Source organism: Molossus molossus, unplaced genomic scaffold (genome assembly GCF_014108415.1).
Source record: "Molossus molossus isolate mMolMol1 unplaced genomic scaffold, mMolMol1.p scaffold_m16_p_8, whole genome shotgun sequence".
Lineage (NCBI taxonomy): Eukaryota > Metazoa > Chordata > Mammalia > Chiroptera > Molossidae > Molossus > Molossus molossus.
Window position 1 is genome coordinate 66766358 of NW_023425402.1, and position 72089 is coordinate 66838446.

The following is a 72089-nucleotide window of genomic DNA, read 5'->3' on the forward strand; positions in this document are numbered from 1 at the left end:
GTCTTGAGCGAGCTCCGTTCGCCTTCGCGGACCCCAAATCCTCTAGAGCCGGGTGGGCGGAGGGCCAGCGCGCGGGCCGAGGCCCGAGGCCCGAGGCCCGAGGCCGGGTTGGATTCGGATTTACGCCCTCGGGGAAGGAAACAGTGGGCGACAAGGCCGCCAAGGTCAGCAATGGCCCGGGACCGCGGAACCAGGGCGAGAAGAGGCATGCACCGCAGAGCCTCGGAGCCTCAAAGAGGCCCAAGCTCTGGGGACACGGCCGCCAGACCTCAGCAGCGGACCACCAACTCCCCGCGCTGGCCGCTGAAAAGCGGGGCCCGCCTCCCTCCTCCCCAAGGGAACTATATAGTTCCCAGCCTGGGACTGTAGGTTTTCGCTTACTATAACTTATTTTAAAAGGAAAGTTTTAATTTAAAAAATAAGACTATACTAGTTTTCTCTCCCCGCAACTCCATTCCCTCCCAGCTCTCAGTCGGCAACCGAGATTGACAGCGTGAGGAGCATCTTCACCGCCGCGCACACGCACGCGCTCGCACACGTGCACACACGTCGCGCACGCGGTATCTAAGGCCCTGGTCGCCCCCCAGAACGAGGCCCAGGACGTTGTTTGCGCGGTGGTGCAGTATTATAAGTCTGGGTTGTTTCTGAGGGTTTTTATGACCGCAGGAGCCAGGCGCCGCGCTGTTCGAGTGGTGCGCAGTAGCCCGGGCAGCGCGTACTGCTCGGCCGGCCAGGGAGGCGCAGGCGCGGCGCGGGCACTCCCACTAATCAATAACCCTCAGCGGGGTCTGAACCGCAGGAGTCTGAGAGGCCTTCTCAAGACAGACGCCCCGGGAGGTGATGTATTTATTCTTCGCACTTACTGTGCACTTAGCACCGAGAGGACTGTTCTTTGCACTTATCAACAAAAACCCAAGGCTCAGCGGCCGCTATACCCTGTGATCGCTGAGTGCGAGTCAGCGCGCCCGTGGTCGCAGTCCCCACCGCTGCCGCCGGCGACAGGTCGAGACGTCCCCCAACCCACACCCCGCCCTGCCTGACCCACAGGTCCAGAAGGCGCCGCGTCGGCCAATCAGTCGGGAGAAGGGAATGCGCTCTCTGCGGGAGCAGGTTCTGATATGGGGCGGGTTCACTGAGAAGTGACTACGCTGGCGGGCTCCGGACTCCGAGCAGCAACAGCGCCTCCGCAGAGAGCTTCCCAGAGTGACTTTCTTGATTTCCCCGTAAAAAAGGTTTGTTAAATAGCCGAGACGAATCTCCCTTTCAAGTGACGAGCAATCAGAGGAACTCCTGCGGTATCCAAAAAGAGTCGGGGATTGTTACTCCCTGTTCAGTCCTCGCTGCCCCCACCCCAAGTTTGCCCCTCTAGTCCTCTTCGATTTCACTCCCACACCCCACTGGAGAATTCTCGATAATGGATTTAGGGGATCGCTTGGGTGTAGCCATGCCTTTCCCCCAAATATGACCTTTCCTTGGATGAGTCTGAACCGGGGACTTAGTTCGATCCCCGCTCGGATCCCCAAGGCCGATCCTCAACCACTCCGGCCGGGCGAGCCCAGCCGCTGCTGAAAGTCGCGGCTGCCTCGGGTGCGCGTGCTTCCCAAAGCCGCGGCAAGGCTGATTTATGCTCCAGCCGCTCTCGAGAACCCCAGCGCTTTGGCTAGGTTAATTTTTGTCAATTGTTCCTCGTCACACTAAGATAGTTTGCAGCTTGAGGCGGGTTTTATTTATCACCCTGCATATTTGAAATACAGTCAGACATAAAAATAACTGACTCTGGGACTCTGGCGCAATATTGGAGCCGTCGGGGAATAATTTGGCTAACTGGCTTGGACGTTTCACCTTCTAAACAGAAATGCAACTCACAGTCAAATTGTAAATCAGATTGTCTTCGGCAATAAAAAAAAGAAAAGACACCAAACCCAAAAGGGAACGGAAACAAAATGAAAGAAAACGCAGATATTGACCAAAATAAAATTACTTCAGAAACCCAGACTGAATTTTAATTTTAGGCATGGAACTACATCGAGAATGAGAATTCCTAAATCTAAATGTTTTACCAGCCAGATCTGCCCCAGGGATTCTAGGGTGCCCTTGGAAACTGGACTGATTTATTTATTTATTTTTACTGTTATTGCTGTTTTTATTATTACTTTAGGGATGCCCCTTGAAAATCTCTAATTATCAATGTTAATGAAAGTGGAGCAGAATAGCCTGGGCAGGTCAGGGTGGGCGTTCTGTAAGCATCCTAAAACATGTAAAAGAAGGAAATCAGAAATTTCCCTTTCCCCAAATTTCTGTGAATAGATTTTTAAAAAGAAGAAGAATCTCATCCTCTTATCTGAGCCTCAGGGATTTATCTCCACCGCCTATCTGGAGGCCCCCAATAATGAAAGCTCAATTTCTTACAGAGCCATATAGAACTAGTAATCAAAAATTTGGCCAGGACTAGCCTTCAGTAAGGCAGGAACTGGAGGAGAGAAAAATCACACAGGTAACCACTCAACAATTAATCACAAGTGGACTTCAAAGCATAATTAAATAAAACTTATGTCTGGGAAGAGCATATTTGCTATTAGTTCTCATTACCTACTCCTCCCCAAGTAAATTCTATTATAGTACAACAAAACTGAGATAAGCCTTGTGTGTTTTTCTGCACAACCACAATGGAAATCTGAGGTTGGTTTTCTTGATGTGAACCCACAGTGACCTTACCTGTGGGCACCTGTCCCACGCAGGGTATTGAAATAAGTATATATTTGTTTAAACTCCTTTTTGACCAGGACCATTCACATAACTTGCTTCTAACATTTCTCCAAATAAACTGGAACAAGAGAGCTGTGACTCTTAAAATCCACAAATTAAAATTAAATTTAAAGATACCACAGGGGGCTTCAGGTAGAAAATTGGAGGGATTATTTTTAAATAACTTTCAAGGTTTAAGGGAAGATACCCTGGTCTTTGATAGTACTTGGTATCCATTGATAATAATGAATATATAATATTAAATTAGGATTGCAATCAAAACATGGTTTCAGGGCGCTAAATGAAATAAAATTAAATCTAATATTTTGATAGAGAAAAGATCAGAAAGTAGTGGGATATTTTTCTCAAGAGCAAATTGAATTGGTGAGGTTTTTGACATCTGCCTGGTCCAAATCTTAGTTTGGTGCTTTTTTTTATGGGCCCCAAGCTTGCTTTGCTCAAGTTGACATCTCTGCTTCTTTGTGGAACTCAATAAATGCAGCACTCTCTGCTGATGGTCAAATCCTGTGTTGTGAGTAATCTTTTGCCAATAGATGGTCTGATGTCCTTTCCAGTATAACCAGCTTGGAAATTAAAAATGTTTGCCTCTCTACATATTTATTTTTGTTTGTTGTTTTTTCTTTATTTCTGGACATAAAGATGAGTGTTTTCTCTTAGAATCCCAAACCACAAATATCTCCAAAAAAAGTATATTTCAAAAATTAAATCTACAGATGTAATACATACTGTGAACCCTATAAAATGCGTTTACAATGCTGACTTAAAGAAATTTATAACTTTCATATGTACCTTCCTTGTGCAATAGGCAACTGCCATATGTTTCCGACTTCCATAATTCAGTTTTTCTTGGACATCTGTAGCAGGTAGTGAGTGCTTCTTAAAGTATATTTTATGTAATTTGAGAAGGAACCCTCACCAAAGACTAAAGGTTAACATAAAAAAGCACAGGTCTTTCTAGAAATGCTAGTTATTCTAAATTTACATCACCAATTATGCATAGATTGAGATAGCTTTTTTCCCTCCTCCTTTCTTCTTGAGACTGAATTTGGAAATGCAGTAATTCTGCAATGCAGTATTGTTATGCTGAAGATTCTTTACGGGCAACATTTCCAAAATGTCAAATGTTTCGGTAGAGTAGCTCTTATTATTACTGTTCTTTAGTCTTTTGCTTGAAGATTGTCTTCCTGAAAACTAGGTTGGAAGTATATTCCAGTAAGATTATTTGAGACAAAGTTTAGTATTTTATATAGAAAAAGGGGAAAAATCCCTAAACTTTTCCACTTTTCATTTATCTTAATTGTTTCTGATAATACACTTCTTAAGGATAGGAAACTTTTCAATTAAAAGTGAAAACAAAACAAAACCAAAAATCATGTAGAAAAGTTATAGTTTGTTGTCAATAATTTTGTCATGTGTTTAAATTCAGGGTTGATTCCCAATGCTAATACTATTTTTCAATAGCTCACTTCTTTTTGTGCAGTTCCAGTTCTAGCTTTAAATTAATCTGTTAAAAGTCCTTTCATTCTGCTGAAACTGAAATGCCTCATCTGTCAGTACAAAAATATGAATAAATTCCAGCCACATTCTTCATTGTTTATACTTTCAGCAGATTATATAAATGTGCACAGAATTTCCACTGTTTAAGAACTGTTAGTATCTACAGATGTGAAATATGAGAACAGGGCCCAATTTACAGCCAATTAGAGGGTGTAATGATTTTTATAAAAAGCTAAACACCATACCTTGTGATTCTTAAACGGAGTCTAAATAGGGGCACTTAGTTGCATTTTAAATTTACTTTATTAAACCAGTAGACTCAAGATAATATTTGAGTATAGAGGAAAACAGCATTAGATAGTGAAGTCAAAGAATATGAAGCTACATATTTTAATATCGATTTAAACATCATATTACATAGCACAAACTATTAAAATGCTCATTAACTATTTTGAGAATATTATTTAATTTCCCCATTAATTGTCTCAATGTGATTTACTTCCAAATCGATTTATGCAACATTGGTATCAGCAATGCCCACCTACCCATCTTTGGGTATTCATTTACATCTTGTGTTCATTTCATTACCTCCTTCAAGCCACCTTTTAGTTGGATCAGGTATTAGTGAGTGATAGTCACAAGTGTGGACTTCTTAGACATTTCTGCTACTAACCCCTAAATGTAGGGTTGTGGGAGGAATGTGGGTAAATAAATGAGGAATTGAAGGCTACAGGTTTTTACACACAAGGTGAAAAATATCTGCAATATTTCTGGAGGCAGAGCACATATTGCTGGAATTGGACAAGAGTGGGAAAGATAATTCGCTCAGCCCAGTGAGTTTTCTTTTGGACACATATCACAGGTTCCTGGCTGCCCTTCCACTTGATCAGTCGGAGGCCCCTTCCCTCCCTCCCTTCCTTTCTCTTCCCCCAGCTGGAGAACTTGAAGGTGGAAAAGAGAGAGGTATGAAGGCAAGTACACTCCCCTTTGGCTCTCCCCAAATCTCGCATCTCCCCAAATCCCCTTTGTAAAATGAGCATTGATTGGAGAATATCTTTGAGCCAGAACCGAGTTTGGGCGTTGGGGTGGGGGGTGGGGGGCAAAAGGCTCTTCGGTGGGCCACACAAGTTATTTTGTAGCGGAACTCGGTCCAGCTGATAGGAATCTAGAAGAGACTGGTTGTTGGAAGAGAAGGATAGTTAATAGTTGCCAACACCTGGGGAGGTGCTGTGTGTGTGCAAATCCAGAACAGAAGCGAGCAGCGAGGAACTGCGGTTCTGGATCGCTTTCTCCACGGGGCCTGGGCTTGCAGCTGCAGCCGCAACCCGGCAGGGAGGAGGCCCGCCAGAGCGCATTGGTCCAGCCCCTGGCCGCCAGATTTACTCCTGTAGCCTTTGTACATTTCTACAGGTTACAATTCATTATTTTTATTAACCCAGATGAGAGGGAGAGGCTAGAAGAGTATGTGCAAACAGAAGAAATAGAGTGGGAAAGGGTAGAGGAAGGAAGGGAGGAGAGAGGGAGCCTCAGCCCGCATCTTGAGACTCAGGGAGGTTTGGACTGTCCACTGCCTCTCCTTAGTATACAGCTTTTTCCCATATTAAACTCTAAATAACGCCGCCAAATAAGTACCCCTCTTGGTGCTTGGACTGGGTCCTTATTCACCGCTATTCTTCCATCTATTTCTGTATTTCTCACCGGGTTAATCTTTTAGATAATAATAAACGCCTTTACGTACGTGGAGAGGAAGTCCCGGTTATTGCCTGTTTGGAAATTCGGGGACAACTTGATGCGCCTCAAGTTCGGGGGGGAGGGGGCAAGAACAGACTCTTGTGTATGCCGGGGCTTACCTCCTTGTGTCAGGTCTTGAGTCTGGGAAATCAGACCTAAAGGTTAAAAACTCTTACGGCGATTGTCAAGTGTTAAAGAAAAAAAAAAAAAAAAAAAGTCTATCTAGAGAATGAAATCCTGACGCAGATGATTTTTAAATTTAGAAATAAATAATTGCTTATAAAGAAAATACAAGTAGCATATGCAAGGTAATTAGAAATAACAAGCTTGCTCTCTCTCAACAGCTGACAAAGCACAGCGGGAGGTGACAGAAAATGCACTTTTAAAAAAAAAAGAATCTTTTGAAGCTGCCCAATTTAAAAATGCACGGAGAAAAATAAGTAAGAGGAATCGGACATGGTTTTTAAACTCCCTGCTTTTTAACACCCCACCCCCACCCCACCCCGCTCCAGTTAGTTTTGCTATCTGGCTGGACATGGATTCCACTAGGTACCATTCTCCCAGACCTGGACATGCAAGGCTTTTCTGCCCTTCCCTTTCACAAAAGTAGCTGAGACAGACACACTCTGATAATGTTCTTCCCTGGGTGACTTTTATTTGAAATGGAGCTGGGCTAGTCTTGCCAGAGGCCTGACATTTAAATTCAGTTTTAATAGTTTCCTTAACGTAGCTCTTACTGAGAAAAAACATTTTCTTTCAAAGTGACAGGAGGCACACGCTCCTGGTACATACGCCCCCACCCAAGTTTACGCGCGCAGGTGCACACACGCGCATCCATACACACGGACATATAGACACGTGCACACGCGCGCACGCGCCGAGCTTTTCGCCTGCCAATTCGCGCCCTGTCCCTGCTTCTTTTGCTCTCTTGACTTGAAATGCGCAAGGCCCTGGCTCGGCCCCCGCACACACGTGCCACGCTTTTGAGAAAACGCCTTTAGGTAGCGGGCATTGCGGTCATTCCAAAGGCCAAGACTCCGCCCGCTGGCCCTCTCCAACCTTCCTTCTCTCCGGTTCCCGGGAGAGGTTTGGCGCCCCCTCTTCGGGAGCGAAGGTCCGTTTGCGGTGAGGTCAGAGACTCGCCGCTTCGTGGCGTGGTGGGCAGCTGGTGCTGGTCCTTCTGGCTCCCGGAGCCTGAGCCTGATTGAACGCCAACCTGAGGCTCCGTCACTCTGGTCCACAAAGTCCAGTCTGAACCTTGACTAAGGGGAACCACACCTTCATCCTTCCCCTTGCGCTCAGTGCACACCTGGATTATTTCTATGGGACACATTGTATCTAAACATCTTGGGTGTCTGTGAGGCTCGGCTTTCCAGATTCTCGTCTATGTGGACACAATTTCCCGGGCGTTCGCGCGTTCCGGGGGCTGCGGCCCCCGCTGCCCCGGGTAAAAGCGAAAGAAGTAGCGGAGGCGTTAAGGAGGCCTTGGGCCTGTGTGCATCCTGAGAGCATCCTGCAGGCTCGTGTAGTCCCCTCTATGTCAGTTGAACCGCGGGGAATACAAATGGACAAGAACCTGTCTACCAAGCTGACATCGCCTCTGGAAACTACGTTGGTTCTTGGAGGACTCGGGTTTCTGCGGACCAGCCGCTCCTCCTCCCCCTGCCGCAGGGCCCGGGGAGGCCTTCGAGCCCCAGCGATTCCACCCCTGGACCTTAGGGCCTCCAAGTCTCCGAGGCCTTAAGGGTGACTCAGAGGAGCCATGGGTCGCTCCAGCTTCGAGTCACCGAGAGCTTGGGCCTAGAGCGGGGCCCTGAGTCCTCGCAGGCTGCTTTTGCGGGCCACAGACTCCTTAGCTGCGCACAGCTCCGGAGGCAACTCTTGTATAGTCTTCGGCCCCCCCCCCCCCCCATTCCTAACCCACTCCCATTCCAGGCCCAAGCCCTCCAGGCGTCCTTGGTCCTCCTAGGCCCATGCTCGCCCTCGACCAGGCTTCAGAAACCCCGTTTAGGTTGACTTTTAAGACTAGAATACCTGCATGGGGCGCCGCCGGCTTTGAGGCGCTCCGGAGTCCACCGAAAAGCGTTTTTTTTTTAAAACATGTAAATCAACTCCTCCCTGTTGAAAACGTTTCTCCCGCGTTTAAAGGGCCTCTACGGTAAGAATGTTAGAGAGTTGTTTTTGACCCTGAGGCTGTCGGACCTCAGCCGGTGGTAGGTGCTGCTTCTGGGCACTGCGTGCTCAGGTTCCCGCTCTCCTGGTTGCCTTGGAGGCTCTTCGCGTTCCCCGAGCTTCGGTGAAAAGATCGCAGTGGCAAAACTACTTCCTGAATCACTACTGAAAGCTTAGAGAGAAGTCAGAGATAATAGGGCAGCAAACTCTTGTGGAGGTTAAATTGAGCGAGGGAGAGGAAAAACAATCCTTTGTATTTTGTTTTATATCAAAGATTTAAGAGTAATATACATTACGAATTTTATTCCACGAGATTTGCTCTACTTACATTACCCCCCCCCTTGGTAATCCGGACAAAAAGTCGAGTTGAAACTACAACACAACTGTACAGATATATGTTCAGCACTATTTGTTTAAAAAGCGTTGTTCTTTCAAAATTTTGTTTTAAAGAAACAAGTTGGCTCTTTAAAAGCCTGAGGAAAAATGGCAAATTGTCCAAAGTAGAACAAATATGAAGTCAGGTTAAATCACAGAGGCATTTAAAAACTGCCTCTGTAATGGGAAATTTTATTGCATCTTAAAACTTAGTCCACTTGGCAAAGTTTTAAAAACTAAGTCCTTATCATTAAAGACATACAGAATTTAAATACCACGACCTACATTTTTAACTATCATGCTTGTAAGAAAAGAGAGTCTCCAAGAAAGGGCTTACTTTTACCCACTAGTTCATATGAGGGGCAGAGCTTATTTTGTTCTCCTAAATATAAAGGATTTAAATATATCTTAATTCCCACTCCCTCCCCCCCAAAAATCCACCGTATAAAACATAAACAAACAAAAAATAATCAAGCCTAGTGCCATGCCAGAAGCAGTGGGCGCAGGAAATTTTAAATGAGAAAAGACGGGCCTGGTGGATGTGAATTCTCCCTGTTCTTCGAAATGTTCTAAATTGTAATAATATTAAGTGATACGGAAGTTTAAGGTTTCTTAAAGTATTCTTGATAGTTTAACTTGGTGATCATCTCGGTTTAAGGCGAGAAGCCTCAGCAGTTCCAGGTCCTAGTGAGGAAAGCCGGAGACAGGGGCGGACTGGGCTGGCAGCAAGGAGACTGACCCGGTCCAGCTCCTGAGGTTGGCACGTCCAAGCCAGACGGCGGCGCTTTTCACTCTAGGTTTTTTGCAACCTTGTAAGGAAGTGGGCGCGGGCTGCGCGGAGTCGGCGTCTCCCGATTGGCTGGGCTTCTCGGTGATTGACAGGGCCCCGTACTCCACCCCCGCGGCTTTATTGACACTAATGAGCAAGTTCTTCCCACCGCTCTCCTGACTGGAAGTGCTGACAGATCAAGGCAACAAATTTCAATTACAATCCCTAATTTGTGTCCGCAGAGTGTTTTTTACCCATGTTAGTCCTCTTTGGCGCATCAGTCGAGGCAGATCTTGGAACAGCAGGAAGAGGTGGAAGGGGTGGGAGCGAAGGAGTGCATCAGTAAGAGAGAGCGCGCGAGAGAGACCAAGGAAAGGAAACTTGGCGGGCGCGCCGCTCGTTCCGCGGATCCCAACACGAGCGAGAAAGAGGAAACGCCAAATTTGTTTTTGCCCGCGGCGGGGAAGGGGGCAGTTCTCGGCCTGCGGGAGGCCCCAAGAGTCGTTCAAATTTTGGTGGGGGGAAGGAGAGCGAGTGTGCGCGTGTGCCCGCGTGAGTGTATATGAGCGAGGGGCGGGCGGGCGCCGGGCGGCGGGGATGGCGGAGAAGCGGAGGGGCTCGCCGTGCAGCATGTTAAGCCTGAAGGCGCACGCCTTCTCCGTGGAGGCGCTGATCGGCGCCGAGAAGCAGCAACAGCTTCAGAAGAAGCGGCGGAAACTGGGCGCGGAAGAGGCGGCGGGGGCCATAGATGAAGGAGGCTGCAGCCGCGGCGGCGAAAAGGGCTCCTCCGAGGGAGACGAAGGCGCTGCTCTCCCGCCGCCGACTGCGGCGGCATCCGGGCCGGCCCGCAGCTGCTCAGACCTGGAGCTGAGCTGCGGCTCCCGCGGAGCCGCGGGTGAGTCGGCCCCTTCCCACCCAACTTCGCGGCGCGTCCCCTCCCGGGTCCCGCCGGCCCGCACGGCCGCGGAGAACCTGAACTTCTGCGAGTGGTGGGCGTGCGCGCCCGAGGTAACTCGGCTACCAGCGCATTCGCGGTAGGTGTCGGGGCGCAGAGCTCGCCGACGCCCAGGTCGCTCTCGCCGCGCAACTCGTGCCACCCTCAGACGGGTAAACGCCGCTTCCAGCCTCCCTCCTCAGGCTGCCGCTGCCCGGTCGGCGATCCGCGCCCTCTGCGGCTGCTGTTTGCGACGCTCCGCCGTGCCGACCTTTGCTTTCGGCATCTGCCTTACTTGGGATTCCAGCCGCTGGGTGCTCTATTTTTCTTTCCTAACATTTAAAAGCATAGAGGTGGAGGGAGCGACGGCATAACCCCCCCAAAACCGGAACGAATGCCCTAAACCGTTTGGGCAAACCAGGAAGAGGGCGTTGTATTTGCAAACGTGGTTTCCCGAGGGGTAGCAGAACCGTTCCCTTCCCGTCCCCCTTTGATTCCCGCTGCCAAGGACCACAACGGCCGTGGGCTTGCTTTTCGCGCTCTTCTCGGCCCTTAGCTGTTTGGCTAAGAAGCTCGGGGAGCTGGGGAAGTTGGGCAGGAGCGGAGTCTGAAATGTTCCGAAATGTTTCTGGAGGATGCCTCCGGCCCAGCCCATAGCCAGGCGCTTCGGACGCCTCTTGCGAAGGGAGGCCCTGGCGCTTACCACCAGAGGCCCGGCACTAGGCGATTTTGCTGCGTGCGCTCGGGTGCGCGGGCTGTGTCGGGGTCTGCAGTGGGAATCTGAGCTTGGGAATTCATCTTAGGCTCCATACACGCATCCCAGACCCCAGTGGCCGCGCGAAACTTATTTTGGGGCCTTGACCGCGCGGAGGTGGGGTGGACTTGGCCCGCACGGGACCTGGGAGCCAAAGGGGCCCCACTTGAGTGTAGCTTCCCTTTGGCGGACAGTGCGGGTGTTTAGTGTAGACCTGTTTGTTAGAAGGACCCGATGACAGGAAAGTTTCCACTTGTCTCCTGGTCCTTTACCTCTCCCCAGCCCCTCCCGAGGTCCATCTTCCCAACAAGATTCCTCTTTCGGGCCCTCACCGGCTACCCCTCTCTACTCTTTGCTGCCCAGGAGGCTGTGAGGACGGCTTCCTGCAGGGCGCTTCCCCACTGGCGTCCCCGGGAGGCTCTCGGAAGGGTTCCCCGGCTCCCACCCTGGCCAGGCCCGGGACCCCGCTGCCGTCGCAGCAGGCCCCGCGGGTGGATCTGCAGGGAGCTGAGCTCTGGAAGCGCTTTCACGAGATCGGCACGGAGATGATCATCACCAAGGCGGGCAGGTAAAGGACCAGCTGGCGTGAATGGCCCCCAGACCTGGCTTCTCCGGACCCCTAGGGTGGGTTAGGAAGGGAGAGTCTCTAGTTAGCGTTAACGTGCAAGGCCCTTTTGAGACTGGCTTTGCCTACCAACTCTGGAGTGCAGTCGGTGAAGGGCACAGTCTGGCCACCCTCTTGTTGGATGCTCAGGAGAAAATCACTTGTGCCGCCAATATGGTAGCTGTTTTGATTGATACTCTGTGTGCAGGGTAGTTACAGATTCGTGGTCATATTTACATCTGTCCAGACATTTAGTTAGGCTCTAGTTATCGCTTCTGGCACTATGGAACAGATTATCCCCCTCACCTTTTAAAAAACGCAGTTTACTCTTTAGCAAACTATGATTTGCTTTTTTTCAGATTTGAAATTTACTCATTGGTTCTTTATCAAAAAATTTCCTTGCAATGTGAGAACGTGGTGTGTTGTGCTATTTTGATATTAGACTAGGATGAAAAATTACTGGAATCTTCAAGAATACAAACTTAATCCCTGCAAAAATGGTTACCCTGATTTTTAAACGCCACTTTTGTAGATCCACAGTTACGTAGTTAACATTTTTTTCTAAATGAAATCCAACACATTAGTCTAAATTTGCTGAAGAATACTGAATAAATTTTTGTAAGATGTTATATCCGTTTTTTGAAAGTGAAATTTGCACAACCCTCAGTCAGTAAAATAAATGGGTTTTTTTGGCCAGATCATATTAATTTGAAGGAGGCACAGAAATATTTGCATTTTAAAGTTTTCAGTTCATTGAGTGAAGTGAAGTCTATGAATAATATCTTCCTTAAAAGGAATGTAAAAAGCACACACAACTCTTTCAGGGAGTACACATGGCAAAAACCTGGATAGCATAAAAGTATCCAAACTTATTAGAAATTACAAAAACATATTTTATTGAATCCATATGCTACCTTCTACATTTTCACAGAGCTATTATTAATGATCCAAATTCAGTCTTCAACAACACAAAGCAACAGTTGTCTTATAAAGGATGTAGTTAAAGACCTTTACTCTTTATCTTACAGGTGCACTGAAATAACACTAAAACAGCCAGTGTATTAAACTGTTCTCATGCCTAGTTAGGAATAATGGACTTTCTTTTTTGTGCAAGGGGTCTTTAATGGCATTATTGTTATAGAAAAAAATTGGTCAATAACAATACAAAAATTTGTGTTATAAGGTAAATTAGCAAAAATTAGATTAACTGGAAGGGTCCTAAACATAAGTCATTAGATGAAAGTTGTTGTTTTTTTAAAAATAACTGCTCTATTTGTACTTCAGATACAATAATTTGCTGTTGTATTCCTTGCTACTGTGCCCTTTTAAAAAGATAGGTGTATTTAGTTTAGCATCTCTTATGATATGCATCTTTGGGAAGTCAAGAGAAATTCGGATTTTTATTTGTCTTAATTAGCAATGTTTTGAGTAAGTGTGGTTAAATAAGAAAGTATTTTCAGGTTAAGGTGGGGGGAGGAATGATGTGGTAAATATACACTGTGTTTAGTTTCTGCTTTCAATAAAGAAGTTTTACTATACCTTTCAAATTTAGAGCAACTTTTGCACTTCACCTTTACCATGCTGCAGACAGGAAGTCCTGTCTCAATAAAGAACATATTGTTTGGTTATAGCATGGCACATTGGCTCCTTGTGGTTTTTTATAACCCTTTTAAAATTTCACATTATAATATATTTTATCACTTTTAGAAATTCAAAATTTCTATTTCTACCATTTAGGGCATTTTATTATTTGTATTGTTAAAGTAAATATGCTTATTGATTTTTTAAAAGTGTTTTCTTTAGTGCCTTGACTCCTTCAATGTATAAAATTATTTTGCTCTTAGCTATACTGACATGTCAGTAAACACAGAATGCAAGTGTAAGGTACGACCAATTACATTTAAAAGCTTCAGTTTTGCTATATCCCGTGTTCTGATTCTTTGAATTAAATTACCAAAGTGAATGCTATAAATTTGTTTATGTGAAAAATATGGATTCTAGATATTTCTTTTGCTTATTCTTTCTTCACATGTAATCACAAACAAAACCCAAACCCAAATACTTTTTTCTGCCCTCCCTTATACATAGGCGTATGTTTCCAGCAATGAGAGTGAAGATCTCAGGCTTAGATCCTCACCAGCAGTATTACATTGCCATGGATATTGTGCCAGTGGACAACAAAAGATACAGGTACAGTGATAAGATGGCTAGAGGAGACTAGGAAAACACTAGGATTTTACAGGCTATGTCTATTTGATTTGTGACTATGATGTTTGTTTCCAAAAGCCTGTAGAATTCCCAGGACCATAATCCAGTACCCTTCAGATCCAGTAGCCCAGAGGATGCCTTCTCTTACAGTAAATGTGGAAATTTAATTTTTGTTTTGCTTTTCATAGATACAGATATGGCTTTAAGTACTGAGGACTTTTATTAGGGGACATTTAGTGTTGTTAAACCAAGTGAATTTTTAAATATTGATTTACATTTTGATTAGAATTTTGAGAGGAAATGTTAAGTTTGTATATATTTGTAATATTTGATAAAAATGTTTTACTTTCTTTGTGATTTTTATCTTTAAATACATTCCCTCTATCTGGTTACATTAAAAATTGTAGCTGTTTGAAGGCTTTTCCTCTTTAATTTGAAGAAATGATTGAACATTTTTTTATAATTAAAAATAAAATCTCATTCATTACAATATTAAGACATCTTTAGACTGGTAATGAATTAATTATTTTAGTGTTGCTTTTTGCTTGGTAGTTAAAATATGTAATATTTGCATTTTGAAAGAATATATTTATGTAGACATAAAGTAAAGTTGGAAAAGATGTACATTCTTCAGTATCAAACCAACCTTTGCTCTTTTTCTTCTGCAAGTAAGCAATTCAGTAATTTTTAATGATGATACTTTTTACTTTTCTGAGTAGTTAAAAAAGCTAACATTTAAAAAATGCTAGCATTAAACAAAACAAAAAAGGAGATTTTGAGTGGAAGATCAGAAAATGCTGCTCTAAGTTTTGACTTTCTTTATTTTTGTTTTTTGTTTTTATAAACACCTAGAGCATTTAGTAAGTTTTTAAATGAAATCAGATTTGGTTTTATCACTTTTTAAAATTTAGGGAGTTGCTTTTTGGAAACAGGTTTATAGTGTCAAAGTATACAGATTTAATTAGTACAGGCGCATGTGGAATACTAAAAAAAATGGGTAATAAAAGGGACAGTTTTATTATTTGTGTTTTGTGTGTAAGTTCTGTTACTTATTTTAATTAAATAACTCATTAGGGAGTTTTGCTAAAATTGTCTACTGCATGACAGAAGCTGGAAGGCATTGAAATTTATTTTTTAAATATACTTGGTTTAAAATTCCATATTCTATGTGGGTTTTGTGCTGAGGAAGATAGTGCAGTTCTTAATTAGCTTAGAAAATTAATCCTTTTCTAGGTTTGTCTCATATTTCTTTCTCTAGATCTCTTCCATATATTTTGGATGGTTTGTTTTACCTAACTGATTCTTATTATTTTTACATAAAAAGCAAGAATTTCAAGTATTAGTATTAGGATGTCATATTTTAAATGATCAAATTGTAAAATATAAATTTGCTTTTGCTTATATTGCTTCCCAAGAAATTTGTTTTTAGCATTTGTATTTAGAATGTTGCACAAAGAATATGTAGCATGTAATATTTATTCTCTTAGTAGGTGTGGATTTTTGAACTATTCAATATGCATACTTTTTCAAAGTTTTGATAGAGCATATTACTCTATTTTGATAATAACTATAGTGCAGTTTTTTGGTTTTTGGGTTTTTTGTTTTGGTTTGCATTTGTAAGATTTGCATTTGATTTTTCAAGTTTTTAACACCAATAGAAAAAAATTGTTTGGCTTATTCTCTGCTATCAAAGAGTGGTATTTGGTCAAGTTAAAAATGATTGTGACTTATTAGAATATAAAATTAATATTCACAAAAGCATATGCACTTAGGAACTTATTTATTGAAATTACACTATACCAAATAAGGGAAGTTTTAAAAATTGTTCTTAATTTTGTGATTATGTATTTTTCCCCGAGAAAAGGAATTAAAGAATCAAAGGTTTATTGAGCTCAAAATAGAGTGACCGTAGTTGAAACTGAGGGTCTCACCAGAGATGTTATGAAAATGTTTCATGCTATTTTAAAAGGAAATCTGCATTACTACACAGGTAGATTTCTCTGAGACTGTTTGTAAGTTGTTGCTTTACATTGTATGTCATATTTTAAAACACAGATGGAAGAAAAACATCTAAGTAGTAATTTAATTTTTTTTCCTTTAAGTCAGTCATTGACATTTTAGTTTCTAGCTTTTGAATTAGTCTATTTTAAGTTCACACTAATAAATAATAATCTGAATGTAGGATTACTTGAAATGTGATTTAAATGCATGATTTTTAGAGTCAATATTTTTGACACTTATAAAAAACAGAACAGATGTTTTGTCTCTTAATTAGAAGAGTAATATTAATTTGATATACCATAATTTTCAAAGTTTGATGTATATTTTAGTTAGTGGTATTTAAAAACTATTTACAGAATTTCCTTACAGCAGTCAAGAAAGAGAAATATAGGAGATAAAATCCTACATTTTATAATTATACAAACTTTGAAAATTAAACTGAATACTTTATCCTTAATTTATAGTGTAATAGAATTAGAAAAAGGAATTCTAAATGATAATAGGTAAAACGTTTTGCTATGAAAATAAACATAACTGAAATTTCTAACAATTTCTTTTTGCCTTTCTGTCATACATCCCATCAACCCCTACATAAGGCTAAAAAGGGAAGTGATAAAGGAAGCAGGACACTTTTAGGTATAACTCTCAAGTATTTTTGAGATTTACTTAAAGGTGAGCTTGACAACTTAATAACCCCTCATGTTAGTTGACTATGCAGATGAAAAATGTCGAGCATGAATAAGTGTGTAATTCATAAGAATTAGGATACTTGCATTTATGATGGTAATAGTATGCATATTTTTACTTAAGGTTAAGGTTAACACACCACCTTGAGTGGTCAGTAGACCACTGATGCTTCAGGGAGTTTTTAAAAAGTTGTCAATGTCCTGGCTGGTTTGGCTCAGCGGTTAGAGCATTGGCCTGTGGACCAAAGAGTCACAGGTTCAATTCTGATCAAAGGCATGTATCTCAGTTACAGTTCCCAGCCAATGTGTCTCTTTCACATCTCTCTCTCTCTCTCTCTCTCTGTTTCCCTCCCTCCCTCCCTCCCTCTTTACCTGAAGATAAATGGAAAAATATCCTTGCATGAGGATTAAAAAAAAAAAAAAGGTCAAAATCTTATCTTGGATGCCTTGAATGTAAAGAGCAAATTATTATATTTTAGACTTAAAACTTTGTCAGATTCTGTTGAGTTGGAAATTCCAAGAGAGCAATAGAGCAATACTCCATACACTGAGCCTTGTCATTGCCTTTTAGGTATGTTTACCACAGCTCTAAATGGATGGTGGCAGGAAATGCTGACTCCCCTGTGCCCCCCCGGGTATATATTCATCCAGACTCACCTGCCTCCGGGGAGACTTGGATGAGACAAGTGATCAGCTTCGACAAGCTAAAGCTCACCAATAACGAACTGGATGACCAAGGCCATGTGAGTAGATGGCCTCCATAATTTGCCACCATTGGATGGCACACCCATGTCGATACGGTACCGGACTGAAGGAATTGAACTTTTCTAAGATCATAATATTACTCTCCTGGTTGATTAGTCTGTGCATAAGCTGTGCAAAATCAAGGCGATATTTGCACCAGAGACTGTGCCTGTGGCTGGAGTATCCTATGAAGCAGATTAAAACTAGATACTACATCTATATTGGAATAAAAGGACCTCAGGCAGATAATTTAGACAAAACATTTGTTTGAAATCCCATGAGGTACTAATTATTATACTCTTAATATGAATACAATTGGCTTAACTGGAATAATGATTTATTGTGTCCTGCCTGGGTCCAGCTCTTTTCCCAGCTGTGGCTCATTTCTTCTCAGTAATGTTCCATCTGCAAACTCCTAATTGTTTTGTAATGACATCTAATGTGTCAAAATATATTAAAATAATAATTACATTTAGTTTTAAAACTGTTGAAATATGATATATTAAGGCAAAGTCAGCCATTCCAATAATATAGTCATTTTAACACCTTATTAATTTTTATGTAATATTGTTCATAGACAAAATTTCTACATTATTATTTTAATAAATAACTGGATACATGCTGATTTCTGTTGAAAGCTAGCTCTTCTATTAGGTTTCTATTATTTGAGAGGATTTTGATTGATGCAGGATTAAAATGCCTTTGACTAGTACATCATACATAAAATGAATACCAACTAGTTCATTTCTTATGACTTAAAGATAGCATATTTATGAGCAAATCTTTTAAAGCAAAAATACAAACTGTCATAAACTAGTAATACTGTGAAAACAGGATATGATTTGCAAGTTGCTAGACAATAACGTAAACAGTTGACCTTAATGAAAACATTCTAGTACAATTTCATTGTGGTACAAAGGCAGTATTTAGAGCTTAAGACACATCTATCTCATGTTGCCAGTGCTTTTGTTTATTTGTTGTCTTTTATGATTTAAAACAGAATTAGAAAGGTAGCATAGTAGAGTTCATTTCTAAATCCAACTTCATGCCCTACATTTTAGTGCATTACTTCATCTCTCTCTTTTTTTTAATTCTTTATTTACACAGTCAAGTCATACCAATTATTTTTCACTTGACTTCAGTGAAACAACACTAGTTACTTCTGTCTCATTGAGGGAACTGACTGTGATATGTTGCCAGCATGTCCATTGAGGGATCTTTTACTTTTTTGGAATAGAAAATTACAAAATAAATGCCATTGAGTGTTACTTGTTTTAAAAAGATTAAATGTATTTTACTTTTCTGAGTTCAATAGTTTGAAAATATATCTTTGAAAGAGATAATTGGTTTTAAAATCATTATACTGTCATAGATAAGGTACAACTGCTTTACATAATTTAAATTAATATAATCATTTTATAATTCTAATGCTTTCAGATCAGATTAGTGGCTTTATATTTAATATCTAACATCTATAATACTAGATATAGATCTAGGGATTTATTTATACGATTTTAACTTTGTAATTTTACTAGACTTCATTTAAAACAGTATTTTCTAGAGAAACAGAACCAATAGTATGTGAGATTTATTTTAAGGAATTGGCTCATGCAGTTTTGGGGCCTGGTAAGTTTGAAATCTGCAGGCTAGGTTGGCAGGCTAGAGACCCAAAAAAGGGTTGATGTTGTAGCTCAAGACTGAAGGCAGTCTGGAGGTGCAATCCCCTCTTCCTCAGGGGACCTAAGTCCTTTTCTCTTAGTAGTCTTCAACTGATTGGATAAGGCCCACCCATAATGTGGAAGGTAATCTGCTTTACTCAAAGTCTACTGATTTAAATGTTACGTTTCTAAAAAATACCTTCATAGAAACATCCAGACTGGTGTTTGAGCAAATATATAGGTACCATGACATAGCCAAGTAGAAACATAAAATTAATTATCATACAGCATTTGTTTAAAACACAAAACATTACCAATTGAAACTTAATTGTTTATAACTAAATAATTATTATATTTTACTACTGGGAAAAACAAAAACATAGCAGAAAACAGGCAAAATCCAGATAAGTGTGTCATCAACCAGTGAAATTTTTCTTGCAAGGTTGTGGTAGGATATAATACTTTGATAATTGGAGGTAATTAATGTGTGTGGGGAACAGGGAAAGACAGACATATACCTGTGCATTTTGGAAGCAAGGACATGGCCTTGGCAAGTGGTAAAAATGTATCAGTTGATACTAGAGGAGAATGTAGGAGGGGAAAATGCTCTTTCATTATTTATTTTAAAAACATGTTTTTGAAGACTTTGTAAAATATAGTGCAAGAGAAAAAGCCCCAGTCTCTGCCTTTGGTGATCTTCAAGCCTAGATGGGGAGACAAGACACGCATACAAATAATCACACTGTCAGCTCAGAGAAGTTCAGATGCCACATTGTTCCAGCCAGGAGAGACTGGGGAAGTTTCATGGAGAGAGTGTCTGTTGTGTTTATTTACTCAGTTTGATGACTCCAGATGAGTTTAGGTTAGAGATTAGGAATTTGTTTCTTATTCTATTGTTGATGTGATTCAGGTTTAGGAAGACAGCAATACCATTGTGGTGGGACTTTCTCATTCAGTAGTCCCTTTCCTCATGCAGAGACCTCTAAGGAACTCACCCCTCTGCCCTTCCGTGGCTGAGGTCCCCTGTCCCCGTTGTAAAGGAAGTGATACTGATCTCTAACTAATCAAGCCCTAGACTCAAATGAGAAGTGATTTTCTAATTTGCTTTCTAAATTGCTTTCTTACATTTTTTGTCCTCCCAGTTCCCAGTTTTACTCTGCTAAAGATGTAAAAGTGTTCAACACAGTGACTTGAGAACTCCATGTAGACCTGAAACTTTTATGAAACCCCTAGTGATTGCAGGAATCAAATTCTCACAGGGCTGGACCCGCCTGGTTTCTGAGATTATGTGTCATTATTATTTCCCCCAAAGTGACTTTTTATCTTTCCAAATACCAGGGATTGTTTAGAGAGGAATATTGGTCTGAATCTAGAATGGAAATGTCCCACTGCTCCACAGCTAATCTTTGAATATTGTGAAGACTTTATAATCTCTACTTGCTCTTTGGGGAATCTGTAGCCAGCTTGATGTTGGATTCTATACAAATCAAGACTAGTCCTTGGGTTACCCCTGTACAGGTGGTTAGCATGCTTGGGTGGGGTATTTTCTTCTCATCATGTGCATGTAAATTCCCCTGAAATTTACTGTCTGGAGGGAAACATTTAGATGAGCATTTTCCTGAAGAATTAGAAGACATTTAACTGGTGCACCTTACACCTCAGCAGGACTTGTACCCACAGTCCTGGGATGCTTTGGAGGCAGCTCAGCCAGGCAGCCAGAGCAAGCTACCTATGAAAGGGTCTGTTTTCCCAGCTGCTGAGGATTGAGTGATATAGAGGTCCTCATGCTGTTCTCATTTCTGCTTGAGAATGTAGTGGGGAAGCAAGATATTACAGGGGAGATTTCTAAGATCTCCTTGATAAAAAGAACTTGCAACAGCTTAAAGGTCCAAGTCATTCATGGGCAGGTCATTTTGGCTCTCAGAGGCTTAGTTTTCTCATGGGTTATGTTGGAATCAGAGCAGTTAAGTGAATCAAATGAGCTGATGAACTTGAAAGTACATATTTGTAAGGAGTGCTTTATATACAGCATCATGCCTGAAACAAAACCAAGGCCGCCTCGTTATGGAGCTTGCAACTTGGTGTTACTGCATTGACCCCTGCCATTTAAAGTGAGTCAGTCCTTGGTATCACCAAAAATACAGGGAGTCAGGTTTTTGTTTTCTCTTTTCCTTGATGGTTTGCTTGACTTGTACCAACGCTGGCGTTTAGGTCATATCGAAAATTTCCAGAGTCAGCAGGTAGTGCTTCCCTATTGGGCTGTTTTATAAGGCACAGCTGGCATGTCTGTCAAACTGCAGGCACTTTGGGCCCTCAGATCAGACATAAGTAGTAGCATGCTTCTTTTGACTCAAGCCTAGTGTCTTTAAAAGAGGAAAAAAACGTGTATTAACCTGCAAAGCTGCACTCTGTGTTATGGACATAGGCCCATGTGATATCTGTGCTACTAGGTAATGCCAAAAGAAAAGAAATCCTCCATCTAAACAGAGCAGAGGGTGTGGAGCATGCAGATTAGATGTGATGATTTGAGTTTCGGTGATGGGCATTATCATTGAAGTCTCCTGTTTACGAGGCCGGTGGTTCTCCTTGCTCTACTTGTTCTCTTAAATAAGCAAAATATTATTGACTGCTCATCATTATAAGTTTGATAGTTTATTAAAAATCAAATAATGCTATGTTATAAAGAAAAATTGAGACTTGTTTAGCATTCCCTAAAAACTTCCAGGGAGATATTAAATTTCTCTAGATAATACTGAAAATTATTTTGTTTAATTAATCTTCAGATTATTATTGGCAGTTGTTCTTTAATGGCCTACAACAGCTATTTCTGTACCCTACCTCAGTATACCTCACCTTAAGTCACTGGAAGTTTGGTAGGGATAGAAACAAATAAAAAAATTAAAATGTATATAGCTATGTGGAGAAATCTGCTTGAGAGAACAAAGACTTCATAAAACAAGAACCTGCTTTCCATTGACTGATAAACAGAAACTCAAATCCGTTTTTGTTTCCTTCATTTCAAGTCAGTTCATTCTAGTCTTCTGAAATTAACTATGCATTTGTGAGTTGTTTAACGTGAAGTAGCTTTCTCTAGTTTTTCTTCTGCTCTGGAAGCTGCTGGTCATTAGAATCATTTGAATTAAAACTTGCCTCTGTTTTTCAGACATTTACCTGACTCACAGTCAGGCATACACTTGACGGTACAACCTAGTGTGGGCGTGCACGCAGAAAACAATGTTTGGCAGAACAACACTTATCCTTACCACAAGCAGCACATTCTGTTTTCTGCTTTGTTTTATAATTACATTTATTTTAAAAATTCCTGGCAGCAACTCTTTCAACTGATTTTGTGAGCCAGTAGTAGGTGACTGAAATTCTGTTCTTTTTCAGACTTAGAGACTTTTCCAGAGGTTGCAGGTCCCTGTATGTCCTCAGGTGGTGATGAAGGCTGCTATCTTCTCTTCTCCTTTTCTCAAACTTACACTGCCCCCCCCGCCCCCAAGCATGTCTGCTATGGAGGCATTTACTCCACTGATGGAAAGGATTTTTAGGGTAAAAATACAAAACAAAACAAAACTAGCCAATGTGCTGGTTATTACCAGAGTGTAAAGACATCCTCTTGTGCCAGCAATACACTGTCGGGTTAGAGAGCTCTTTGTATTTGGGCTGATCTAAGGTTCTGACTTTGGCTTATTAAACAGCCTGGATCCTGAAAAACACAAGGCAGGTCAACCACTGTGTTTTTCCAAGACTTTTGCTTAAGCATTTTTCCCTCCAAACTCCCTAACACCCCCAAACCTGAATTCAAATCATATAACTCAGGAAAGATAGAACTTGTTAACTAAACTTATTAATGAATATGGAGTCCCAATAGCACATAGAAAATCCTGTTGGGTGAGGCTGTTTCTTCACCCCACCTCTTCAACCTTGAAAGCATAAAGCATATAAAGATGAAAAAAAAAATTCACCCATAATCTCATCATCCAGAGATGATCACTGTTCATATCTCTGTATGGGTCCTTTTTACTGTCTATTTTTATATAGTTGTGATAAGTTTATAAACAATGTGGATCCCTTTTTATCGTGTAAGATTTAAAAGGAAGCATTTTATTATGTGGTTAAAATGTCCTAAACAGCATTAGTAATGGCTGAATAATGCCGTATCCAGTTGTGTTGTCTTTCATTAACCTAACCAATCTATTCATATAAGTGCTTTATAGTTTTCTCACTGTTGTAAATGGTGTGCTGCACATCCTTGTACATGAAATGCCTCTCTGGATTTTGAATATTTTCATAGGATACTTTCTCATAGTGTAATCATCAGGTAGAAAATAGTTGAAGCAGATTATCAGATTCCCCAGCAGAGTCTGAGAGCACAGCTTTTCCATCCCTGGTGTCTGGGTGTTGGAAGCCTCATTGTGATGAAGGTATGGACACTGGGCTCTCCAGACACACCAGAGACTTCATGAGCCACACATAAGGCAGACTCTGGAGTACTTAAAATTCTCTTTGTCCCCGATAGACATGTTGCAGTCATTAACAGGGGAAGAATGTCCTCTGAAGAAAACACTGGAGTTCAAATACTCATTGTTTTAGAGAATGAATGTGGTGGAAGTTAAATAATCTTTTCAATCTCACTTTTAGTTTTATTGCTTTTGACTCCGGGTTCCTTTTGGCTCATTATAAGTAAAATACTTATGAATTTATTTTTGTATCTATAGAAACAGAAAACTTGATGTTAAGTTCACATGGTTATATGCAGGGTTTCACCAAAACAATGATTTTTTTTTTTTTTGTATTTTTATGCACATTTGAAAATAACTTCTCTAGCTCTTCTTCTCTAATTTTGATATACTTTATTAAATTCACACTTCTGTATCCTTGGAAATTCTTATTTCCAACTGTGCTTTATTTTAGTTATGGTGTTAAAATTGGGCAGATTTTCCTGATAAATTTGGCTTTTCTCTCTTTGACATAGATTATTCTTCATTCTATGCACAAATACCAACCTCGCGTCCATGTCATCCGTAAAGACTGTGGCGATGATCTTTCTCCCATCAAGCCTGTGCCCTCTGGGGAGGGAGTGAAAGCATTCTCTTTTCCAGAAACTGTCTTCACCACTGTCACGGCCTATCAGAATCAGCAGGTATTGTTCTCAGAATTGGTAACTTTCTAGACTTTCATTTCAGATGTAAATAGAAAGCCAGCTATCCTTTTACTATATCTAAACATTGTGAATTGTCACAAAGCATTTGCCATATATGATGTCCAGGGTTTATATATTGTAGTTAAAATTCTTCATCGATGATTCCCAAAGTAAGGCTACTCTAGTGAGGATTTTTTTAGAGAAGAATGTGTCTCGTGACTGACAGTATGGGTTTACTTTCCATTTTGAGATATTGAATCACGATGTCATAGTTAAATTAGAAAGTGTGTATATTACATAGGAAATAGATATGTGGAATAGGAAAAGTGAGTTGTCTCACAGAGCATGGGATTTGGTAGCTTTATTTGAAAACTACAATTCATGTATGATGAGAAATATCTCAAAAGCATTTGTATTTTATAGTTATTTGGAGATATATATATATATATATATATATATATATATATATATATATATATAAAGGGCTGTTTCTTTCAAGATACACTTTAGTTGTGATAGAGGGTGATGCTCATGCTCAAATCTGAGAGACCAGCAGTTGTGGAGTAATCCTTTCCTAAATTTGGAAATAATTCGAGAAATGAAGTATTTCTTTTCTGTATGGGTAAGTGTACATATATTTTTAAGGCTATGTCAAATAGGTGGAGAATTGAATCAAACCAATTGTTGAATGCATACAATTCTGGTCAGTTTCCATAAGAAATTGGGATGTGCTTGAGGCTGATGTGGTTTGTGGCACATTTAAAAAAGTTTTTTTAGTTGTCAGCAGAATTATTTTAAGTCTCCATTTATCTTTAAATTTATATACATCTCAGTTAAAAATTTTAAGGCTTTATAATCTCTCTGTTGTGGTTGCTGTTGTTTTAAAACTTCTTAGGAGATGTGGGTCCCGTTCTGTGCAACCTCCTCTAAGGCTCGCTCACTGTCACCCCCGTGGAGACACTAGCCCCAGGGCCACGCAGTCCTGTCCTCTCACCCTCACATGGTCAGGTCTTCCAGCAGGCTTTTAGGAAGCAACAGGAATTAATCTCTGGAAGGGCTAGAGATGATTAGGAAGGTATTCTTAAAATATGTTAGGTGCAGAAAGTGAATATTTTTAAAGGAAAGAAATAATGCATGTGGAGAAAAGAGCAGGGTCATTTAGTACCTTTTAAATAACCCAACTCATCTTCTTTCTCTGTCACTGTCTCTTTCTCCCTCTTTCTTGAACACACAAACATTAACTGTGTTAAATATGTTTTTTTTTTTTTTTCCAACCTCTGTGAAACAATAAATGAGATACAGTGAACTTTGGGTACATGTTGGTGACCAACACCAATTAACAAATGCTGACAAATTGATTAAGAGGATAGAAAAATTAAAAGAAGGGAAATTGATAATGGTAAAATGCAATCATGTTCATTTTAAAACTTCTAGGCTACTATTTTGAAGAACTTATGGAAAATTGGTAAGAAGCCTAGCCTGGTGGTTAACAGATGGGCTCTAAAGCCTAGGGTCCCAGCCCAGTTCTACCACCAAGAAACCTTATGATCATAGGAAACTTAATCCTCAGTTTAAAAGAAAACATAAAATTAGGATAATAACTACATATAAGTTGCCATGAGAATTAGACACAATAATATACATAAAATCCTTAGTACAGCATGCATGGTATATACTCAATAGATGTGATGTCAGTAATAAAAATAATGATAATGGTAATTGTGCTATATCTCTGTTTAATCATGGTACCATTATATAAATCTGTACTCTTTTTAAAGACTACTTTAAATGATTATATTATTTAATGTTTTTTAAACATTATTTAATGAACAGAGAATTGAGCTATAATGAATGATAAAGAATTCCTTCAATGAGAGTGGCAGACACAGTAAATTAATTAGCAAACCCTTACATTATATCATTTATAATGTAGTTTTATCACATACTATTAGTCTATAAGAGACTCATGTATCTCAGGTGTTACAAGGCTGATTGGAGGATGGCTGAAAGCATGTGCAGGACAACATGGGGCCTTGAAGATGACTTTCCAAAGATGCCTTTCTTTGCCAACAGTGTTTGTCCTCAGCCTAAATGGTACAAGCAGAAGTATGTTCATTAACTTTGTAGATTCTGCTCAACTAAGGAACATAGAAAACAAAGCATGATGTGCTTCTTATAAAGTAGGCAGTAATTTCCTCTGGGTAAAGTGGAGATCTGGAAAGAAATAGATGGGATGCTGTTTAGTGTTAATTTCAAGATGAAATAACTAAAAAATGGAGGTTATTAGACTATATTTCCCCCCAAATCTTAGGGTCTTAGTGGGTAAAAACCTGGTTATGAGTCAGCAAGTTAGAACTGTAGTTAAAATTAAAACACCACTTATTTCTACTACATGTATAAGATTTAATTCCATTAGACACTTTAAATAGCGGTTACTTCTGGTTAGACATTATTGTAGTTCCCTGGAGATGTCAGGACTCTAAAGATAAAAGAAGAACAAGTAAAACTTTTAGACGAGAGTCACAAAGATGGTTCAAGGAGAGACAGAAAATTACAGAGGCAGAAAAGCTAAAGGAGTGTATATTACCTAACTCTAGAAGAGAAGGGTACATAGGAGCTTAACAACATTCAGGCATATAAATGGCTGTTAAATTGAAGTTGGATATTTGCTGTTTTCCATCACCACCATTGTAAGAGACATAGGATTAAACCTTGTCACCGAGTTAAAGGGAAGAACTTTTAGTTCAGAGAGATTGAAAATAAAGGACAAGTTACCAACAGACTGTTCAGAATCTCCTTTTCTAGGCACGGTAAAAGCAAAACAAACTTTGTTCACAGAGCTTGAATTAGGGGTGGGAGGATCTCTTTTTTCATAGCAGATACATGTCTGGATGATTTCTAAAATTTTCTTCTAGCTTGCTGCTAAGATAATAAAATACATGGGGAATAAGAGAGAAACATAGTAGAATATTTTGACACTTAAATTTTGGAATTACTTGTAGTTCTTCCATCATTTTAATTTTTAATAACCTTACTTGACATTTATAATAAGATCTGATGTGTTTTTTTTATTTTTTTACTCTGCAGATTACTCGCTTGAAGATAGACAGGAATCCATTTGCCAAAGGCTTCCGAGACTCCGGGCGAAACAGGTAAGTCTTAGCGAAGAACATTCTGGCTGTGGTAAATATGTTTGATTGTTTTTATTGTGAATGTCCAATTACAAAGTAAATAGTTTTGAAATAATTTCTGATGAGGATTTGAATTTGTTAATACTATTGAGCCTTGGTTGTAACTTATTTTTGGGTATAGTGTATCCTGCCCATTCTTAAGAAGAACTTCGTTGTGTGATGCTGGGGTGAAAATGCAAGTTCTCAGGGCATACAGCACATGCTGCCTTTAAAGGCCCAGGGACTGACTTCCATATCCAAGTCAGTATCCTCTCTGCATATGCTCTTGGTTTAGAATTTGCTTAGTGATGTCACAACTATGTATTGATTCTGTCTTCGGAATATGGCGAGGTCTCTTGTTCTCTCAGGTTTCCAGCTAGAACATGAAACTACTCCCCATTGCCAAGAGAGTTGATGTTCTTTAGTTTCCAAATTTGTCTTGGCTCCGCTGACAGCCACACACTTGTTTATTTTTTCTGTGTCATGTTTTATGGTGTTTGTACTAAGTGGGAGAGCTACAATAATGAATTCCACTCTATTACTTTTATCAAAAAGCAGATCACCCTAGTCTGTGCGCCAAGAGTTTTTGAATTTATTGATATGATTTTATTCCAATACAGTTCAGTGCAACATTTTCTAAAATAACTGTTGATAGTAGTAGAGAGTAATAACAGACTAACGTTCTCCAGATGCCTTTTCAGGGTAAGGCTTTGACTTAAATGTTTTTAAAAGCATTTTGTTTTTTAAAAAGTATTTGAGAAATTTTTATTCCTTTACTCCAGAAATTATTCTAATAATCCCTGAAAACTTGATTTTGATAGGTTGTGTCCACTTGAAATCAAAATCCTCAATTATCTTATTTCAGGGACAGTTTCATTTAAAATTATAGAGAGAAAACAATCAAGTAGTAATACAAGTTTTTAGTTCTTTCAGCTGAGTAATTGGGCAAGGAAGGGGTAGACAGAGACCTTTTCTCAGAATACACTCAAGTGCTTGCAGAGACTTGATTTCATTTTCTATGCCATGATTTCGTCTGAACACCATGGCCAATGTGAGAACTAAAAGGCAACTAAAATACTTCTTTGGGAGTAACCTTTAACTTGGTGCAGGTAGGTTAAGAAGACTAATAACAGGGCTTCCCTCTGAAATTTTTCACTCTGTGGGAAGATTTGCATGTGTTTCTAAACTACAATGTCTGCAATACTGAAATTATTCTGTGTTTTTAGATATCTGTTTTAATGTGGAGAAAAATGTTGCTTGGCTTTTGTTATGTTACATTAGCTCCTGGTTAACTTTGCTTTTCAGAGGAGTTTCTGAAAGTTGAATAATTTAGTAGCTGAGATGGTTACTGGTGAGGTGACTGAAGGAAGCCTTTGGGAGGACTCCGTTTCTACTTTGACAAATACTTTGATGGAATCTTCTTGTGGTTTTGGTTATAGCAAAATAGCATTTATCCAGTTAAGAATCTTGTATATATTTCACCTTGTTACTCTTTTTTTTTTTAAAGCAGAGAATACATTTATTAAAATTCACTGAAACTTCAGGGCAGCATAGAGGTTTGGAGGGTACACAGCCAGGAACCATGTCCAAGCTCTCCAGTAGGCTAGCTCCAGCAAGACCTCACTGCTGCTGACACTGGGGTGGGGGTGGGGGGGTGTCACACTGCTTACACCCTGTTGGTTTATTTTTGAAGCAATAAATTTAAAAATATTTTTAAAGGCATATTTTGGGTAGATAATAATAGTGAATAAACCTATAAGTAGAAGTGAAATAATAGGATGCATATGATACGTTTTCAGGAAGATTTCTAGATATGTCAGCATAATGCAAAAGCATTTGTTTTCTTAAATTTGGTCAGTGAAAAAACTCAGTAGCTTTGGTAAAAGTCAACATCTAAGTCTATTGTTTGGCGAGGTCAAAATGCAAGGTTTAAGATGAATATTTTCCTTCCCTTTGGCTGTTTCAGGAGCATAGAGGCATAGTATCCATGCTACTTACTACTGTTTCTTTCTTGACTCTAAAACTTTTAGCGTTTTTAATGGATATACAAAAAATAATGAATTATTTTTTAACACTTTAAATTTTGCTAAAACTTAAAATTTTTATTTTGCTTCAAATGTTTAAACAATAGCTTAGTATAGGAAAAACATGTTGAGCCTCTACATAGATTTCATGTTGGTGAAATTAATAGTTTCACTTTTCTTCTGTTTCTATCATACTTAAATTCTTTATGCTCATTTTGGAATGTTAAATATCTATTAACCAATATTCCCCATTTAAAAATATCTGATTTTAACATTTTCTATTGATAAATGCAAAAGACACTTATCTGGAGAAGAGAGAATTTGGTCAGTTTTAAAGCTTTCTAATTTATGTATTATTTTTCTTAAAAGAAAAAAGAACCTGAGGTATATTTAAAACTTGGAGAGGGTACATTGGTGCTGAGGGCTTGGAGGAGGACTGATATATATTGTTTTAACATATATTAGAGAAGGATACCCATGAGAAAAAGTTCAGTATATTTCTTTAATATCCCTGGTTCTGTTGCTATTGTTATTGCTTTTAAATGCAAATTCTATTTTTATTTTTCCCCCATACATAAAATAAACAAATTAAGCAGGACAAGAAATAAACATGGACTTGTGATTTTTTAAACTTTATAAAACAATTTGCTTTAATTAAAAATTATCCCTGCCTGGCTATTTACGGTTGAACAGCCTATTTTATAGGAATCAGTAGCTTCAGCCCTTAAAAGCTCTCCTGCAAGACATTTGCTACGTGAAAGAGAATTTATGTGCTGAGAATAGTTTCATTCTTCAGTTAGGCCTTAGGTTTGACCCTATAAAATTTTTTACTCAGGAAGGTACAAAAATTTCTTCTCTTTAAATACTTTAGGAAAAACATAACCATTTTACTAAATAAACTTGGCCATTTGATAGCATAAATTAGGGTGGTGATAAAATGTGGAAATTGTTCAAAGGCATCTTGTATAAATTATCGCCTTGGCTACACTCCTGCAGGAGGTGCCTTTTATCTTTTCTTTAACTAGACGGGAAAAGTCTCCATTACTGGAGAAAATGAAGGCTTTTTTTAAAAAGTCCAGATTCAGCTAATAAATATTTTATAACTGTTTCCTGCAAAATATCTGAAATCCTTTCTGGAACTTGCAGTGTGAAACAGCAGCCTCAAGAAAAATATCAATAGCTCCAATTAGATCAGTTGTAGATATGTCACCTTCAGAACTCCTCTTTAAAGCTTAGGGGTCTGTGTCTGGATGATCAATAACTCCTCCCCAAGAATTTAGGCTATGGATTTGTAATTGAAGCATAACAAAGTGTACACTACTAATGCAAGTCATGCGGTAATGCTCATCACTATAGTTAATACATTTCTAAGTCCAGTGGCTGCTCCTTAATTACTTCTTAGTAAATCTCCTTTGAGACCACTTCATGACCACTTTGGTATCTTTAATATTTAAAACTACGATTACTAAAACTCATCTAGGTGGTAATAAAAATAAATTTTATATAAAACTGTGTCCTAGCATTCTTTAACATTTACAAAAGCTTGTTTCTAGAAAGTCATACAATTTTAGTATTAGTACAAATATAGAGTAATCGACTAAACAGCACCTAGCATTCGTTAGTGGAGCATTAAATGATATGCAGGCTACATGCAGGCTGCCAAACTCCCCTAATTAATACTTGAATGTACATGAAACATTACTCGGTAGAGTGATCTTGGATTTGGCTTGTGGTCAGCCACAGATATGATGTCTGGTTCAGGAAAATCACTTAGTAGCAAACAACTTTAGAGCAAGGACAGGATTCATAGCTTTTGTGTTCTAATCCTCACTTTGTGGGAAGTTCAGTGAGGTTAGAACAATTACTTAAGGCCACATAGTGAGTTTTCATCAGTTGCGGTCTCAACTCAATTCTCTGGACCCTCAATCCAATGTCCTCACCACTAAACAGTGCTCTCTCGGTGGCACACTGATTACATCTGGAACCAGAGCCTGCCCTGCACTCTCAGTGCAGCTCAGGTAGGCCCGTGCGGGTCACTCTGTGCCTGGCTCTCCCCTCCTTGGCCCTTTGCTCGCACCTGTGTGGCACTGGTGACGGCTCTTGGAAGCGCTCCCAGAGCAGCATCCCCGTGAACCTGTGACTTCAGAGATGAAGCAGGTCCATGTGTATCTCATGAGAATGGTTCATGTTTACAAGCCTGTGCATGTACCTCACCACCCATCCACACACAGCTGTCTCCCGTCACTAAGATGGGAAGGTCATGCTCCTCATGGAGTCATGACAGAAGTCATCCAATTAATAGGTCTGTGCCCTGAACACTAAGGAAGGAAATTCAGTGTGTAAAACCTTAGAAGAGAAGGGCAGGTCGTGTGAGATGATTTTGCTCACACACATCACTTACCACTGGTGTTGTCTATTGGGGGAGGGGTCCTTAGTCATAGTTCATAGTTCCTCACAGACATGCAGTGAAGGCAGAGGAGGGAGCACACTGAGTCTAAGCTATTAGAGATAGATCTGTCTTTACTAGCTACATTAAATACAGATTGTCTGTGTTAAATAAGACTCTACCTAACCGGCACAGGAGATGACCAAGGATTGTTTGACACTCAGGAAGCAGCATTTCCTACAATGGAGCTACCTGCTTCATGAAAAGCAGTGTTATCTGGATTAACACACTGTTTAGGGCTGAGGTGGTGGAGGGAAGAGCGGCGTGGTCTTGAGAATGGGCTATGTGAATGAAGGACCTCATTTCCAGAACGTGGAGGACTTAGTTATCTGATATAACAAGGGAAAGACTCAGTCACTTATGTTAGGAGATACCTACACAAATATATGTATTTAGCGTAGTTACCCTTGTTTTAAAATATGAATATATCATGTAAATTGTATGTAACCAATTTGTCCTGTCTCTTTAAGTATCCATCCATTAAGTGTATGTTGGGATTTAAAAATAATGTTTGATGCTAATGCTAGCTCTGTATACCTTACCCCCTGCGAGACCACCTTTCTGTGCTCCACCTGCACAATGGGCCGAAAAGCCAGTGCTACCTCTCAGACCCCCTGTTGCTGGAGTGACAGCTATCCAGGCTGCCCTGGATGTGGTAGAGACGGGGCGCCTGAGAGAGAAATCCGTTTTCGTTGGAGGAGTGCTCTTCTAAGCTGGCTGCCGAGGCAACGAATGACGGGCAGAAATGCCTCGTAGGAATGAGGTGGCTCCACAGGGCATGCTTTCGTAGCAGAGGAAGAAGTAATGTAACAGGGAGAGAGGGTGGGTTCCAGATCCCAGCAGCACCTTGGCATCACATCAGCTAGGATGGCCGCTCTTCTCCTCAACTTAGCCCAAGGGGACAGATTTTTATCCTCTGAGGTCGGCTTAGTTTTCTGACATTAACAGGACTTCTTGGGTGCTTTCCATCCTCTTGTGCTCCTGTGGTAGCCCATCTCTGAAGCATTTCTTTCTGCCTGTGCTAAGCTTCTCACCTGCCAAATGGGGGGGGGGGGGCGCTGTCAACACCACCGCGTTGTCCTGGACTGCTTATTGCTGAGGAAGGCTCCAGTGCTCCTTCCTAATGCAGCTTCTTTTTCCACCCCATCCTGCTCCCTCTGTTTAGAATGGGTCTGGAAGCCCTTGTGGAGTCGTATGCATTCTGGAGGCCTTCGCTGCGGACTCTTACCTTTGAAGACATTCCTGGAATTCCCAAGCAAGGTAAATTACAGCGTCTTCCAGTCCTATAAACAGCCAGTTCCTGCCTGGAAGCTTGGGAACTGAAAAACACGCGAGTCATTATTTCTATCTACGGTGGCGACTTCATCACCAGCGTTCTCCCATTTCAGGATCCGTCTCTGAGTGGCGTGGCGATGGACCAGGAAAAATGGCAACTGTGGTCGTAGCTTAAGTCTTCAATATTTTAGGCTGTTTATATATTTCATGACCTTTACCTCACCTTACAGCTCTTGTTAAAATTACAGTTGGACTGGGGGCGCTAGTGCCAGGTGCACTGCACGATAAAGTGCCATTGCTGGTTCTAGTTCATCTTTTCTTGCCAGCCCCTTTCTTCTCCAGAATTGCCTCTAGACAAGGTTATTCTGTTGGATTTATGATGAGAAGGTCAGGCACACTTGGGCAGACTTCCCTGGGTTCACTTCCAAGTATTTCTCCCAAGCCCAGGGCTAGTGTTTCCTTAGAGGGATCTGCACCTAAAGGAATGATGCTTCCATGCCCCTTGCTGCTCTGCCCGGAATAGGTGGGACTCAGCCCACACCCACACTCAGGCTATGGAGGCGGATCCTGCCCAGCTCCCCAGGGAGAATTGAACATACTGTGTTTTAGATAATTATCATTGGTTGGATTGGGCTTTGAGATTATTTTGAGAAGCTATGTCAAACACTGTCGCTAGTGCAATGAAGGTTTCACAGCTTGTTCAGTTCGTTATAATTCTTCTCTCCCCCTAAATTCTGTTGAGTTTGCAAACATCGATCTGCCAGCAAATCCAGAGAGGGGAGCCAGCCACCATCGCCGTTATTGATTGGACACAGGGTTAACCAGCCTCTCGGTTTCACAGGGTTGTTTGTTTGCTGGACATCTGCCCTTGTGTTAGCATGTGATTCATCCACCTGTTTCTGGTTGGAAATGAAAAACTTTGAAGTATTAGACTATTGCCTATTGCAGTAGCCAAACCCTGCGTAGAGCAGCCGTTGATGCACACAAACTTTCGGGGGCCAGCTGCGGACACGTTCAAGGCAGCATGTGCCTCTGACCAGTCCGGCTCTTCCCTTTGAATTCCTTCTTTTTCTTGTAAGAAAACATATTGGTCCAGAGCACGCTCTGCTGAAAGAAAAGATGAAAGCTGGGTAGAGGAGAAGCAACGGTTATACTTTTGGAACAAGATACAGAGTAAGATGAAATTTATATTTTATAAAGATGCTGGGAAAGTCAGTGTTTATAACATGATAATAACTGAGAAAACTTGAGACAGCTAATTGAGGAAGAAAATGTGGAAATCTCGTGTGGTAGTATCCTAATATTTCTGCAATAAAGAAGAAATACATCACCCCCTGGGGAGATAAGCTGCCTTGGAAATATTGAAAGGATCTGTGTTTAAAGTATTTCATTTGAGTTCAATTAAATTATAATTCTTTGGGAGCGGAAACCATGTCCTTTTCATCTTTGTAGCACCCTTATAACAAGCAGTGTCTAGCTCCTGTTTACAAAACTGAAAGGAAAAGATGGCTGTAGAGTCGTTGCTCTTACATTTCACCTTCTCTTGTAGGAAATACAAGTTCTTCCACCTTACTCCAAGGTTCTGGGAATGGCGTTGCTGCTACCCACCCTCATCTTTTGTCTGGCTCCCCTTGCTCATCTCCTGCCTTCCATCTGGGGCCCAATACCAGCCAGCTGTGTAGTCTGGCTCCGGCTGACTACTCTGCGTGCGCCCGGTCCGGCCTCACCCTCAACCGATACAGCACATCCTTGGCGGAGACCTACAACAGGCTCACCAACCAGACCAGCGAGACCTTCGCCCCGCCCAGGACTCCCTCCTATGTGGGCGTGAGCAGTAGTGCCTCTGTGAACATGTCCATGGGCAGTGCTGATGGGGACACCTTCAGCTGCCCACAGACCAGCCTATCCATGCAGATTTCGGGGATGTCCCCTCAGCTCCAATACATCATGCCTTCACCCTCCAGCAACGCCTTTGCTGCTAACCAGACCCATCAGGGTTCCTATAACACTTTCAGGTTACACAGCCCCTGTGCCTTGTATGGATATAACTTTTCCACATCCCCCAAACTGGCTGCCAGTCCTGAGAAAATTGTTTCTTCCCAAGGAAGTTTCTTGGGGTCCTCGCCGAGTGGGACCATGACGGATCGGCAGATGTTGCCCCCTGTGGAAGGAGTGCACCTGCTTAGCAGTGGGGGTCAGCAGAGTTTCTTTGACTCTAGGACCCTAGGAAGCTTAACTCTGTCATCATCTCAAGTGTCTGCACATATGGTCTAATGAAGCCTTTAAGTTAAACGACATTCAAATTGACCTAATGTATTTTCTTTCTTCATTTTCTCTTTGTGTTTTTAAAAGCGCTATGAAAAGAAGCTATCAGTAGCTTGTAAAATGTACATAGAAAATGAAGGCTCACTGAATTTTTTTTTTTTTACTTTCTTATGGTGAGATTGTAATTATCTATAGTCTATATGTATACTGTACATAGCACGTGGAGTTTCGAAGCCTACAAAACCACATCCTCCCTCTGTTTTTCCCCTGCTTCATCCCGTTGCACAGAGTATTGGCATAAATGTAGTATATTTAACCAAAGTTCTCAGACTCTTTCAAAAACCAAACAGCAAACTTAAAACTTGGCAATGATACTAACCAGACTAAGACTTGTAACAGTTCATCAGAAAAATGCTCTATACTGCTTCATACTTGAGTGCTGATAACCAGCAGTAACCAGCACACCAAATCTGATGATTTCTGTTATTGTTGGGCACAGTGTGAGAAACTAAAATGCAAAAGCCAGTCGAAGTCTTAGTATTAGTTCTGACGTATTCATAACCGTGAAGGATCAGCTTTTGTTTGTTCCTGCTCTCTCTTAGCTCTTACCATAGGCACTATATGACCATGGTTCTGTAAAAATCCATAACCCATAATAATTATTTTCTCAAGGAAGTGGAGGAGAGGCTTGTGATTTTTTCCCCCCATTGGGCGTATAAGAGGTATTTATTCATCTGCAGATAATAAATTTTCGTTATTTTGGATCTTCTGCCCATTCTATTTAATTTACCAAGTAGACCGTTAAAAAATGTTCTATAAACATTTTTAAGTTCCAGTTTTCACTAGGGAAAGAGTATGTGAGTAGAATGGCAAAAAGAAAATAAATCCACCTCAAATTCTTTGATTCCAATGAGAAATGTCTATCTTTCTAAATCAAGAGGAATAATATTGTCAGTTATTCCTTAGATTTTTATAGCATGGTTTTTTTATTCAAGATATTCTTTGCTATCTTGATGTGAGATTCCTGACCTATGGTCTATTAGTAAGGAAAAAGGCATTTATACTACTTACTTATGTCTTGTAACTCCTACAAATTGAAACTTCTCCCCTCCTTAACCTTGTCCTTCTGAGTCTTTCCCCAAACAGATAGATTCTAGGCCTTTATGGTGTTAAATAACACTGTAAGGAATTTCAGGGGGTTATCTCCAGCAATCTGTCTTTTGGGGTTGTAGTGCAAAGGCCAAAGCCCAGTATTATAAAGGCCCTCTTGGAGGACTAAGGAGGAAGATACTAATTATGATAAAGGAGCTATAAAACTTTTAACCTCAACAGCATTTTAACCCCAGAACTGGAAAAATGAAAGCATCATTAATTTTTTAAAAATTCCTTAAATAATGTATACATAGTTTAAAATTTCAAAACAGGTAACCTTGATAGCTCATTATGAGATGAATATAAAAGGCTAAGAATGCATGGTGAGGAGCTTTAACCATGTCTGATGGGAAACTAAAACAACGTGTCTGTCTGTTGACTCATTGCAGTTCATATATTTTCCAAGCTAAAGCAGTGTGATTGCCTTTAGTGCTAAACAGAGTTGCTTTAACTGATCCCTAGTTTAGATGGGGAGAGAGTGTAGCTCCTGATTTTCTTCACTTTAAAACAGCACGGCTGTTAGATGTTTCAGGGGATTACTGTTTCAACAGGATTTGCACAGGATATGACTCTATTCATAGATGTTGATAAGTTTCCTCATACATTTTGTAACAGCTCATCAAATTAAGTTTGATTTTTAAATTTAAGAATAGTATGAAGGGACATGAAATATTTCCAATAGGTAGATCTATATAAAATATTTGTGTATGGTATGAATAGCTTGCAAAGCTTTGGGAAAAGTCCTATGAGTCCTTCCCAGCCTTGGTGCTTGGTATAATTCAAGGAGGATAAGATCGAGTTTTCCATCTTCAGAAAACATGGAAGTAATTATTTATACCCATATGTATTAATAAGGAAAGCATTTTTCTTTTTGCTGTTGGTGATTTGAGTATTATTAATCTTTTTTTTTTTTTGATTTAGCAATAGTGTACAAATTCTGTTTCCTTTAGATTATACTGTAAATATTAATCACCATGTCACTTCAATGACTAGGCTTTTATCATTATGTTAAATGACATACATGCATTGATAATTATAATTATATATCTGTATTTTATTAAAAAAAGTGCTTAAGAAATTATATATTAAAGTGTCTTGCTAAACCCTTTTATGACTTTGGAGGGTAGTCATTTACAATGTCTATAAATGTTGCTCCAAGGATAAGCACACACATGCATACCCCAAACACAAATTTTGTAGCTTTCGATGAGAAGGCATGGAGAAATAACCCCTTTTTCATTTTTCATGTGTTAGCTGTAATTTCTTGGTGCTCTGACCATGTCATTGAAGGGGAAGCCCTGACAAATGTTGAACACATGAAATTCAAATGTGAGGAGGGCAGTGTGGTATGTTTTGTTTCAGGTCCAGGGGAGAAGGGCAAGGTTACAAGAATGAGCTGCTTGTACCACTGACCAGTGATGACAGATCACTTCTAGACCCTCTGACAAGAAAACATTCCAGGGGACACTGTGATGAGGTGAGGTTGCAGCTATCACAACCAGTCACATTTTGAAAATTAACACTTGCTTCCATACAAGCTCCCTCCTAGAGGTCAACAGCTTTTCACAAGTGGGGCACCCAGTTGCTGACCCCTGTTTCTGGAATGTAGGGGGTCAGGAGACTTCAGTGGCCCCCAGAGGAGGTTGGGGCACAGTGTTGCTGATATAGTAAAGGATCACTATTTACATTAATTTACACTCACTCTTTACATTAATTAGTGAAATTTTGAACAAAAGGAACCTCATTTTAAAAATGTGAATTCCTCTTGAGACTACTCCTCAGATTTAAACCTTTCAGCAACTTACACTTTAGTATGAAATAGATGAAGAGAAGCTTTGGAGGTACCTGAAAGTTTTAGGATAAAAGAGTAATTTGAGGACTAGGACAATTCTGGGAAGATTTGGATGGTGGGGAGAAGGTGTAAGAAGAGGGATTTTTAATCAAACTGGGTATAAAACCATTAAAAGTAATCATTTCATGAGCATATTTTAGGAGTCATGGTAGAGTTGGTGGATGCTATACGTTAATGCACTCTGGACAAGTTTGTAAAGAATCTCTCATTTCAAATAAAGAATCCTTTACTTCAAATAAAATTGTGCTGGGTTTCCTTATGGGGAATTTATGGACTCATCTACATGGAAGTTTTCTTAAGCCTTCCACTGGAAATGAAATAATTTTGTTAAATTATTACTACATTGTGTTTTAATCTTGTTGATCATCATTCTTTATAAGAGATTCTCAGGTAAGTTGAGAGTGAGGTTGACTATGTGAACAGTTAACGTAGACATACATGCAGCCTTCTAGGAGCTCACAACTTAAAAACATCAGTGCTATAAATGAACAGATTATATATATTCAAGTATAGAAACATACAACATGTATATAAAATTACTTTCCATATACATACTGACAGATTCTCAAATACATATTCTTTCTTTTTTTTGAATTTCGGTTTGGTGATAACATCATTTCCTTGGGAATTCGGAAACTTGGTTTCAATCCATGGATTTCCCAATCATGATTTTGGACAAAAGTTTAACCACTTTAGGTCTCAGTTTTTTTGAGTGTGTGAAAGGAGTAACTGGGATGAGAATCTTTACTATTTTTTTCAGTTTCAAATTCATATGACCTTAGTATAAAAATAATGTTCAGCTTAATAGTAAGTAATTTTATAAAAATATACTTTTTTGGAATATGGAATATATATATTCCATTTTTTTTTATAAAGAGCATAAACACTACCAGGATTATTTAAAATTTATGGACTACTTAGAATTTATCTTTTAAATGGAACTGTGCATTATTTAGTTATAATATGTAGGACATATTGTAGTATTTTAGTATTTAAAGGAAACTTAAGTTAATATATTTCCTACTTTATGGTGAACAAAAAAAGATGTTAATAAAAATTTTCTTTTTATGATGCTCTTAATTGCACGGCATAAAATCATTTTACTTTGGAATAAATATGGCATCTACTAAAGTATCTATAGATCATTTCAAGTTCATTCAGAAATACATTTAAATTCTCATTAAGAAAACTCGGATACAAAAAATGAAATAGTTGATTACTTTGTGATTCACTGAGTTTATGCAAAGCTGGATCAATATACACATTCTATGTCCATGATTTAAATTATATTAATATGGTCAATAGAATAACTGAAGTCCAAGACATTTTTCTAAACAGCTTTATTGAGATATAATTCACAAACCATATAATTCACTTATTTATAGTGAACAATTAAATGGTTTTTAGTATATTCAGAGTTGTGCAACCATCACCATAATCAATTCTAGAACATTTTCATCACCCAGCAAAACTTTCCATGCCCATGAAAAGTCAACCCAATTTTTCTTTCACCCCTGCTTTTCCCCAAAGTCCTAGGCAATCACTGATCTACTTTTGTCTAGATTTACCTATTCTAGACATCTCATGTAAATGGAATCATACAACATACAATCCTTTGTGAGCAGTTTCTTTTACTTAGCATAATGTTTTTAATGTTCATTCACATCGTAGCATGTATCAATATTTAATTTATTTTTAATCACTCAATAAGATTCCATTGTAGGTATATAACACTTTATTTATCCATTTATCAACTGATATAATTTGGGGTTGTTTCCTTGTTTAGGCTGTTATGAATAATGCTGCTGAAAACATTGGTGTACACATCTTTGTGTGGACATATGTTTTCATTTTCTTGGGTACATGCCTAGGAATGATATTGCTGGGTCCTGTTGCAATGTTTTGTGGAAATTCCAGACTGTTTTCCAAAGTGGCTGCACCATTCTACATCCTTACCAGCAATGCATAAGGGCTCTGATTTCTCCATGTCCTTACTAACAGATGTTATTATCAGTCTTTTTTTTTTATTATAGCCATCTTAGTGGGTATGAAGTAGTATCTCATTGTGGTTTTGATTTGCCTTTCCCTGGTGATATTATTTTGCTGATGATATAGAATATCTGTCCCTGTGCTTCATTGACCATTTGTATATCTCCTTTAGAGAATATCTATTTAGATCCTTCACTCATTTTTCATTGGGTTGTCTTTAATTATTGAGGTATAAGAGCTCTTCATATATTCTAGATACAAGTCTCATAAGATATATGATCTGCATATATCTTCTCCTATTAGGTTGGGCTGTCTTTTAATTTATGGATGATCACCAAAGTTTATGATTTTGAAGAGATCCAATTTATTTGTTGCTTGTGCTTTTGGTGTGAAGGGCAGGACATTTTGGTGTTCTTTTTAGTTTGCCTTTTCACACTTTTAGTAAAAGTAGTAGCAACAGAAGTGCATTTTAAAAGTGATTTTCAGGTGCATAAGTTTAATAGTACTTGATAAATTACCCCTCCTCCCAACACACTTGAGAAGTTCTTGGGTAAATAATAAGTATACATTTTTCAGTGTCTTGAAAAGAAGGTAAAAGGATCCTAAAGCATCATCACATTTTTATTACCGTAGAAAAAGTTTGGCACTTTCAGTATTTATTCAATTAATAAATATTTATTGAGCATCTATTTGTTTGGCATTATTTTAGAAATTTGGGGTACAGCAGTGAGAAAAACTTTTGGTGTCTTCAAATGCCTTGTAAAAGTTGAAATGCTGGTTTCCTGGAAAAAAAAAACCTTCATACAGCAATATATCACAGTTGGCAAGAAAAAAGTGTTGCCTCTTGGCTTTTCTGTGAGTTGGTGCCCTTACCCTTATTACGATGTTACACATCCCAGATGGTCACTGCAAAATGCTTGCTCCTGTGCCAAGATACAACAGGGATGCATTATCGCCTTAACTCTGAGTTTGCTTTGTGGGTTTTTTTTGGAAACCCTAACATCATTTAAATGCAATTTTCTCAATTTGGCTCTGTTTACAGAACTGTAATAAGATATTTCTCTATTAATAGCAGGAAGGAAAACCTTGCTTGTTTAGGGTTTTGGAAAACTAATGCACATTTTCGTTAAAGGTATTTGGTGAAATGGATTGCAGAGATTTGTAGATTCTCGTTTTTTAATTGGCCTAGATGCTTTTCAGGGAAAAATTAGTTGAACCGTGAGGTTTTTTTTGCAAACAAAATAGCAGCTCTCACTCAGCAACAATAAAGAAATGCACTTCTGTCAAGGAACTTTACGAAGTTCCAGTAGGCCCTTGTTTCAGAAGCTTGGCTAAGAATGAATGAACATCATGGTGGGTCTCTTGTAGCTTCTGCCTATTTTATTTTCTGAATTTGATGACTTTGGTATGTGGGGAAGACAGGAACAAGAAGTTGTACATATTTAAATGTCTGCCATCTACTCAGTTTTACCTTGAGGATATTAGAAGGGTGAGGAGACAGAAATATAAACATTTAGAGCTAGAAGATCCTGAGAGATCAAGTAGGAGAGTTGTAGTTGGAGAAAAAAATGACCTTCAGAGGTAACAGTTTTGACCCATCTACAAGCTTCAGATGAAATAGTGAGAAAATTCAGTGCTAATCTCCACCAATCACATCAAACATTTTCAAACTTCCTTGTCTTTCTTCATGGTTTTCCTCTCGGCCTGAATTCTCAAGGACTTAGTAAAATCTTTCCTTGGTGAAACCTTTCCCAGTTTCCATCTCTTCCATCTTTCTCTTTCCAGGGAAATACATTCTCCCTCTGAAATGTTGTAACACCCTGTGTATGCCTCTCTGGAAAGAAATATACCTCAATATATGCTTTTCATGTAAGTCAACCATAAGAGGAGATCCATAAGGTAGGAGCTGTATCTTGTTTATTTTTTTTATTATATATTTTTAAAATCTTTATTGTTGAATGTATTACAGATGTTCCTCATTGCTCCCCCATTGACCCCCTCCTCCCCACTCCCGCCCCCCACATGCCTTTTCCCACACTATTGTCTGTGTTCATTGGTTATGCATATAAGTTCTTTGGTTTATTTCTTCCCACCCCCCAAACCCTTTCCCTTTGAGGTTTGTCAATCTAGCAATGAATTTGTACTTCTTAATCCCTTCACCTTTTTCACCCATTCCCCCAACCCCCCTCCCATCTGGCAACCAACAAAATGTTCTCTGTATCTATGAGAATGTTTCTGTTCTGCCTGTTCATTTTGTCTGTAGATTCCATTGTTAATAGATATGTATTCATTGCCACTTTGTTTGTTCATATATTTTATCTTTTTCTTCAAAAAGACCCTTCAGCCCTGGCTGGTTTGGCTCAGCAGTTAGAGCATCAGCTTGCGGTCCAGAGAGACCTGAGTTCAGTTCCCGCTAAGGGCACGTACCTCGGTTGCAGTTTGTCCCCGGCCCTGGTTGGTCGTGCAGGTGGCAGCCACTCGATGTGTCCCTTTCACATCGATGTTTCTCTCTCTCTCTCTTCCTCTCTCTCCCTTCCACTCTATCTGAACAAAAAATGGAAAAATGTCCTCGGGTGAGGATAAAACAAACAAACAAACAAAAAAACCAAAAAGACCCTTCATCATTTCATATAGTAACGGTTTGGTAGTGATGAACTCCTTTAACTTTTTCTTGTCTGGGAAACTCTTTATATGGCTATCAATTCTAAATGACATCTTTGTAGGATAGAGTAATTTTGGTTGTAGGTTCTTGCTTTTCATCACTCTGAATATTTCTTGCCACTCCCTTCTGGCCTGCAAAGTTTCTTTTGAAAAATCAGCTGACAGCCTTATGGGAACTCCCTTGTAGGTAACTAGCTGCCTTTCTCTTGCTGCTTTTAAGATTCTCTCTTTGTCTTGAACATTTTGCATTTTGATGATGATGTGTCTTGGTGTGGGCCTCTTGGGGTTCATCTTGTTTGGGACTCTCTGTGCTTCCTGGACTTGTATGTCTCTTTCCTTCACCAAGTTAGAAAAGTTTTCTGCCATTATTGTTTCAAACAGGTTTTCAATTTCTTGTTCTTGCTCTTCTCCTTCTGGCACCCCCAAGATGCGAATGTTGGCACGCTTGAAGTTGTCCCAGAGGCTCCTTACACTATCCTCATTTTTTTGGATTCTTTTTTCTTTTTGCTGTTCTGATTGGGTGTTTTTTGCTTCCTTATATTCCAAATCGATGGTTTGCTTCTTGGATTTATGTACTCTACTATTGAATCTGTGTAAATTATTCTTTATTTCAGTTAATGCCTCCTTCATTTCTGACTGTGTATCCATCATTTCTGACTGGTCCTTTTTTATGCTCTTGAGTCCCTCACTAAGTTCACCGAGGTTCTCACTAAGTTCATTGAGCATCCTTATAAGCAGTATTTTGAACTCAGCATCTGTTAGGTTGCTTATCTCCATTTTGCTTGGTTCTCCTCCTGGGCTTTTGTTCTGTTCTTTCATTTGGGACCTGATTCTTTGTCTCCTCATTTTGGCTGCCTCCCTGTGTTTGTTTCTGTGTATTACTTAACGAGCGTTATGGGGCTAGGTGAGACCAGATGCTGCTTGTTTGAAAGAATTTAGGAAAACCTGAAGCAGGATCCAAGACAGGCCAATCCTATGGTTAAGCAAGTGGCAACAGCTTGGGTGGGCCTGAAAGTTGGGTGGGGCGGGGCGCGGCCTCGGGGAGTCACCAGGGCGGGGCTACCAGTGTGAGCCAGTTTGCTGGAGTCCCAGATATGGCGACTGTCTGCCGCCCCAGGGAAGGGCTCACCAAAGGAACAAAGGCCTCTGACAGCACGTATGTCCCAGAGAAAGCCCCCTCTTCAGCCCTTGCTCCAGTGCCAAACAGCTCAGTTCTTCCCTGTATGTCTCTGGTGCCCCTCGAGCTGCCTCCCCTCCAAGCTTAGAGGGGGAAAGTCCGATAAGTTTGTGCGTGGGCCCTTTAAGGAGCTGCCTGGGGCTCCAGCCGTATCAGCTTCCCTGAGCCTCAATTCCAGCTGGTTTTTCTGGCCAGAAGTTATGGGGACTTCTCTTCCTGGCACTGGAACCCTGACTGGGGCACCTGGTGTGGGATGGGGACCCCTCAGTCCTCAGGGAGGACCTCCCAGCTGAGTTATCCTCCTGATTTTTTATCCACCACACGTGGGTGTGGGACCAGCCCGATGCACCTCCGCCCCTCCTACCAGTCTTGATGTGGCTGCTGCTTTAATTTGTAGTTGTAGGACTTCCATTCAACTTGATTTCAGGTGGTTTTGAATGATGGTTGTTCTGTAGTTTAGTTGTAACTTTGATGTGGTTGTGGGAGGACGCAATACCGCGTTTACCTATGGCGCCATCTTGTCCGGAAGTCTATCTTGTTTATTTTTGCAAAGATTAAAAGTGATTAATGAAAGAGTAGATACATGAATAAATGTGTAAATAAATGAATTTTTTAAATGTGTACATTTTGTAGGCCTAGGATGGAACCTCCAATTTGGTAGGTCTGAAGGTTTTGCTTGGTTAGATGCCAATTTGCCATTATCAGTAGAGAGAGTAATGTAGCTTCCTCACAAAAAAGTCTCATTTTTCCCTCCCTCCCTCACTCCCTCCATCTTCCTCTCTCTGTCTCTCTCTTTCTCTCTCTCAGCTAAATCTTTTGAACAAAGGATTGTGCTTGGCATCCAAATAAGATGCTTCTCTCCAAACTGTAGGTATTTTACTATGAATACCTTCGAAAGTCATTAGGATGTTACATGACTTCAAAGGGGAGATGCTCCTAAGAGAAGAATGTATTCCATGCAACTTGGAGATCATTTAATTTAGAGACTGTCATCAGGCTAGGCTATAGTTTCAGGAATTGACCATTGATGTCACAGGCACCGCCTAGAGTCTAGTTTAGAAATAACAGGAGGAAAGTGAGGCTTTCTAAATCCTAGGACATCCAGCTATATGTTGGACATCCACGAATATGCTGTTGATTGCAGTGAGATACTTAAGATGATAGAGAAGCTCAGACCTCACAAGAAATGAGCATATTGTATCCTGGGAACTATGGGCCCATGTCTTTACAGGGATTGTTGTATGAGGTTACTACCACAGTTACTTCTAGGATATTAGTTATACATTTACACAGGAGAGTTGATGCTGCAATCAATGCTTTAAGTAGAAAAAGTACTTTTTAAATAATTACAGAAGAGGACCTGGAGATCTCTTCAAATCCCATGGTTTAGGGGTACTCCATCAGGAGAAAAAAAATAGGTTTTCTCTCTTGGTGGAGACCTAAAACACTTTGGGGAAAACCTTCTTTGCTGTGAGAAAAACCATAAGCTTTATTGACCCAACAGCTGGTGCCATCTTAGGGGTGAGCAGCTTGGATGAGGGAGGCATTGCACATTGGGGTACACATGGTCCTTCTTGCTGTGTGTTCATTTCATTTTCCCTAGAATACAAGAGAGTACTTTGGCTTGATTTTTCTTCAGATTGTAGTGGTAAGATCCACCTAAAAGGTTGGGGGTGAAATAGGCATAGGCTGGGGGAAGGGTGTATACATAAACAGGAGGACCCACCGAGTGCATAGAGCGTCTTTTACCATAGCTCTTTCTTTGGGGAGACCAGATATCTGCCCATATTGATGAAACAGTGTTTTTTTTTCTTCCATGTGTGTTTGATGTATCTGTCAGAATCCCAGGAAGAAGGGTGAATGCCACCCTGCGTTTCTAACACGTTTGCTTATTTACATGAAGTGCAATCATTCATACACCCCTGCCTTTAGCATTTGGTGATCACTTGCCACATGCCACATGTTGCTGGAAATGAGCAAGAAAAAGTTGTTCTTTTGGGGGTGCTCAGAGCTTCATCAGAGGGTCTCATGTGCAAACACATAGTTACAACCTAATGCAGTAAATGCTAAAATAGAGGTAGTACCAAGAGCTGTGGGAAATTGGAGGATGTGACTAAGGTTCTACCGGGAAAGGAAAGAGATCAAGGCAAGCTGTGAAGATGAGACTGTTTGATAAAGGCCAGGGAGGGCTGGTGGAAGTGGGGGTGAGTATTCTAGAACGAAATTCTCCAGTAGTGCAATAGAACTTCAGCAACATTGTCAGTATTCTCCAACTGCTCTGTCCAGTCCAGTAGTCCCATATGGCTGCTGAGCACTTCAAATGAGGCTAGTGTGATTGAGGGACTGCATTTTGATTTTTATGTAATACTTACTGTTTCAAATTTAAATTTAAATAGCCACATGTAGGGGTTATCATGAGTAGGCAGTGACTCTGTAGTCCCTGATAGTGACTAACAAATGCTGTGTGACTCTGCCAGGCAACTCATTGGTGGCGTATAAGTTTATTGATCACCAATGCCAGCAATTTTCAACCATTGTGTTGCAAGAATTTTTAAAACATGTAATACCTGTCTATTTAGTTAGGGTCTCTAACCTCTTTTCTCTTAGATTGTCCAATTAAAAAATGACAACAGCCATGACAATAGCTGTCTAGTGCGAAAGAATCAAAATTATAGCTTTCTTTTTGTTAGATTGGCAAAAAACTATATTTTTCAGTGTGCTGCAGAATTTTAGTAATTAGTTTATGTGTGCTGTGAGATGAAAAAGGTTGAGAATTGCTGGCCTGTGCAGTTCTCCTTTTGTCCTCCACATACTTGGTCTTGTCACACAATCATCTAGGGTGATCCAGGCCTCGGGTCATTTCCCTTCTGTCAGGCAGAGGCCAAGAGAGTCCTTTCTGGGGAGTTTATACATCGCAGTTCCCTTTGACAAGGTTTGTTTGGGGAAGAGCAGTTAATTCTGAGCGGGGAAGACTGTTTACAGTGTCGGTGGCTACCTTCCTGGCTGAGGCGATGCTGAACCCCTGCCCTTTCTCCCCAACCTCCTTCTCACTTTCTCCGCGCAGTAGCTGCGGCTGAACCACAAGACAAAATGTCTGGTATTACCCTCTTCCCTTGTCAAACTGCACCAAAGCTTGGTTACTCATTTACTGGTGACTGTGATTCTTTCTCTTGCCTTACTCTGATTAAGTGTAAGTAAGAAGACAATTCCTCCCAGGGAAAAATGGGGGAAAAGTTAATGCAGCATTTTTCTCATAGCGAGTACCGTCTTAAAAACCAACTGGAGTTTGTATGTATTTTATAGTACATACTGCTGATTTACATACATGATTTCTGTTAGTCTTTGCCACAATCCTGTGAGATGCTATGGTCCTCACTTAATACGGAAGGAAACTGGGGCTCTCAAAAGGTAAGGACTTGCCCACAATCACTGGCCATCAGGCGACAAGCCTAAGCCTCTGATGCCCAAATGGCGCCCGATAGCTTGGAAGGAGGGAGACTGGAGCAATAGAAATGACTGGGGCTGTGGGGAGATCCTGACGAGGAGGGGAGGGAGAGAGAAGAGAAGGGAAGGAAGAGAAAAGGAGAAAGAAGGTGCTTCTGGCTGATTTTGAGTAACTAAAACACGAAGCCCTTGCCAGGGAAAGCAATTAGTTGGCAGGACCAGTCACCAAAACATATCCTTCAACACAACTTCCCTTCTTGCCACCTGCTTCCTGTGAACAGCTCCCTACCATGACTGGGTGGCTGCAGAGGATTCAGAGTTAGTCAAAGATAATCTGAGGCATATTTTAAGAGGTTACTTGAGCAAAGATCTATTCCAATCAGGCAACACCAAACCAGAAGTGGTTTGAGTACTCCACAGACAGGAGCTTGGGGACAGAATTTTCTAGAGAAAAGGCAGAAGCAAAGTGAGGAAATAATTGGTTGGCTACAGCTGAAAGCCTATCTGGCTGCTTGATTGGCTGTCTTTAGCTTTTTGATTTCATAACATTGAAACATTTATAGGCTTAGATTTTGGTTTGCTTATATAGGCCACCAGGGCATTAGAACCCTCTAAGTCTAATGGTCTCCTTGTTTAATTGATTTAACAGACTTTTCTATTCAGGATTAGTAAGAGGAGAAATAAAATTGTCAGCTTTTCCTCTTATGATCCCCCTGGAAAGTGTGTACAAAATGTCAAAATCCCAAATGAAGTGCTTTCCAATAGGTCTTAATTTGAGAGAATTATTTTTCTTACACTTCTCAAAAAGGGAGCAAATATGTTGACATAGTGAAGATCAAGAAGAGAAGAATGATATCAACTTGTTCCTTGAAGGCAAAGTTTACCACATGCCAAAGTTCACTCATCTTTTTTTTTTTTTTTTTTTTATGAATTTTTTATTTATTTTTTTGTTACAGATATTTTACCTTTTTACCCCATTGGCACCCCCCACCCCACCCCACCTCCGCCCCGTCCCCGGCTTAGTTGTCCATGTCCATTGATCATGCATACATGCATATAAGTTCTGTGGTTTATCTCTTCCCACCCCCCCACCCCCTCTTCTGAGGGATGTCAGTCTGTGCCCTACTTCCATGTTTCTGGGTCTACTGTATTCCTCAGACTGTTATGTTCATTATATTCCATATATAAGTGAGATCATGTGGTATTTGTCTTTTTCTGCTTGGCTTCTTTCACTTAGTATAATACTTTCCAGGTCCCTCCATGTCGTCTCAAAGGATAAGAGATATTTCTTTCTTACTGCTGCATAGTACTCCATTGTGTATATGTACCACAGCTTTTTTATCCATTCATCTACTGGTGGACACTTGGGCTGTTTCCAGATCTTAGCTATTGTAAATAGTGCTGCTATGAACATGGGGGTACATATATTCTTCCTGATTGGTGTTTCAGGCTTCTTAGGGTATATTCCCAGCAGTGGGATCACTGGGTCAAATGGAAGTTCAATTTTTAATTTTTTGAGGTAGCACCATATTGTTTTCCATAGCGGCTGCACCAGTCTGCATTCCCACCAGCAGTGTACTAGAGTCCCCTTTTCTCCACACCCTCGCCAACACTTGTTGTTTGATGATTTGTTGATGGCGGCCATTCTGACAGGTGTGAGGTGATACCTCATTGTTGTTTTAATTTGCATCTCTTGGATGATTAGTGATGTTGAGCATTTCTTCATATGTCTTTTGGCCATTTGTATGTCCTGTTTGGAGAGGTGTCTATTTAGTTCTTCTGCTCATTTTTTAATTGGGTTCTTTGTCTTCCTTTTGTTGGGTTGAATGAGCACTCTATATATATTGGAAATTAACCCCTTATCTGATACCTCATTGGCAATGATGTTCTCCCATACAGTGGGTTGCCTTTCCATTTTGATGATTGTTTCTTTTGCTGTGCAGAAACTTTTTAGTTTGATGTAATCCCATGTGTTCATTTTCTCTAAAGTTCACTCATCTTGTAGCTGTACTGATTGAAGGAAAACCCTACCAGTTTGAGATTTAAGTCTTATGATTATTGATGCCATTGCCTGATATTCCTTGAACATGAATTGTGATTCCAAAGTTCCTTTGCATGTTTTAATCTTCAAAATACAAAAAAAAAAAATTATTTAGTACAATTTTATAAATAAGCATACTGAATCAAAGTAAAGGATTGACCTACCCAGGGCCACCCAGTTGGGAAGGAGCAAAATCCATATTTGAACTCAAGTCCATCTGACCCTAGAATTGCTCTCCCAACAATTGTTGTGTTACAAAACACAATTCCAGGCAACAAAAGAACAAATAGACAAATTGGGCTTCATCAAAATTAAAAACTTGTATGCATCAATGGTCAACAGAGTGAAAAGGCAACCCATGGACTGGGGAAAAATATTTACAAATCATATATCTGATAAGGATTGATATCCTGAATATATAAAGAAGTACTACAACTCAGCAGTAGCAACAACAACAAATAAAAATGCAACCCAGTTAAAAAATGGACACACATCACAAATAGCCATTTCTCCAAAGAACATATACAAATGGCCAATAATTACATCAAAAGATGTTCAGTATCACTAGTTATTAGAAATGCAAATCAAGATCAGAATGAGATGCCACTTCACATCCATTAAGATGGATATCACACAAAAGAGAAAACAAAAACAAAACAGAAAATAATGCATTAGTGAGGATGTGGAGAAACTGGAACCCTTGTGCATTGCAGCCTCTGGAAAACAGCATGGTGGTACAATAAAACCATTAAAAATAGAACTACCATATAACAGCAATTCCATTTCTGAATATATATCCAAAAGCATTGAAAACAGAGATTTGGACAGATTTCTATACCTATGTTGACAGCAGCATTATTCACAATAGCCAAAAGGTGGAAGTGAGCCAAGTATCCATTGGCAAATGAGTAAATAAACAAAAATGTGGTCTATACGTGCAATGGAATATTATTCAACCTTAAAAAGGAATACAATTATGGTACATACTACAATGTGGATAAACCTTGAAAACATTTGCTAGGTGAAATAAGCCAGACACAAAGGGATACATCTTGTATGATTCCATTTATACGAGGTACCTAGAGTCGTCAAATTCAGAGACAGAAAGTGAAGTGGTTGTCGCTAGGAGCTGAGGAGGGAGGAATGGGGAGTTAGTGTTTAATGGGTAAAGAGTTTCAGTTTGGGAAGATGAAATAGTTCTGGACATGGATGGTGGAGCTAATTGCACAGACATGTGAATATATTAAATCCTTTAGAACTGTATTCTACAATGGTTAAAATGGTAAATGTTATGTTATGTATATTTTACCAAAATAAGAAAAATTAAAGCATAATGCTAGTATTTTCATAGCACTACTAATTCTAGTAAGAAAGATTAAAAATAATCCTCATAGCTTTCAAAAAAATAAATCACCATCATTTGTGCATTTATTCTTTCAATCTTTTACAAATATTTATTGAACATCATTGCTTAAGCAGGCATCATTCAAGACATTACTGTGGTGAATAAGACACAGAACTGCCTGCACACATAGACTTTATGATCTAGCAGAGGAAACTATCAAACAAAAACTCAAATACATATAAAATCACCATAGTGTAAGTGTTCTTCATGAAAAGGATGACAATAGTGCCATGAGAGCATGTCGGGGGGAATGTGATGGAAGGAGGGGCACTCTTCGTCTTGATTTTAAGTTTGTGGTTTAAAATGTAAACATATGTTTTTACTGGACACATAATACTGCTGCCCCTCATTTAACATGAGTTGTACTGTTTTCCTCATTTTTGCAAGCCAAGTATGTTGGTGAGACTGCTTCACTATGACAGGCTGGGGAATGCTTCTTTGCAACTTCTAGAGGATGACATTACAAACATAAGCTGGATACACAAATGCAACTGGTATGTGCTTGAGTCTCATTTGTCATCTAACTCTCAAGCAATCAATTCTCCTGGAATTCTCTTATCAGCATTATTTAGTAAATATCTATGGTCATATCTATTAGACCTTGAGTCAGAAAAAAGGGAAGATTATTCTATTTACAGTCAAGAGGATATTTCATCATGTCTGTAATTGAATGTTGCTCACCTATAAAAATCCAAGTGACTCATATTTTAAAACAATCCTTTAAAAAAGAAAATTTGTACATTTTATTCAAACACCCTCTATTTTGGAGTGAGAGCAAGGGGCAACATACTATTTACCAAAGACAAAGAAGTCCCTTAGGAGTGTATCACTGGGGCTCAAAATAAACTGAGGACACAGGCTCTTTAATACTCTTGGTGTATATATTTACTTTCATATTGAATATTTTGGAATAGAACATTTTTTGAACCACTGAGGAAGAAAACATGATGCAAATTATACTTGATGCAAGGCCTCATGCATCATTTTGTGCAACACATGAACCCATCCCACGAGTCATTCATTGCTTTGCAGTGCCTTCTGCCTTCCCGATTGCACTGTTTGGTATGCAGTAGGCTTTCCTCTGCACACATCTCCAGCACACAATAAGGTGGCTCCTTTTGTTTGGTCCCATAAAGCACTTGGTTGTTGCTCATAAGCAAAGGTGGAATTGATGTCACTTCTCCAATGATGACTTCACTAGTGTCAGATTTATGCTCCACTCTTTCCTCTCAATGCCTTTTTATGTGCACAATAGCCTTTTGTCTCAAAGCTGCATCCTGATGTAATCCTCTTAAACACATTTTTTGTGTGTGGTTAAACTCAACCGTATTGTACCAACAGTGCAAAAAACTCAAAGGAAGTGATTAAATAGGGCCAGTGTGACTGAATGGGCACATAGCATGCATGCAACAATGACCCTATCACAGATGATGCCTGGCCTGCAGAGACTGTGAGATGTCACTGACTCCAAGGTGTATTTCCATTTGGGAGATTTTTTTTTCTTTATTGATTTTAAAGAGAGGAAGGGAGGAGAGAGAGATAGAAACACTGATGAGAGAGAACATTGTTTGGCCGTCTTCTGCATGCCCCCCACTGGGGATTTGGCCTACAACCTGGGCATGTGCCCTGACCAGGAATCACCTAGTGGGGACCTCTTGGTGCATGGGTCAACGCTTAACCACTGAGCCACACTGGCCGGGCTCTGTTTGGGAGATTTAAAAAAATATAACAAAAAAGTTACATAGCCTCAGACCTTTGAAATATGGTATATTATAAATCACTCAAAATATTCTGTAGACTATTTGTGGACAGTGACATGCAATTGAAAGTTAAATGAAATGAAATTAAATGTGATATCTGATCTCAATTTTCTGGTCCCCCATATGCTCTACCTCCATTTTACCTCTCAATCTCTCCAACACTGTTCTCTCGTTCTGAGAAAGCAAAGGATTTGTGGGTACCTTTGAGGGGGTGCGTGAACGTAAGCCTGTGGCCAGAGTTTTGCACAGCGAGAGAGGCACCTACAGTGGATGCTGAGCTGCTGTGCTTCCTCCTCTGCAAACACTTGGCAGAAGCGTTGATGACAGTTGCAGGAATGTGATGCGCAGCAGTCTTCTTTACAGCAGTGTAATCTATGTCAGCAAATCCCCAGAAACCATGATTAATAGCAGCACTTGAGTTTGTTCTCAAGTTGTATATTTGGTAGTGATGAACTTTGATCTACGGTTTTGCTTTAAAGAATCGTTATGACACAAACTTTGCCTGTAATCCTTCCATCTAATTTAAGCTCCACACAGATACCACGTAGGGGGACGTTTAATGCCACTACTGTAAGCTGTGTGTTTATTACACCATTTTAAGCACTTTGATAAGGGGAGGGAGCATGTCATGTCCAGGCATTGAGTAGTCAGCTGTCACACAGAGCAATCTCATCACCCAGAAGTGGCCAGTGCAAAGTTTTGATTAGAAACATGGAATGGAAAATTAACTCTGCAGGCATTTAAGAGTCAGTGATTTAGTCTCAGATAAAGTTGTTTTCTTTCATATAGTTAGATGGGCTAAATTAGTATTTTCTCACCCTCCTCACTCCTTCCTTCTCCCTCCCCATTTCAGTGTAGAAACTACTCTTTCTACTCTCTTTATAATTCTTTTCTGGAGTGTTACTACCCAATAGAAATATAAAATGAGCCACTTAGGTGGTTTTTATTTTCTGGTGACCACATTAGAAAGAAAGAGGTGAAATTAATTTTAATAAAATATTTTATGTAACTCAGTATATCCTAAATATTGTCATTTCAACATGTAATTAATATTAACATTATTAATGGGAGATTTAAGTTTTGGGGAGACCAAGTCTCTGAACTCCAGTGTCTATTTTACACTAATAGCACATCTCAATTTACATGCTAAATTTCCCCATTTTTAGTGTAGCCCTTTCAAAACAATGAAGTTGTGTTTAATGAAAAATATTTTACATTACTTGTTTTTAAATTTAAGCTTCAACTAATTGAGATTGAGTAAAAATTAAAACTCTAGTTCTGCAGTCACATTAGCCACATTTAAAATGCTCAGTAGCTACCAGTGTCTAGTGGGTACCATTCCAAACAGGGATTGCTTTCATGTGCCATAAAAATGATTATTGGTTAATGATAAATAAGCATTAGGTAGAGCGAATGTGCTAGATTTGTACGCATTTTGGAAAGAAGACATGATTGAAATTGGATTTTATATTTATTATAAGAAGCAGAGGGGTCAAGGTGAGGCAAGTGATGTGGAAACAAGTGAAATGACTCAGAGAAATGTGGGAATTTGTAGGCTGGCCAGTGGAGCTGTTCCCTGTGGCTGGTCCCCTATTGCTTGGACAGGAGAGCTTTGTTCCTAGCGTGAGTTTTCCCTGGATGGCCCCTATTTGGCCTCTCTCTGCCACATGGTTTTAGATACAATCCAGGTTTTCCAAGAGGGTACCGCACCAAGGTTTCCAGGGTGGAGGACAAGATAGCAGTTTCTGATGGAAATGTGACTGGCTGTGTGATACAGTGATTTAATTAGTGATTTTCAAAGTACTAAACTACCATCAGCTGTAAGTCGCAGGAACTGAGTCTCCACAAAGAACGTTGAACAAATGGAAATCCAATAAAAAGTTGAGTTGGCATGGGCAAGGGGAGCCTATCAAAGGAGAAGCTGGACCACTTGTTTGTTTGACTGACCCATCATCAACTTCAAGAAACATCTGGGCCCCAACACCATCTTTCCCCTGAAATGAAAATAGGTTGGATAAGGAAGATTATTACTGTGGCTTCTGGAGACTGTACTTTCTTTCTGCTGTGACTGAATTTATAGGAAGAAACGAAAAACGTGCTGTTCTCACAGTGACTCATTTATGGTCATTCACATTGGGATTGTTCTGTAGGCTCGTAAAACATGTGAACCTGAACTGCTGTACCAGGTGACTGTCACTTTTAGGGACTGAAATGTGCTAGCTCATGAAGATTATGATCCTATAGAAGTCATTCTCTAATTCCTCCTGCTCTGCTGGCATATGTGGCTTGCGTGTGTTTTTTCAGTCAAAGAAGTGTAGTCATTGACCTTTTGAAAACAATACTTTCATTCTAAATCCTTTGAAATTTGGTCTTCATGTTGATTTTATTATAGGTAAGTCTCTCTTTTTTTCTGAGTAAACAGCCTGGAGTTTCTTCTTAGCCCACTTCCTTTCAATCAAGCCATGAAGAGTCAGCTTTTTCAGACATTGTTAAGCATCTGTGGCTTGAAATGAACAAAGGCAGAGAGCTGGGAGGTTTCCATTCTTCTTTTTTCTTCATTCCTCTCTACAAACTCTTCCCTAGTGTGGATCTGAGGTTGTGAGTTGAGTCCACTAAGGAATCTCACACCTGTGTCATTATGAGCTTGAGAGAGGGAGAGGGAGAGGGAGAGGGAGAAGGAGAGAGAGAAGGAGAATGGGAGAGGGAGGGAGGGAGTGAGAAGGAGAGGGAGAGGGAGAGGGGGAGGGGGAGAGAGAGAAAGAAAGAGGGAGAGGGAGAGGGAGAGGGAGAGGGGGATAGAGAGAAGGAGAAAGGGAGAGGGAGAGGGAGGGAGGGAGGGAGAGAGAGAGAGAAGGGGAGAGAGAGAAGGAGAAAGGGAGAGGGAGGGAGGGAGAGAGAGAGATCTAGGCATGAAGATTCTGTTTGGAAATGGGACAGCCAATGGTCACAATCACAACTGCTCTTTATTATACACTTAATATTTTTCAGATGCTCTATTAATTCCGTTATCTACTTTATATAATACAATCCATGTAACTGTGTTAGGAGAGGTACCATTCTCCCTTTTACATATAAGGAAACTAAGACTCAGCGAGATTAAGTAATTTACCAAAGTCACACAGTGAGTGAAAGCTCACGCCAGAACTCAGGCCAGGTCTCTTGTATCCGCAGTCACTTTATGAAGGTTGTTAAGTGTTAGGAGACATTGGTAAGTGAGAGTCTTAACTTCAGGTACGTCAGCCCCTGTGCCCCTCTACCCAGTGCTTCTCTTAGGGCTCTGGGGTGCCTTTTCCTTTTCTAATGTGCGTGTACAACATGCCCTTTGGATTCTGCTCCTGCTTGTGTTTTGGGAGTGGAAAGCTTCCAAACTTTACAATACATAAAAAGTTGGGAAAGTAAGCTTACATTGATTAAAACATACACAAAAAGTTGGAAAAGCAAGGGAATCGGGGAGTGCAGGGCATAGTTTGGCCAAACGAGGGATGAAAAGAGGAGGATGCAGAAATGAGAGGGAAGTTTTGGTTTTCACATCTGAATGTTTCAGTTTTTAAATAATACCTTTCATATCTGCATGTGTGGGGGTGGAGGGAGTGTGTACATGTGTGTTTTAACGGAGCAGATAGATATTTGTATAATGCTCTCTATGTGCCAAGTAAAACTCTGGACATATCATATGTATTAACACATTTGCTCCTAACAACAAGCTCTGTAATAGCTTTTTAGTAATACTATTAGTATCATCCCCATCTCACAGATGTGGACACTGAGTATCAAAGAGAGATTAAACAATGTGCCCAAGGTCACACAATCTGTAAGTGGCAAAGTCAGGATTTGCACCCAAGGGTTCTGGCTTCAGAAACCAGGCTCTTCATCACCCCTGCTGTCCCACCACCTGTTCTATGTTAGTGGATGTCAGGGTTTCTAAAGCACCTCGTAAATGCTTCCCAAAGCATCTCAGCAACAAGTGAGCACATGGAACTGACGAGCTGCAAGGCTGCAGTTCAGTCCCAGGTCTTCTCTCCGTCCAGAACGTTTTCTACTGTACATGGAACACATGGTAGTTTCACCATGTTTGTTGAGTAAATGTATACTCCAGAAAGGGGAAGGGAAAAGGGTTTTTTAAACATTGTGATACTGGGAATTGGTACTGGAATACTGTGATACTGGGAACGGACATTCTTAATTCTCAGTTGTAGAACACAATCTCCTCACTCCCTCACTACACACACACACACACACACACACACACACAGATACACATACACACATTACACTATTTAGTTTCCAACTCGAATACTATCCAAAAACCAACTGATAGGTGTCAAGTTCTTGTACAAATGCATCCCTTGAGAGTTTCTTGTTGAGAAAGAATAAGTAGTTTTCATGGATTGCTGAGAGGTATTTCTTAGTTCATACCCTTTTCAGGGATCACCTGCCCAGACCCCAGCACACACCCACCAAGCTAGCAGAGTGGATGGAGAACGAACGTCCAAGAGTGTCCCTCACACTCCCCAGCTGAGTGGGGCCCTCCACAGTGACCGAGGATAGAATGTGTGAGCCAAAACACATGCACTCTTGAATGCAGCCTGTTTCTTTCCCCACAGCTCTGTAAAATCAAAGTCTGAGGCACTGCAGGAGCTCTTTTAAAATGTCCTGGCCAGCTTACTGCAGCCCAGATGTTGTTCCAGTCACTGCGCGGCAAGCTCCAATAATCGCATGACTTGCGCCGCTCGGCTGCAGTCCCACTCACCTCCACTGGCACTGCTCCGTGGATGTTACAGATGCCACAACTCATTTCTTTGAAGTCAGTGTGTTTTTTTAAAAAACACCCCTTTCGACAGATTTGACCCAACTTCTCATTATATAAGCTGATCTGTTGGAACATCTGTCACCATTGCGGCTTCGGCCCCCATCCTCCACTGAAGTATAATAACTTGACATTAATAAATAATGAGGCAGTGGTGAGTTTAACGCACATATTATGAGGCGTTGAGGCTAAAATGGCAGGCTTTCATCTTTCAGGAAGACCGAAAGCCTAGATTAAGCAAACAAGGGAAACACAGCTAGGGCCCAGATGAAACTTCCAGCTATTGCCTGCTTTAAAAAAATTATTATGTATCTCGCATAATCGACTGTCTCTTAACACAGATTGACACGAGGTTAATGGGAAGGGCTGGAGCTTCATAGCTGGAGATATATTAACACAGTATCTTCCATTCTATACCCTCTTGGTTACCATCTCTAAATACCCTCTTCTGCCCAGAGAAAGTATTTTCTTAGCAGAAAAAAACCCCCAAAACATTATAATTCAGTCTCATTATGACCTGCAGTAAAGAATAATGCCCTGATGGTGATATGCATGTAGCTAACACCAACAGAGAGAATCTCATTGTGCTGTGAAAGTTTGCACCCTCCTTATTCCTCTTGTGTACTGGCTATACGACCACCCCTGGGCATGTGCTAGTGAATGCCCCTTTGTGCAAACAGAAGAGATGGCAGAACATAATTATGCTCTAGTGTGAAATTCAATGTTTTTGGAATTCCAATATATTTCTATTTCTTAATGGCCAAAGATAACCTAAAATCAAGGCAAACACATGTAGTTAGAAATATGTCAAATAGGATGTGGTTTCAGCTTTTGTTTCAGCGCGCACACACACACACACACACACACACACACACACACACATCTGCACACTCTGTACTTATGTGCACAGATTCTGTCTGTTTTTTTGCTTCATGAAAACTTTCTAAAGCCAGGAATAGCATCTGTCTGGTTTAGCCTGTACAGCTCCAACTTTGTGTCATGCATGTGGATGCTTAATAAATATTTAATGACAAAGGAAACTACTATAAGTGAGGATGGCTGCTTTATTCCTACTTCAGAGATGAGTGAAAGGATAGGGATGAATTTCTGAAGCCCACCTGGGAAGTCAGTTGCAAAATGCAGGTTGGAAGGCTGAGTCCCTGGGCTGTTCCTGGGTTTCTTCAGATTTCAGCACAGAACACTTATCTTTGGTGTTGGATTAGAAGCATGCTAAAATTAAAAAAGAAAACCCCACAGTTTCTGGGAGCTTACATTTTAAAAAGAAGATACTACAAAAGCCAAAAGTAAAAACACCAAAAATTGAGAGCAGCCCAACTCTGCAGATACTGGTGACAAAGTGGAAAAAGACTGGAAGTCTCTCTGCCGGTGCCAAACCCAGGAGAGGCTTCTCCTTAGTTGCTTTAAGGAACACTTTCACACAGTTCACTGTGGTTATAAAAAAAAAACTTTGTTTCTTTCTGCCAGCAACAGTTCAGCATCTTTGGCCAAAGTTCTTTGAGAATGTGATTCGCTAGAGGCAGCAGGCTGGGTCACTAAGACAATTGCTCCTGCCTATCCTCACCCCAGGTGTTGACCTATCTGAGAGTGATTGTGGATAAGTTATTTAAAACACCATACTTATATTTATTTTAAATTTTAGTACAAACTCTTAAGTAGACACTGATTTATTTTAGTCCCTTCAAAGTGATCCTATTATGTAATTTTTGCTTGACTCAACATAAAAATATCAGTCCCCTTAATGTAACTGGACTCAAGCTGCTTGCTAAAATGCTGGGTAATTTTGATATTCATTTATATTCCTGAACTAAGTTTCTTTTAATTAGAATACTTGAGTTGTCAATATTCTGATAACTTAACCCCTCTGGTGTATTACCTTCTGTTTCTTAGCAACTCATAATTTGCCCTCAGAACTCAGAAAGGAGAACAAAAAATTATAAAAGATATTTATATTTTGATGTAATAATTTGAGATATTTTATATCCCACCTGTCAAGAATTGACTTATTGTAACAAAATCCTATGTAATTTCATAGGTTACTAGGCAGAGCTTAACCCTGCATCACTGACATATCTGTCTCATTTCTGTTATGAAAATATACTGTGATCTCTTTGCACTATTGGCTTTAGGCTCTTTGGGAGACACTGCAAGTTGCCAACCCAATAATCATTCTCCTTTTCTTCCTTGATATCAGAACCTCATTTTTGTTTGGGGAATTATTTGCCTTCCCAGAATCCCTGGCAGCTCTTGGTGACTATATGAACACTTAAGAAAATAAGATATAAATCAATTTCTTTAAAGATTTTTTGAAAATCTTTTTTGCTTTTCTGGTATAGGTACCACCTTCTACTTCTTATTCCCTTCCACTTTTCTTCTTATTCTTACTTAAAATATGAATATAATCCTAGAGATGGCAGAGTCATTTTGTTAGCATCAAAATTGAGGCACAGTAAAGATAAGTTGAAAATTGAAGATTTGAGCCAGATGTAGGTGGCATTGTATATGAGACCATGAATTCTGGATGTTTCCCGTGGGCTAGGTAGAGCCACCAACAGGTGTGAGCATGGAAGTGGTCAGAGTAAAGAGGATTGCGGACTCAGTTGTAGGGAGGGAAGGTTCTCTATAGCATCGGAGATAGGAGGCAGGACTGTGAGGAGGTTGGGCTTGAATAAAGACAACTCTAAAATAGAATCCTGAACCCCATTATAGTGAGCTACTGAATCAGTAACTAGAACTGGGTGGGGGTCCACTTATGTGAAACTGAATGTTAACCGAATCTGGAATCTGACTTTTTGGTAGAGATTTATGATTTAGCTGAATGGCCAATATATATGAATGTCCTGTTTTCCCTTCCTGCTTCCCCCCTTTGTCTCCTCTCTCCACCACCCACACTTTTCTTCCTTCTCAGTCTCCCTTCTCCCTCCCTTCTTCCTTGTAACCCTCCTTATTTGTAGTTTTATTCCAGGAATGACCAGTTTGGGGGAATTTAGAGGTTTTATCATGTATGTATATGTGTACACATATGTGTGTATTTAGTCATTTAACTAAGGTACCATCAATGGAGAGGGCACATTGAAGGACTGATATCCAGGGCAATAGTGGCTTATGTGAAGGTGTTCATTAACTTCAACTTGAAGTTCCTGCATCCCCTTCTTTGGCTGCATGATATTAGGAAGCTCATTGTTAGAGGAACCATGATCCCACAGTGGTGAAAGTTTGGCAAGCTAACTGGCAGGTCTTGTGTTCTGTTTTCTAATGCTCCAATTTGGTCTAGAGTACATTTTTGATGGGAAATAGCCTGGATGTGCATAAACTAAACTGAATACTACTTCCTGCTCTCCCTCCAGATTAAGTAAAATCACCTTTTTTTTGTTTGTTTGTTTTGCCTGCTGCATATTTGGAAGGCATTCAGCTCCTTCTTGGTGAGCATTTCAGCTGATTGCTATTTAGGGGGTGGGCTTGGAAAGTAAGAATGTTTGCTATTGCCCTTTCTGTAGACAGTCAGAAACAAACACACCAAGAAAATCTATAGGCTTCTAACAGATGGATTTTAAAAAGTAGGTCATGTTTTGAGCCCACCAACTTTGATGACATCCCTGTAACAGAAACTGGATTCTTAAGTGTCAGGACAATACAAATGAGGTTCTAAAATGGTCTCTGGATCTGTTACAGTTTCCAAGTACAGCTGGGAAAAAAGTTGTGGAGGGAGGTCTCTAAGGAATCTGGAAAGTAAAAACCATGCTGGAAAGCCCTGAATTCATTGTTCTGTCTTCTTATTTTCCCTTGATAGAAGATATTGGGATTGACTCAGTCCTAAAGGAATTAAGATGATACAGAGATGGGGTGGAGGTGGGGGGGGCAGTGTGTGTGGGGGTGTGTGGGTGTGTCAAAATGAAGACCAGTTTTCTCTTTTTTAGTGAGAAACTAAAAGCATATGGAGGCTAAATAAGTAAGCAGAGAGATTGTTGCTGATTTGCTTTAAGAGGGTCTATTTCTGGTAACTGAAAGTCAGAAGATAAGGTGTGAGGCCTGTCAGGAGGGAAGAAATCCACCCATCTTTCTTTTGGCCTGGGATGTGTATACCAGGGAGCCATTTTTGATAATAGAATTGTGTAAGATTAAGTTAATGAGCTTGAAGCTCAGAGGAAGAGGATTATAGATCTATGAGAACTCACAAGACTAAGATAAAGTGCCCTTGTGTATTTTCCACTCTATAACCCTGGAGAGGGGAAATGAAATACTTTCTTAGATCCAAATATCTGTGGTTTCCCAGGCTTCACGCCTCATTGCTGTGTGAGAACAACAACTGGAAACCAGGAGGCACATTTATACATCAACACGGTTTTGCCTCCAACGGAATGAAAGACAAAATGGCCTCTCCAGATTACCTCTTATTGATTTTTTGGCTGACCCAAATGCTAGGCCATCAGAAGTCTGTTTCCTAAGCTCAACTCTCCCCCAAAATTGCTGAGTTAGAAATACTTTTTCATAACTTTTTGTCTTATCTAAAGAGTACTTGCTTTTCTTCCCTCCCTTATGATCCATCAATGGCTGAGAGTCATAAATCTTTTTTTCCTTATAGCTTTTTCATCTTGACTATATGTTTTGATTGATACAGAAATTTAGCATTACAAGCTGTTTACCAGGCACTGGTCACACCTGTTGCCTATATGTTGATATTTGTACTATTAACTTCCAAAATGGATTCTTCAATAGAATAGGTCCACACGTATGAAGGTGAGTGATATTGTGTTATCAGTTCTAATCATTCTCTTTCCAGTCAACCTGATGGAAAGCAAGCATTTCATGTTCACTTTAGGTGAGGAAAGAAGGGAGCAAGACAATATAAGAATACTACTAATAATGATTGTATGTAATTAAAGTATGTCTATAGACCTATATACTTATATCTATGTCTATGAATATACCATATATTGATGATGTTTGAATATACTGGAATTATTCTTAGTCAAGTTCACACTACCTCTTTCTTCTTTCCTTTCACATAAAACTGTTGCAGGACAGAGGTTTATCTGGTGTGTGGAAGCTATTATCCAATTGCATGGAAATAGAGTGGCTCATCTTTGAAAACCCTAAAGTATATCTGCAATTATGTTAATAGCTCTTGAACTACAGACAACAGTAAAAAATGCCAACATTAAGAGGTTAGCAAGAAAATCACATGCCTAGCATACAGAAAGCTTCTGGGCAAATTTAAACTGTCTATCCATAGTGCATATCTTGGGACATTTTATGAAGAGAAAGACCTTAGAATGAGGGTATGAGTATTGATGCCCAACTCATTGGGGAAACCAGATACTGTTCACCATGCAGTCATTTAGGACCCATTCTGAAATAGCTCTGTGGGAAGAATAAGAATCTAATAGGGCACCTAATTTTATCCCAGCTTTCAACAGGGGATATGTATTTTGTTTTTCAACTTTGTATAGATTCTTCCAGCTTTCCCATTTTGGTAAGTAGAACATAGAAGTCCCTGAAAGAGAAGAATCAAGGACAGTTGATAATCCACATAACAAACTTTTCCTTACTTGCCTTAAAAAAATTTTTTTTTTTTATTAATTTTAAAGAGACAGATAGAAATATCGATGAGAGAGAAAATTGATTGGCTGCCTCCTGCATGCCCCCCAGTGGGGATCGGGCCCACAACCTGGGTATGTGCCCTGACTGGGAATCAAACCAATGACCTTTTGGTACATGGGTCAACGCTCAACCACTGAGCCACACCGGCTGGGCCTTACTTGCCTTTAAAATGATCTGAATTGCCATGTTTTTTATCTGACAATCTCAGATAGTTCTTTTCATTCTATTGGTACAGAATACATCATTTGGTTTATGTACCACGTTCTTATGAAAAGAACTTTGTGCTAAATATTCAGTGCATGTCCAGGTCCTTACACGTTCTAGCTTTGAGACCTTGGACAGGTTCCATAATTTCTCTGAGCCTCAGTTTATTTATCTGTAAAAATAGGATAATAATAATCATAATACTTACCTCATAAAAATTTAAGGTTAAATCATCTCATACACATAAAGCAGTTAGAATAGTGCCTGGTACATAATTAGCACTATGTGAGCAGACCATCATGAAGTTAAATATATACATTGGCCAATGGGATTTTTATGAAAGAGAAGTTTGGGTACCATTAGGCACACAAAAAATGACCATCAAGTGTTAGAGACTATTTGGTAGTTAGGGGGAAAAGCTTCCATTGTACCATATATACAGTATATAGTACAGAACTATTATATTTGAGACCACTTTCTCTTCATTATAAAGGGGTATTCATTTACACATCAATTTTTATTTGAGCCTTTAAAATATGGAGTGTACTTAAAATATTACCTAGCATAACTTAGATTGTAAACAGAGGTAGTTTTCAAATGTGGAGTTAGAAATACATATATCATTAGCCATTTTTCTTACATGTCTCAAGGTAATATTTTCTTGGTGTCCAGCAGGTATATTATGAAAAAATCCTCCACAGATCAATCTGATAGACACCTCTGTCACCATCTCCCACCCATTCCCCCTGACTTCAGTTGACAATCCCCAGGAAAGGTGACACACCCATTAGATCTCACCAAATCTGTCTTACTACTTTACTTATTATCTCTCTCTCTCCCCTGCTATATATCAAAATGAAACCTAGACTTTAAAAAAAAACCAGTATGGTAAAAAAAAGTTTGGCTGCTGCTTTCAAAATGAAATTGTATCTGAATGTTCTGTCATCTTTGATAACATTAGTTTACAACCTAAGATTGCTTCAGTTTTTTCTTCAAAATTTATTGGATCACCTTACTTATTTTTAAAAATATGATCAATGATATTGAAATTAAGTTTATTCTGCTCAATCTTCTATATGTGTCAGTGAGGAAATTGTTACATAGCTTTAAAATTTTTTTCTGGTATTCCTCAACGGAGGATATTTGTCTGTTGAATTTTTATTTATTTATTTTTTAGAATAGAAGGGAGGGAGGGGGAAAGAGAGAGAGAAATAGTGATGTGAGAGAAACACATTGATTGTTTGCCTCCCACATGTGCCTGATGAGGGCAGGAAATTGAACCTGCAACTCAGGTATGTGCCCTTGACCGAGAATTAAACCCATGATCCTTTGGTCCTTGGGCTGATGCTCTAATTGCTAAGCCAAACCAGCCAGGGCTGGTTCCATAGCTTTTAAAGAAATATGTCCAGACATGGTCATTAGCAATGCTTATCAAGATGTTGATATCAGCCCTGGCTGGGTGGCTCAGTTAATTGGAGCATCATCCCATACATCAAAAAGTTTTTGGGTTTGACTTCCAGTCAGGGCACACACCTGGGTTGTGAGTTTGATTCCTGGTCAGGGCGCATATGAAAGGCAAGCAATAAATGTTCTCTTACATCAATGTCTTTTTCTCTCTCTCTCTCTAATCAATAAACATATCTTCAGGTGAAGATTAAAAAAAAAAAGATGTTGGCATGAAATATAAAACCTTTGTGGAATCAGAAATCCAAGTTCATCATTATTGATGTGATAGACAATATTTGAAGAATATTATTTATTAGGTTCATCTTTTAATGGCTTTTAATAGAATGATGTATAGATTAAATTGTTCTATGCAGTAGATCAATGGAATGAATCAACATGAATGATGATTGATATTCAACTCAATAAATATTTATTGAGGTACATTGTGGAAGAAATAACAGCCTCCTCTATTCCCTTCACCCTCAAAAGCATTCATTTAAGAAAGATGATTAAAAACAAATGAATTAAGGAGAATTTAGAAGAGCAGGTGAAATATGATGAATTTTGAGCCTTAGAATGAGTTTTTCTTTTCTGGAGTTTAACCTTGGCTCATCTTACCAAGATCCAATAGTTGGCAGGGTCTAGCTATTTTTGTAATAAATAACTGTGTGGAGTGTGATACTTAGGAGGACAAATCTGGGTGAAGTGGAAGCCAACTTGCTTTCCTTTGGGTGCTCCCTTATGTAAAAACTGAATTATGCAGATGATCATGATTTTAAGTTTCACAATCATCATTTATACAACATCCCAAAGACCTTTTATACACAAGCAATTATCTAACATTAGCACATGCACCCAACTTTATAAGTCATAAACAGTGGTGTATAAAGCCTATACTATTTGCTTACAAAGACAGAGTTATATGCTAAAACAAATACTTTGTTTAGACAGAAAGGGATCACACTGAATGTTATTAATTTATTACTTTAATCATATTAAGTGAATAATAAATACTAGGCTTCTACTATGTGCTGGGAAATAGAGGTAAATGGTCCCTGCCTCCAAGGAATTCATAATTCAGTGGTCAAAAATAAACAAGTGCAGAAATAAAATCTTGGAGCTGCCATGATAAAAACACATGTAGGATCTAGTAGGGTCTCAAAGGAGTAGGTTATAATTTGCTTAAAATCAATTTAGTTGAAAATCAATTAGTGCATATTTGTTAAAATAATGAATTGGTCAGAAATTAATATTCCCAATTATTGCTTTTTAATATATTAGTAACTTTGTTGCACATGGAAGTAATTTTTCAAATTTGTTATTAATCTTAGGTATAGTTGCCCATGGTTTTTGAGCATTTCCTCTTTGAAAAACAAATTAAAAATTTAAATAAAAAGGAAGTTAGCTAGGAGCAAGGAGGGAGTTGGTCCTAAATCCTATTGGGGTAGGTAGGGGTACAAATAGAAGATGGTTTTCAAAGCCTTTCTAGAAGTGATATTTAAGCTGAGTTTTTTTGTTTTTGTTTTTTAGGACATTTTTCCATTTTTTGTTCAGATAGAGTGGGAGAGAGAGAGAAACATCGACGTGAAAGGGACACATCGAGTGGCCACCACCCACATGACCCAACCGGGGCCAGGGACAAACTGCAACCGAGGTACACGCCCTTAGCGGGAACCAAACCAGGGTCTCTCCGGACCACAGGCCAATGCTCTAACTACTGAGCCAAACCGGCCAGGGCTAAGCTGAGTTTTGAAAGATAACTGGCTGCTTTCCAGGTAGACAAGAGTCAGAGATGACATGGGGGCAGGAGACCATTTAAGGCAGAGGGAGTTGCTCTTGGTCTAATTTAATGCATTTTCTCTTGTATTCTACTTTGTTTGCTTTCCCTGAAACACGTGGCATGAGCACTACTGATCTTTGTTCAGGGAAGATTTTGGTGATGCTGGGCTGAGCATGAATAACTGAAAGCAAGAGAGCAGGGGTGGGAACTGGGGCCAGAGCAATAGGGGAATTGGAGCAGCAGGGTATCAAAACAGTAGAGTAGGTAGACTGCAGGTAGCCTGGAGGGATGAATTCCCTATACCTTTGAGACTGTGTTACTATAGCAACACTACATGAGGATACTAAGCATTGGAATAGTAGTGAGAAGTTGAATCTGGGTCTCTGGTTCTGAGGTGAAATTTTTTCAAAAAGTTGAAGTAGTTTCAGGCATAGGTACCCACTGATGACTAGTTGAGGCAGAACCAAACATTCTCTGGAGGAATGTTTCCCCAAGTTAGGGATATAGGGGCTCTGTAGAATAATATCAAGCCATGAGTTCACATGCAAAGATTACCAAACACACTAGAAGGAAGGTCACTATGCAGGAGAGTAGGTAGAAAGAACAAACAACAAATTTGGACCTCTATGGACTGCTAAGTTTTAAATGTTTAAAGAAAAGAGGGATGCAATGATAAAGATGGGCATACAGTAAATAACCAAAGAAGTACAAATTTTAAAAACAACATAACTTCTAGAAATAAGAATATATATGCTGCAATTTGGAAAAAAAAAAATCAATGGATTGGTAAAATAACAGATTATACACAATTGAAGAAGGAATTCCTGAACTGGAATTATGTGAAAACTATGTAGAGTGCAGCAGAGATACAATGATACAAAATGTGTTAACATAATTGAGAAAGCAGAAGACAAACATGGAAGGTCTTACACATGTCCAATGGAAGTTTCAAATAAGAGACTAGAGAGAATGGAGGAGAGGTGATATATAACAAGTAATGACTGTAAATTTTTCAAAACTAATAAAACATATGACTACACATTTCCAAGGAGCACAACATAGCTCAAAAAGGGTAAGGAATAAGAAACCCATTCTAAACACATCATAGTAAAACTGCAGAACACAAAGGAGAAGATATAGAAAATAGCCAGAGAGTAAAAGAGATCACCAATACAGGAAGAACAATTAAAGTGACCTCAATATTCTCAACAGCAACATTGGAAGCCAGGAGGACTGTGGGATGTTGTTTTTACAATGTTCATAAATGACAACTATCAACCTAAAACTCTCTCCTTCTACCCTCTGCACCTCAAAAAAACTATCTTTCAAAAGTGAGGGCAAAATGAAGTCTCTTGCAGATAAACAAAATGCAATAGCATTTACTACCAAAGATACTGCTCTAAAAGAACTCATAATGGACACATTTCAAGAAAAAGGAGAATGATCTCAGAAGGGTAGGCTGAGATACAAGAAAGAATGGTGGGAATTAAAATGATAAATCTAAACATTGTATAAAATAAAATAACTAAATCATTAGACAGTGGGGGAAGACTCGTTACTCTCAGTTGGGGAAGACTAGTTATTCTCCAGTTTTATATTGTTCAGAGGAGATCAAAATATTTAATTTTAGATCTTAAGTTAATTATGTTTAGTAAAATTTCAAGCACAACCAACAAAGGAAAGGGAGAGTCAGTGGTGAGCTGGTAAATGCATAACAATTTTCTATCTGAAAACAAATCCCTGATTTGTGGCATTTGCTAATTTCTGTGACAAAAATACTCCCACCATGGCTGATTTCAAGCTACCAACAGGAAGTCACTGAACTTGCAGTTGAAGATGTGCATAGCAGACTCTAAGGAGCTGCTCTAGCCTCACCACTGAAAGGAGCATATAAATCTCCAAGCCAGAAAGAGAGGGGAAAGTAAGATGTGGAAAAAACAAAACAAACACATCAGGTTAAAACAGAAAATGTGGGACAAAGAGAAGCTGAAGATTTAAACACATTTAAATTGATCAATGATGGCAATAAATGTAAATGGGCTAAAAAATCAAGCTACATGCTGTCTATAAAAGACACACTCAGAGCAAAAAAGAATCAGAAAGGGTACGTAGAAGGACAGATCAGTGAGATATAAAGAAACCCCAAATAGTGTTGTATTCTGGAAACTATGTTAATAAAGTGTTTTAAGAAGGGGAGAGTGATCATGTTAACAGGCCAGTAGTACTCATTAAATATCCATGTTAATTTCAAGCCTCTCTATGTTAGGTGGCGCTATGTGACTGGATTCTGGCCAGTGAGATGGATATCATAGTTATTCCTGTCCTTCATTTATTAGGAGGAGCAAAGGACCAAGCTACTGAGATAGAAGATTCTCCCAGGCAAGCAAAGTTACATAGTATATCAACAAACATCTACTGAGTGTCTACTGTGTCTTGGGTACAGTGACAGGTACAAGGAAAGAAACATTGAATAAACTAGGAATGTTGAATGTTTTTGTAGTATTACATTCTTGTTTCAAATGTGTTTAAGTCACAAGGCCATGTAACTTGCTTCTACAAACAACTACTTTCATGGTGTGGTGGTGTATTTCCTAAGAAGCATTCCTGGTGGTTACTAGACTATACAATATGAGTATGGACCTCTCATTTCCTCCTTCTATGTATGCATCAGGTAAACAGAGCCCCATGGTGTCCAGGATGCTGTCTGGAAACTGATTCCGCTAATGTTGAAAGCTCTTGTCTATTGTTTGTTTTACCATAGTCAGTTTGTGTATTGATGTGTATGTGTAGTTATATTTACAATGTGACTGACATTGTAAATATAACTACAGATACACATCAATACACAAACACACACACATTTTAGTGGTTTCAACACAAATAAAAATAGGTCCATGTTGAGTGGTGAAGTGTACCAAGGCCTGGATTGACCCAGAATATAGGCTGATCAAAAGACTGGAGTAAGAGAAATCTAAGCGAACTTTTGACCAGATATTACAACTTTTAAAATTAAATAAAATGTGTATATATATATAATATTTAATGTAAACTGTAACTGATAATAGTATACAGTGAGAACTATATTTAACAGCACACACACATACAACCGAATAACTGATACAGAAGTCTCATAAAACAATATATGACAGTGCATCTTTTTTGTTTGTTTGTTTTTGTTTTTTTATCCTCACTCGAGGACATTTTTGCATTTATCTTCAGATAGAGTGGAAGAGAGAGAGAGGGAGAAAGAGAGAGAGAAACATTGATGTGAGAGAGACACACTGAGTGGCTGCCACCTACACGACCCCATCTGGGGCTGGGGACACACCGCAACAGAGGTACATGCCCTTAACGGGAACTGAACCCAGGTCTCTCTGGTCCACGGGCCAATGCTCTAACCACTGAACAAAACCGGTTAGGGCAAGAGTGCATCTTTTATACTATCCTATCCTATCTTATCCTATCCATCTTTTTAAAAGTTGCCAGTTACAACCCACTAAATTGATACTATGTCCTACTAAGGATCACAACTCACAGTTTGAAAAATAGTTTTCGACCTTATTTTCTAGAAGAGAAAACTTAGGCCCCAGAAATCCCAAAAGAGTTGTCCAAAGTCACAGGATGATTGCAGAGCTAGGGCCAGAGCTCAGGTCGCCTGATCTGGAAGGTTATGTCCTTCACTTAGGACCATTTTGCACCTCTCTTAAAATCCCTTAGAATAGGAATAAATGTAGGAAGGTCACATACACTTATGGCTCTGCCCTGCCTTCTCCATTTGGCCTAACCCCAGCAAAGGGTGCCAGAGAATGAGGCCCTTCAGAGCCAGTTAGGCGCTTCTGCTGAATGCTATGTGGTGCCTCATCAAATCCCTAGCTTCAGGAATGCAGGGGCTTGAAGACAGGCTAGCTGCATGTTTCCTAAACTAGAGCTCTTGGTCTCAAGGCAAACTAAATTGTAGCTCAGAATGTGAGGTGAGTTCGCCCTCGCCCCTTCATTTATCTTTCTTTAATCAAACAGATGGAACGTTTTCATTGGAAAGAGGAGATTGTTATCCTTGGCTTTCTTGTGTCTCCAGCAGTATTTTTCTTAGGAATGTGTTAATAGCTGCAAAAATTTTAACACGTCTTCAAGTGCCTCTCATGTTAGGAGATTCTTCTCAGTTGTGGGAAAGTGGTTGTCAGTTTGCCTGGTATTTAAGCGAAATCAAATGTTTCTGACAGGTAGATTAGGCTCTTACTTCAAATGTCCTGTCTTTATTGAATGTGCAGCTGGAACCTTCAGAGGGAGAGACTTTTTCCTTGCCAACTCTGATTCCTTTAGTCCTCATTCACTCTTCAGGCAGTTGGGTCCCAAAAATGGTTAACTTCAGGGCCAGTGTAGGAAAAGATTTGGGTTTCAGATTTCAGGATCCTGTGTTGTTTGGCCCTTTCGTGGAGAGCAAATTTACCCTGCTGAACAAACTTTTTTATTTTGTTTTGTTTGAAGAAACAAGAACCTTTAAGTAACAAATAAGAAGTATGTTATGTAGAAGTCAGTTCCAGAAGACGTTGAGAGCCAAATGTACAAAAAAAAAAAAAAAAAAAGGAAATTCCTAAATATAGCTATTCAACTTTTTGTTACCCTTCCAAAATATATTTATTTAATGGAATAAAAAAATAGGGTGGGGTGGATCCTGAATTCACCCAAGGTTACAAATTCCTGCGTATTCCACTGAAAGAGAGATTGTCCTCTTTGGACAGAACAGAATAATAACTGGCCTTCTGTGTTCCTACAGCACTTCCTTACTCATATTGCTTAGAAATGAATGCTTTAGGGAAGATGCATAAATGTTTCCAAATGGATTTAAAAATTTTTTGTGTGGATCAACCTGGGCAGTTTTTCTGGCCCCTGCTGAACTCACTCCTCCCTCTGCAGTCACCGGTGGGTCTGCATTCCCACTAGCAGTGTACTAGTGTCTCCTTTTCTCCACACCCTCGCCAACACTTGTCGTTTGATGATTTGTTGATGGCGGCCATTCTGAACAATAGCTAAGATCTGGAAACAGCCCAAGAGTCCATCAGTAGATGAGTGGATAAAAAAGCTGTGGTACATATACACAATGGAATACTATGCAGCTGCAAGAAAATAAGATCTCTTATCCTTTGAAATGACATGGAGGGACCTGGAGAGTATTATCCTAAGTGAAACAAGCCAAGCAGAGCAAGACAAATATCACATGATCTCACTTTTTGTGGAATATAATGAACAAAACAAACTGATGAACAAAATAGACCCAGAGACATAGAAGTAGGGTGCAGACTGACAGACCTCAGAAGAGAGGGTGGGGTGGAGGGGAGAGATAAACCACAGAACTTATATGCATGTATGCATAACCAATGGACATAGACAACAAAACTGGGGATGGGGGGGGGTTGGGAAGGAGGGTTTCAATGGGGAAAAAAGGAGAAACATCTGTAACAAAAATAAATTAATCAAAATAATTTTAAAAAATAGAAACCAGTTTATTGAGTACTCTCAACTGGTTGAG

The 72089-nt window shown here is 39.7% G+C and overlaps 1 protein-coding gene across 1 annotated transcript; it reads left to right on the plus strand.

The window, feature by feature from the left end:
* The first annotated feature begins 9858 nt into the window (after positions 1–9858).
* Positions 9859–35335, plus strand: TBX18 (T-box transcription factor 18). Its single transcript, XM_036249066.1, has 8 exons — positions 9859–10205; positions 11362–11566; positions 13691–13792; positions 17069–17240; positions 23878–24045; positions 27133–27197; positions 32851–32945; positions 34510–35335. The coding sequence occupies exons 1-8, from the start codon at positions 9908–9910 to the stop codon at positions 35232–35234; spliced, it is 1830 nt and encodes a 609-aa protein (XP_036104959.1). The 5' UTR covers positions 9859–9907; the 3' UTR covers positions 35235–35335.
* Positions 35336–72089: the final 36754 nt, after the last annotated feature.

Bases quoted from the DNA above. Each gene is read 5' to 3' on its own strand.
- TBX18 (XM_036249066.1), top strand. From the start codon at position 9,908: ATGGCGGAGAAGCGGAGGGGCTCGCCGTGCAGCATGTTAAGCCTGAAG. The intron at 10,206-11,361 runs GTGAGTCGGCCC...TTTGCTGCCCAG, and splicing joins CGGCTCCCGCGGAGCCGCGG to GAGGCTGTGAGGACGGCTTC. The intron at 24,046-27,132 runs GTATTGTTCTCA...TTTACTCTGCAG, and splicing joins CGGCCTATCAGAATCAGCAG to ATTACTCGCTTGAAGATAGA.